At 43.7% G+C, this 71025-nt stretch overlaps 5 protein-coding genes and 1 long non-coding RNA gene across 7 annotated transcripts; 3 read left to right on the forward strand and 3 right to left on the reverse strand.

Annotated features, from left to right (window-relative positions):
* Positions 1–20883: 20883 nt before the first annotated feature.
* LOC136514471 (uncharacterized) lies at positions 20884–22291 on the forward strand. Its single transcript, XM_066508422.1, has 2 exons — positions 20884–20968; positions 21090–22291. Exons 1-2 carry the CDS (start codon positions 20898–20900, stop codon positions 22201–22203), a joined length of 1185 nt encoding a protein of 394 aa, XP_066364519.1. The 5' UTR covers positions 20884–20897; the 3' UTR covers positions 22204–22291.
* LOC136510447 (uncharacterized) lies at positions 22284–24834 on the forward strand. The gene is made up of 4 exons (XM_066504888.1): positions 22284–23840; positions 23917–24076; positions 24282–24358; positions 24741–24834. Exons 1-4 carry the CDS (start codon positions 22333–22335, stop codon positions 24832–24834), a joined length of 1839 nt encoding a protein of 612 aa, XP_066360985.1. The 5' UTR covers positions 22284–22332.
* A 219-nt stretch (positions 24835–25053) lies between these two features.
* LOC136514348 (uncharacterized) lies at positions 25054–25811 on the reverse strand. The gene is made up of 2 exons (XR_010773622.1): positions 25591–25811; positions 25054–25517 (listed from the first exon to the last, which is right to left on the reverse strand). It is a non-coding gene; the product is annotated as an uncharacterized lncRNA (long non-coding RNA).
* A 6300-nt stretch (positions 25812–32111) lies between these two features.
* Positions 32112–34316, reverse strand: LOC136514163 (uncharacterized). The gene is made up of 5 exons (XM_066508155.1): positions 33868–34316; positions 33585–33761; positions 33263–33487; positions 33032–33160; positions 32112–32523 (listed from the first exon to the last, which is right to left on the reverse strand). Exons 1-5 carry the CDS (start codon positions 34285–34287, stop codon positions 32290–32292), a joined length of 1185 nt encoding a protein of 394 aa, XP_066364252.1. The 5' UTR covers positions 34288–34316; the 3' UTR covers positions 32112–32289.
* A 2051-nt stretch (positions 34317–36367) lies between these two features.
* Positions 36368–48706, reverse strand: LOC136514160 (membrane-bound O-acyltransferase gup1-like). Of its 2 annotated transcripts, XM_066508152.1 has the most exons (19): positions 48264–48704; positions 48117–48172; positions 47841–48022; positions 47710–47758; positions 47104–47207; positions 46914–46978; positions 41131–41201; positions 40718–40777; positions 40082–40195; positions 39220–39344; positions 39069–39120; positions 38621–38683; positions 38330–38439; positions 37899–37991; positions 37721–37802; positions 37270–37347; positions 36913–36988; positions 36741–36790; positions 36368–36668 (listed from the first exon to the last, which is right to left on the reverse strand). In XM_066508152.1, exons 1-19 carry the CDS (start codon positions 48364–48366, stop codon positions 36627–36629), a joined length of 1575 nt encoding a protein of 524 aa, XP_066364249.1. In that variant the 5' UTR covers positions 48367–48704; the 3' UTR covers positions 36368–36626. The 2 variants fall into 2 exon arrangements, with proteins under 2 accessions (XP_066364249.1, XP_066364250.1); XM_066508153.1 differs by lacking the exon at positions 40718–40777 and having other exon boundaries at positions 48264–48706.
* LOC136514161 (uncharacterized mitochondrial protein AtMg00810-like) lies at positions 44828–46894 on the forward strand. Its single transcript, XM_066508154.1, has one exon. The coding sequence runs from the start codon at positions 45237–45239 to the stop codon at positions 46503–46505; it is 1269 nt and encodes a 422-aa protein (XP_066364251.1). The 5' UTR covers positions 44828–45236; the 3' UTR covers positions 46506–46894.
* Positions 48707–71025: the final 22319 nt, after the last annotated feature.

Genomic DNA, 71025 nt, shown 5'->3' on the forward strand with positions numbered 1-71025 from the left:
TCTCTATAATTTGGAAATCTCTAAAATTTTGCGCATTTGTTTGGAAAACAGATGGACGCAAGAGGAGGAAGAGGCAGAGGCCATGGTCGTGGTCGTGGTGCTCCCATGAATCCACCACCACCGCCACCAGTGACTATGGAGCAATTGATGGGAATGCAAGCACAGTTGATGCAAGCCATGATGCAACGTTTGGATAACAAACCTGCAAGAGGACCACCGCCTGTTTAGGTCAGAGATAAGCATGGAGAATTCATGAAGGGTCGCCCTCCAGTGTTCACCCATGCCTCAGACCCCTTGGAGGCAGACAATTGGTTGCGTGCTGTGGAAAAGCAACTTAACATAGCACAATGCAATGATCTTGAGAAGGTGTTGTATGCTTCTGGTCAACTCCAGGGAGTAGCTCAGGATTGGTGGGAGTCTTTTCAGTATGGACGCCCCAACAATGCTCCTGTTATCACCTGGCAGGAATTCAAGGACAATTTCTGGTCATATCATATTCCCGATGGACTAGTGGAGTTAAAGCAGGAGGAATTCAGGTCCCTTAAGCAAGGATCCATGTTTGTGGTGGAGTATCGTGACAAGTTTGCTCAACTATCACGCTATGCTCCAAATGATGTAGCTGAGGATAGGGAGAAGCAACGCTGCTTCCTCAAGGGACTTTATGATGGCATGTAGCTCTAGCTTATGTCCAACACATACCATAACTTTCAGTCATTGGTGAACCGTGCTATTGTGATTGACGATAAGTGCAAAGAGATGGAAGCCAAGAAGAGGAGGCTTCAAGGGCAAGCTTTTGGAAGCAACACCCACCCGCGTGCCTATCCCCAGTAGGGTTTTCAGTAGAGGAATCAAGGACCCTCTAACCAAGGAAACCATGGTCAGAATCCTCAGCGTAACTGTGGCAGAACCTCCTAAGGAATCGGGCCCATGTGCACCTATCATTGTCTTAACAGACCTCGGATAGCATACACGAGTTCCCAACAACTCAACAGGTCTATCGGGTGTCCTCAGGAGACCCGAATCATCCACGATTCTCTTTTCAAATAGGATCCCAATCACAGACATTGCAGATTACAACAGTTTATTCAAATATATACCAGAGTAAAAGATAGCAGAAGTCTTAAGATAACATAGTTACAAACCTGTTGTTTTCAAACTTACAATACCATAAGTGTCATACAACCATAGTAGCGGGATAATATTACATTAACTTTATTTATCATACAAACTAGTGGCTTGTCCAAAGGCAATTCATCACTCCTCATCGTCATTGACTTCAAACACAGTCATGCAGCAGGGAACAAAACAAGCCTACGCATGCGACTCACCTGCAACAAGGGTTAACAAACCCTGAGTACAAAGGTACTCAACAAGACTAACCCGACATAATGGGGTGTAAGACTTTAGAGATGCAGGGGTTTGGGACAAGGTAAGGATGTAGCAAAATTCAAAGTCCTTTGCCAAAAGCTTACTATATTTATCCTATTCTCAAATTTTACCCCTAAGTCCTTTTAGTTCATTATCTCAAAATAAACGTACATTTCCCATATTCCATTTCTTCTCATTCCATTCTTTCTCATATTTTAGTAATTCACCAGTCCTGCATTGCTTCTGTAATGAATCGAGTCTCCATATCCGTGGAGCACCGGCAATTCGAATTGATTTAAGTCCCAGCTGGGGATTCCTTATCACACGACATATGTAGAACTTAATCTTGCATATATCAACCTCGCTACTCGATCCTCCTATACTAAGTCGTCTCCACGCCACCCGAGAATACAGCACACCTCAAATCTGGCCACATTCCAGCCACGAGGGTACACGCTACTCCCACCATCTCTCCACTCCCAGTGCGTGGGCATTCGTCTTAGTATCGGATTAACCGAAGTAGGCTTACCAGAGTATGTAACCAGTACTACAAAGTGTCTCATTCAGAAGATCCACAATGAGTGGCCTTTAAGCGACATAGTCGGCAACATTACCCAACATTCAAAATAAGTCACCCGACTAGTCTCTAGTTCATTCTATCTTCTTTCTTTCTTTGACCAGTATGCCATCTTTGATCGTATCAAAACTTTTACTTTGAAAGCCTACCATAAATCATACTAAGCATTCTACGCCTTTGTAAATGAAAACATCTTCAAGGATGGTAAACAATTAACAAGGTAGGCAATGCATCAAGTAGGTAACATTTGACATATCAACTTAATGCAATAAGTAACATAGGTGATAAACTTTTCAAAGTAAACAAGGTAAGGGTTTAATGCATAAACCGGGGCTTGCCTTCGTTGACGATCTCAGGTTCCGGATCAGTATCACGATTATCGAATCCCATGACAACCGGGGACTCTTCCAGAACTTGCTCAACTAGAATTGTTTCACTCTCGGGTTCTACACGAAATAATAGCATATGCTTCAACATGATGATAATGTAAATATGATGCTTTCATGGTGCATGAAATATAACAACACCTTGAATACAACTTTCCTTCATTGTACAATTACAAGCCAAACTAACCAAACCATATTCGTAACGGATGTGACCACGCTAGCACCGACCACTTCGGCGAGCTCACCGACCACTACGGTGAACTCTCCGACCACTACGGTGAACTCTCCGACCACTACTGATCTTGAAACCCTACTAGTCACAAAACATTACCAAAACAAGATCAAACACTAATCAAACACTTAGGGTTTGCTTTTATTTATTTTTGAATTAATTTGGAAATAAGCCCAAAAATGAACTTGTTCCAAATGACCTCAAAATTTTATGTAAGCTTCTTTATGTCAAATTAGTGTACCAAAACAAATTTCATAATTTTTGGAATTATACAGTGGCCTACAAAAATCATGAAAATTGCATTTATCAATTAATGGACTAAATATTTGAACATTAAAAATATATTCAAATTTCAAGTTAGAAATTTTTGAACCATACTAGACCATGTACAGAAGCTACACACAAATTTTCAGAATTTTTGGAGCTATGGTTATTTTCCTACAAATTTCCAAAGATTCAGCACTATTCACAATTTCAGAAAATACAAAATTGCACTGTTCTTCTTCCTCTCTCGCACTGACAGCCAGGCCCCGCTTGTCAGTGACCCAAAGAGGACGCACGGCGGTGCTATCTACTCCGATCGGCAAAACGCGCCGGCGGTGAAGCTCTAGCGAAGCAGACCGCATCGACATGACCTACTCTTTCCCCCGAACCGATCTCAGCTATCAGAAAGGAAAAAGGTGCTCCAGAGACACCTCCACGCCGGGCATGGTGGCCTGGGCACGACGGTGTATGGCGTAGCCACGGCGACGTTGCAGTAGGGACTAAAGCAAAACGATCTTCACGTTCAGGAGCTCACCGTGATCACGTAGGTAGACTCGGTGAAGATGGAGATGTACTGGATCGACGGGACCACAGTGAGACCGATGATGGCGGAGCTCCGGCCGGCTCCGAAGAAGACGAAGTCGCGTGGTGGCGCTGACCGGCTAGAGGCGAGGCGAGCAGGTTGGGAATGAGCGGTAGGGCGAGGCAGAGCTTTTGGCCAACGCAATTGGCCCTAGGTACTACGGCGAGGACGAATTGCACGAGCGCGGGCAGGACACCGGCGGCGAGCAGTCGACGGGAAACTGCGAAATGACGACGGCATGCTCCTATTTATAGAAAGAAGGAAGGCGTGCGGTGTCGATAGCACATGGGTGAGCTCGCCACGAGGGCATCGGCGTGTCACCGCGCGTGAAAGCGGCGAAATCTGATCGGCGGCGACATCCGCGTGGCGCCGGCGGCAAGCAGAGAGGTGGATTTTGATTTTTGAAATATTCACAGAACTGCCACTGAGTTCATTTTTCAAATTACTCTCAAATTTTCTAAAGAAGTTGAAAATCTCCAAAAATGAAAGTTGTTCAATTTTTCAAACTCTACAACTTTGCTTCTAGGAACATTTTCAAATTCTGCCTCCATTTTGAAATTTGAATTTGGGGTGCATTTGAGCATTTGAATCATTTCAAAATTACTCCAAATTTTATATGTAAACTTGAAAAACTTTGAATACCAAAGTTGGTCTACATAAAATAATCTCCAACTTTGCTTTTTGCCTCAACCCCAAATTCCACATGGATTTTGAATTAGTCAAAAGGGGCAAAAAAGACTTTTGTGATTTGAATTTGAATTCAAATTTGATTTGTCTTCCTTTTACTTAAATTTTGATTTTTGACCAGTAACATGGCCCATTAGGGTTATTTGAGTCAAAAGACACATGACCTCACATGATCACATGAATTTTGACCATTGCAGCCATGATCTTTATTTAGGGTTTTGAATCACACCACATGAAATAACAACATTATGAAATAAACCTTATTTAGTGAATGCATTCAAAATTTTCTACTTTATGAATGCTTTGCAATGCATATGATGACATGTCAATTTTTAGTGCTTGGTCAAAACACCAGAGGTGTTACAACCCTTCCCCCTTAAAGAAATCTCGTCTCGAGATTTAAAACTCAAGGCTAAGTAATGGAAAAGGAAATGTGTCAAGCTAACACATCATAACTTTATTCAAAAGGCTAGTGAGGGGGATTTTCCATTCGGTTGACAAATGAGACAAGTTATAATATAGACAAGATATTGCAACTAGATAGAAGCGAAGAAGTCAGGAAAGTTCTCTTCTAAATAATCCTCGGACTCCCAAGTAGCTTCATCTTCAGTGTGTTGATTCCATTGTACTTTGTAGAACTTGATTGTACATCTTCGAGTAACTCGATCTTTCTGATCTAAGACTCTAATGGGGTACTCGGCAAAAGTCAAATCAGGTTCTAGTTCTACATCACCAAAGTCGATCTCTTGGTCAGGTACTTGAAGACACTTCTTTAACTGAGATACATGAAAGATATCATGCACAGCTGATATGTGATCTGGTAGCTTGACACGATAGGCGACTGGTCCACATCGTTGTTGGATTTGAAAAGGACCTACATAACAGGGTGCCAACTTTCCCCGAACCCCAAAACGATGAACTCCTTTCATTGGTGAGACCTTGAGGTAGACATAATCTCCCACTTTGAATTCTAGCGGTCGTCTCCTCTTATCAGCATAGCTTTTCTATCGGGATTGAGCTACCTTCATATTGGCTTGTATGAGTTTAACTTTCTCTTCAGCTTCCTTGACCACATTTGGTCCAAAGAACCAACGTTCTCCAGCTTCTGACCAATTTAAAGGTGTTTGGCACCTACGGCCATACAGTGCTTCGAATGGTGCCATTTTAATGCTCTCTTGATGGCTATTGTTATACGAGAATTTAGCTAAGGGAAGGCATTCATCCCATTTAGCACCAAAGGAAAGGACATATGCTCTTAACATATCTTCAAGAATTTGATTTACCCTCTCAGTCTGTCCATCGGTTTGCGGATGATAAGCAGAACTACGGATAAGTTTAGTTCCCAAAGACTCATGTAGACTTTTCCAGAACTTGGATATGAACAATGACCCTCTGTCAGAGACAATGGTCTTGGGTGATCCATGCAGACTGAAGATTCTATCAAGATAAAGCTTGGCATACTGCTCCGCTCGATATTTATCTCTGACTGGTAGGAAATGAGCTATCTTGGTTAGACGATCCACAATAACCCATATTGAATTGTAGCCTGCAGATGTCCTAGGCAATCCCACGATAAAGTCCATACAAATATCTTCCCACTTCCAAGATGGAACTGGCAACGAATGTAATGGACCTACAGTCTTCATATGAACCACTTTGACTCTCTAACAAATATCACACTTGGCTACATATTGAGCTATTTCCATTTTCATTTTGGTCCACCAATATCTCTTTCTCAGGTCATGATACATTTTGTTGCTACCTGGATGAATAGAGTATCTTGTAGAATGAGCTTCATCAAGAATCTGCTTTCGTAGCTCTGGATTTTTGGGTACTACCAATCTATCCTTGAACCATACGACATCTGATTCATCAATCTTGAAACATGTTGGTCTCCCAGATCTGACTTTATCCTTAATATGGGCTATGCCCTTACTTTTCTGTTGAGCAGTAATGATTTGATCTTTGATAGTGGACTCAACTACAATATTGGACAGGGAACCTTGTTCTATGATTTGTAAATCCAGATGCTCCATCTCTTAACACAATGTTCGCTGCATAGGTTCTACAATTAGGCCATGACAATGACTCTTGCGACTCAGGGAATCGGCAACCACATTAGCCTTGCCCGGATGATAGTGCACTTCTAAATCATAATCTTTAATAAGTTCCAACCATCTTCTTTGCCTCATATTCAATTCTGACTGGGTGAAGATGTATTTCAAACTTTTGTGATCCGAATAGATATGACATATATTGCCCAATAAATAATGTCGCCAAATCTTGAGTGAATGAACAACAGCAGCTAATTCAAGATCATGGGTGGGATAATGTTCTTCATGCTTCTTGAGTTGTCTAGAAGCGTATGCTATGACTCTGCCTTCTTGCATCAGAACACAGCCAATACCAATTCCAGATGCATCACAATAGATATCAAATGGCCTCTCGATATCAGGTTGTGCTAATACTGGTGCAGTTGTCAACAACTTCTTCAATGTCTGAAAGGCCTCTTCACATTCTGTTGACCATACAAACCTAGTTTGATTTTTCAGCAACCCAGTAATTGGTTTCACAATTCTAGAGAAGTCAGGGATAAACCGACGGTAATACCCTACCAACCCCAGGAAACTACGAACTTGATGAACAGTTGTAGGTGCTTTCCAATTAAGGACTTCTTCTACCTTGCTCGGATCAATAGCTATACCTTCAGTAGATAGTACATGACCCAGAAATTGTACTTCCTCCAACCAAAATGCACATTTGCTGAATTTGGCATATAATTGGTGATCTCTTAATCTTTGTAGAACAATATGGAGATGTTCCGCATGTTCCTCTTTGCTCTTAGAGTAGATAAGAATGTCATCAATAAACACCACGACAAACTTATCCAACTCAGGCATGAAAACTGAGTTCATTAGGTACATGAAATGAGCCGGGGCATTGGTCAGCCCAAAAGACATGACTAGATACTCATATAGACCATATCGGGTAGTAAACGCTGTCTTCGGCACATCTTCTCGTCTGATCTTAATCTGGTGATAGCCTGATCTTAAGTCTATCTTCGAGAATACCTTAGCTCCCGTAAGTTGATCAAAAAGCAAATCAATTCGGGGTAAGGGATATTTGTTCTTTATGGTGACTTCATTTAACGGCCGATAGTCAACACATAACCTTAAGGTTTGGTCCTTCTTCTTCACGAAGATAGCAGGGCATCCCCAAGGTGATGAACTGGGTCGAATGAAACCCTTGTCTAACAACTCTTGTAGTTGCATTTTTAATTCTGCTAGCTCTTTGGGTGGCATCCTATATGCTCTTCTGGACACTGGTGTTGTCCCTGGTTTCAGATCAATTCTAAATTCTACGTCTCGGTCTGGTGGCAGACCAGGCAGATCATCGGGAAAGACATCCGTAAACTCACATACCACTGAAATTTTCTTGGCTCCTTCAACAATAGTTGCACAGACTGTTTCCACTGTACTCTTAGGAAAGGGAAGTTGGATGAGAAGTTGGGTTTTGCTGCCAGGTGCATTTACCCTTATGGTTCTATGCAGGACATCTATGATAGCCCCGTGTTGAGTTAACCAGTTCATACTAAGGATCACATCTATATCTTGATCCTTTAATATCAGCATATTGGTAGGGAACTCATAACCTCCCAAATCAATAGGTACATGCTGAACTACCTCCCTTGTACAGATTCATCCCCCGGGCGACTGTATATGATAGGGCTCTTTTGTTTCCCCAATAGCTATCCCATGCTTCACAACAAATGTACGATTGATGAATGTATGGGATGCACCAGAATCAAATAAGGTAATAGCAGGATGCTTAGCAATGGGAAACATACCCATCATTATTGGTTCTCCTTCTGGAATAGATTCCACTTGAGTATAGAAGACCCTTCCAGTTTTCTTCTCAGCCTGACCCTTCTGATTATTCTGAGCATTGCCCTTGTACTGATTCTGAGCTTGAGTAATAGGGGCTTTGGGTGCATCGGGATTGTTCTTCCTAGGATACGGACATTCTCGAGAAAAGTGTCCGGGTTTACCACAATTATAACATGGAAAATTGTGATTCTGGGGGGTAGCATTGCAGTTTGCATTATTTGTATTGTTTTGCTGCTGCGGTGCTTGATGAGTATAAGGCGCATTAGTTGCAGGGTGAATAAAGATCTGCTGCCTGCTTTGGCCTTGTTGTGGGCGGAATGGTGCACGGCCATGATTTTGAGGATGGTATACTATCTTCTGACGCTTTCCACTCGACGATCTGGAAGCAAATATTTTCTTCTTTTTCACCTCCTTATGTCGGCGGTAATTCTCCTCTAAAGCGATAGCAATATTGATTGTCTCATGATAAGATGCATTACCACAAGTTGCCATCATGGTCTGAAGTTTAGTGTTCAGGCCTCTAAGAAAATGATTCTTTTTCTTCCTGTCAGTATTCACATACTCAATAGCATACTGCGACAGATGGTTGAAACGCCCAACATAATGCATCACCGGGTGCTCCCCTTGCTTAAGAGCCAAGAACTCTTCTAACTTCATGGTCATCACACCGTCTAGAATATAGTGTGCCCTAAAGGCATCCTTGAACTCCCTCTAGTTGATTTGGTGACCAGCGGGCTGTACTGCTACCAAATTTGCCCACCAGGCACCAGCAGCTCCTCGGAGTTGCTGTGCCGCAAACCTAGGTTTCTGAACCTCAGTATAGTGAATTAGCTCAAACTTTTGCTCTATTGTCCTAAGCCAATTGTCTGCTTCTAAAGGTTCTTCTGCCTTAGAGAACACTGGTGGACGTGTGTCCGTAAAATCAACATAGGTTGACTCATCATTTCCATTATTATGATGACCACGATTAGGGTATGGTGCCTGCTGGTTCTGCGCCAATTCTCTTAATAGCCTAGCATTTTCTGCCGTTGCGTTGACGAGTGCGGCTATGGCATCTGCCATAGTCGAAGGCATTGGTGGAGGATTTGGGCACTCATCATCATCATGGGAGCCACTAGCACTAGTTCGGGTGATAGGACGAGGCATCTGTTAGAGAAACACGTTTACTTACATTATTCTTTATTGAAAGCATTTAAAAAGGTTTCATGCTACAAAGGGTCCTTATTTATATTACATGTCTTGTATCCCACAAGACAACCCTGGTTTTCTAGGAAAGCAGTAAAGGAACTATTTCTACTCCGAGCTTTCAGTCTTCGACATCCGTGCCCATATCGGACAAAACCTCATCTTCATCTGAGAAGTATACTAACTCCTCAGGATCCTCCTCCTCTTCTTCATTCTCGACTTCTCCTGGAGCTGCAATCATTTCTTCATCTGTAACTTCACCATCCCCATGAGGAGGATGAAGTTGAGCGTACAACAGGTGGACATTCTCATGAAGAATGGCATTGTCCATCTCCAGGTCTTCTACATAGAACTCCAACTCATGGACATGTTCATTGGCCGCATCCTCTCATGTCCAGGCTTCATTCCGCAGCTCCATGGTCATGGTGATACCCCTTTGCATTTCCGCCAGCTCTTCTTGATCTTTGGCATGAGCTCGATGAAGAGTGTTGAGCTCCTTGTTAAGGTTCTCGACGTTGGCGGGGTTGCTTGAAGATCCTTCATCTCCTAGGGTCTTGGCACTTCCTTCACCAAGCTCATGATTACGCGGTGCCAACTGGTGATGAGGAACTCCATGAGGTCCGGTGGACTTGCGTGCGGTTTTCTTGGTCTTTGCCATAGCCTGTAGAATTTAGGGTAGGACTATAAGAATAGCTTGAGGATAAAGGAGGTTAGCAAGAATGGGATTGACATTACTTACCCAACCACTATTAAGGGGAATTATTATGCAAGGTGCTCAAGCATGATGCATGAATTGATCTTACGAATCTAAGTACAAAAGATTTGTATAATCATAAGTACTAGATTTTTAATACATAGGACAAACCTAATCATATTATCCACCACAAACTTTCAAATAAGACAGGATTGAGACTAGATCAAAGGTAAGAAGAAAGAATTTGAACTTTAAAAAAAATATCAAGTTTACTTTCTTTGATCCAAATCAATTTGAAGGTTTTCCAAAGTAACCTACAATGATCTTAGATGGGAACTGCTCTGATACCAGCTGTGGCAGAACCTCCTAAGGAATCGGGCCCACGTGCACCTATCGTTGTCTTAACAGACCTCGGATAGCGTACACGAGTTCCCAACAACTCAACAGGTCTGTCGGGTGTCCTCGGGAGACCCGAATCATCCACGATTCTCTTTTCAAACAGGATCCCAATCACAGACATTGCAGATTACAATAGTTTATTCAAATATATACCAGAGTAAAAGATAGCGGAAGTCTTAAGATAACATAGTTACAAACCAGTTGTTTTCAAACTTACAATACCATAAGTGTCATACAACCATAGTAGCGGGATAATATTACATTAACTTTATTTATCATACAAACTAGTGCCTTGTCCAAAGGCCATTCATCACTCCTCATCGCCATTGACTTCAAACATAGTCATGCAGCAGGGACCAAAACAAGCCTACGCATGCGATTCACCTGCAACAAGGGTTAACAAACCCTGAGTATAAAGGTACTCAACAAGACTAACCCAACGTAACGGGGTGTAAGACTTTAGAGATGCAGGGGTTTGGGACAAGGTAAGGATGTAGCAAAATTCAAAGTCCTTTGCCAAAAGCTTACTATATTTATCCTATTCTCAAATTTTACCCCTAAGTCCTTTTAGTTCATTATCTCAAACTAAACGTACATTTCCCATATTCCATTCCTTCTCATTCCATTCTTTCTCATATTTTAGTAATTCACCAGTCCTGCATTGCTTCTGTAATGAATCGAGCCTCCATATTCGCGGAGCACCGGCAATTCGAATTGATTTAAGTCCCAGCTGGGGATTCCTTATCACACGACATATGTAGAACTTAATCTTGCATATATCAACCTCGCTACTAGATCCTCCTATACTAAGCCGTCTCCACGCCACCCGAGAGTACAGCACACCTCAAATCCGGCCACATTCTAGCCACGAGGGTACACGCTACTCCCGCCATCTCTCCACTCCCAGTGCGTGGGCATTCGTCTTAGTATCAGATTAGCCAAAGTAGGCTTACCGGAGTATGTGACCAGTACTACAAAGTGTCTCATTCAGAAGATCCATAATGAGTGGCCTTTAAGCGACATAGTCGGCAACATTACCCAACATTCAAGATAAGTCACCCGACTAGTCTCTAGTTCATTCTATCTTCTTTCTTTCTTTGACCAGTATGCCATCTTTGATCGTATCAAAACTTTTACTTTGAAAGCCTACCATAAAGCATACTAAGCATTCTACGCCTTTGTAAATGAAAACATCTTCAAGGATGGTAAACAATTAACAAGGTAGGCAATGCATCAAGTAGGTAACATTTGACATATCAACTTAATGCAATAAGTAACATAGGTGATAAACTTTTCAAAGTAAACAAGGTAAGGGTTTAATGCATAAACTGGGGCTTGCCTTCGTTGACGATATCGGGTTTTGGATCAGTATCGCGGTTACCGAATCCCGTGACAACCGGGGACTCTTCCAAAACTTGCTCAACTAGAATTGTTTCACTCTCGGGTTCTACACGAAATAATAGCATATGCTTCAACATGATGATAATGTAAATATGATGCTTTCATGGTGCATGAAATATAACAACACCTTGAATACAACTTTCCTTCATGGTACAGTTACAAGCCAAACTAACCAAACCATATTCGTAACGGATGTGACCACGCCAGCACCGACCACTTCGGCGAGCTCTCCGACCACTACGGTGAACTCTCCGACCACTACTAATCTTGAAACCCTACTGGTCACAAAACATGACCAAAACAAGATCAAACGCTAATCAAACACTTAGGGTTTGCTTTTATTTATTTTTGAATTAATTTGGAAATAAGCCCAAAAATGAACTTGTTCCAAATGACCTCAAAATTTTATATAAGCTTCCTTATGTCAAATTAGTGTACCAAAACAAATTTCATAATTTTTGGAATTATACAGTGGCCTACAAAAATCATGAAAATTGCATTTATCAATTAATGGACTGAATATTTGAACACTAAAAATATATTCAAATTTCAAGTTTTAAATTTTTGAACCATACTAGACCATGTACAGAAGCTACACACAAATTTTCAGAATTTTTGGAGCTATGGTTATTTTCCTACAAATTTCCAAAGATTCAGCACTATTCACAATTTCAGAAAATACAAAATTGCACTGTTCTTCTTCCTCTCTCGCACTGACAGCCAGGCCCCGCTTGTCAGTGACCCAAAGAGGACGCACGGCGGCGCTGTCTACTCTGATCGGCAAAACGTGCCGGTGGTGAAGCTCTGGCGAAGCAGACCGCATCGACATGACCTACTCTTTCCCCGAACCGATCTCAGCTATTAGAAAGGAAAAAGGTGCACCGGAGACACCTCCATGCCGGGCATGGCGGCCTGGGCACGACGGTGTACGGTGTAGCCACGGCGACGTTGCAGTAGGGACTAAAGCGAAACGATCTTCACGTTCAGGAGCTCACCGTGATCACATAGGTAGACTCGGTGAAGACGGAGATGTACTGGATCGACGGGACCACGGTGAGACCGATGATGGCGGAGCTCCGGCCGGCTCCGAAGAAGACGAAGTCGCGCGGTGGCGCTGACCGGCTAGAGGCGAGGCGAGCAGGTCAGGAATGAGCGGCAGGGCGAGGCGAAGCTTCTTGCCAACGCAATTGGCCCTAGGTACTACGGCAAGGACGAATTGCACGAGCGCGGGCAGGACACCGGCAGCGAGCAGTCGACGGGAAACTGCGAAATGACGACGGTGTGCTCCTATTTATAGAAAGAAGTAAGGCGTGCGGTGTCGACAGCACATGGGCGAGCTCGCCACGGGGGCATCGGCGTGTCACCACGCGTGAAAGCGGCGAAATCTGATCGGCGGCGACCTCCGCTTGGCGCCGGCGGCAAGCAGAGAGGTGGATTTTGATTTTTGAAATATTCACAGAACTGCCACTGAGTTCATTTTTCAAATTACTCTCAAATTTTCTAAAGAAGTTGAAAATCTCCAAAAATGAAAGTTGTTCAATTTTTCAAACTCTACAACTTTGCTTCTAGGAACATTTTCAAATTCTGCCTCCATTTTGAAATTTGAATTTGGGGTGCATTTGAGCATTTGAATCATTTCAAAATTACTCCAAATTTTATATGTAAACTTGAAAAACTTTGAATACCAAAGTTGGTCTACATAAAATAATCTCCAACTTTGCTTTTTGCCTCAACCCCAAATTCCACATGGATTTTGAATTAGTCAAAAGGGGCAAAAAGGACTTTTGTGATTTGAATTTGAATTCAAATTTGATTTGTCTTCCTTTTACTTAAATTTTGATTTTTGACCAGTAACATGGCCCATTAGGGTTATTTGAGTCAATAGACACATGACCTCACATGATCACATGAATTTTGACCATTGCAGCCATGATCTTTATTTGGGGTTTTGAATCACACCACATGAAATAACAACATTATGAAATAAACCTTATTTAGTGAATGCATTCAAAATTTTCTACTTTATGAATGCTTTGCAATGCATATGATGACATGTCAATTTTTAGTGCTAGGTCAAAACACCAGAGGTGTTACAGTAACCAGTTCCAGCAACGCCCTCGGTACCAGCAACAGTTTGGTAATCAGCGTCCCCAGCAACAGACCGGCAATCTGGCATCACGCCAGGGAATGTCCAACAATGCTCCTATGAAGAGTGGTGCACCCAATAACCCTAACGCATGCTACCGCTATGGAGAAGTAGGTCACTATGCTCATCAGTGTCCAAAGAAGCAGAACCAGCAAGCTCCACAGAACCAGAATGGCAATCTGAAGTTCAATGCCCGACCACCTCACACTGCAAAAGTCAACTATGTGTCATCTGATGCAGCTCAGGAGATGCCTGAGGTCATGTTCAGTACGTTCAGTGTCAACTCTATCTCTACTATAGTACTTTTTGATTCAGGTGCTTCGCATTCATTTATTTCCCCAGCTTTTGTTAGAATGCATAGTATACCTTTATGTGCCATGAAAAACCCCATACTAGTAAATTCACCGGGAGGTAGCATGCCAGCTTCTTATTGGAGTCCCTCAGCTAGCATTTCCTTAAGGGGGGTAGACTTCAAAGTGAAACCTATTGTGTTGAGAACATCGGGAATTGATCTTATTCTACGTATGGATTGGATGAAACAACACCGAGCAATGATTTAGTGTCAGGAGAGATCTGTTGTTGTGACATCACTCAATGGAGATAAAATCTATGTAGAAGTGATAGTGCAAGCTTAGCCAACAGCCACTATGAACCAGCTGGATGGTGGTGCCAATAAACAAGATCGTGTTGTGGAGGAGTTTCTGGATGTTTTCCCTGATGACTTGCCAGGTATGCCACCTGACCGTGACATTGAATTCATTATTGAATTATTACCTGGAACTGCACCAATAGCTAAACGTCCATATAGAATGGGGGTTAATGAATTAGAAGAGCTTAAGAAACAACTAAAAGAGTTGCAAGAAAAAGGTTCCATACACCCCAGTTCTTCCCCATGGGGGGCACCTGTGATCTTTGTGGATAAGAAGGATGTACCCAACGGATGTGTGTAGATTACCATTCACTTAATGAGGTTACTATCAAGAATAAATACCCTTTGCCAAGGATTGATGATTTGTTTCATCAGTTGAGAGGTGCCTGTGTGTTCTCCAAGATTGATCTCCGCTCAGGTTACCATCAGCTAAAGATTCAAAACTCGGACATACCCAAGACAGCATTCACTACACGGTATGGCTTGTATGAGTATACCGTTATGTCTTTTGGATTGACCAATGCACCTGCATACTTTATGTATCTGATGAATAAGGTGTTCATGGAGTTTCTTGATAAATTTGTGGTGGTATTCATTGATGACATACTGATATTCTCCAAGACTAAAGAAGAACATGCTGAACATATAAGATCGGTCTTGCAAAAGCTTAGAGAACATAAGTTGTACGCTAAGCGGAGCAAGTGTGAGTTTTGGTTGAAGGAGGTCTCTTTTCTGGGTCATGTTGTCTCCAATGGTGGAATAGCAGTGGATCCAGGCAAGGTGCAAGATGTATTGAATTAGAAACCACCAACCAATGTAAGTGAGATTCGTAGCTTTTTGGGATTGGCTGGATACTATAGGAGATTCATTGAAGGATTTTCCAAGCTTGCTAAGCCTATGACAGCTTTATTGGAAAAGAATGCTAAATTTGTATGGTCTGATAAATGCCAAGCAAACTTTGATGAGCTAAAGAAGAGATTGACTACAGCTCCAGTGTTGATTTTGCCAGATTTAAACAAGAAATTCTCTATATATTGTGATGCATCTCATCTGGGCCTCGGAGGTGTTCTTATGCAAGAAGGAAGAGTGGTGGCATATGCATCTAGACAATTGAGGAAGCATGAGTTGAACTACCCTACTCATGACTTGGAATTGGCAGCTATGGTTCATGCTTTGAAAATCTAGAGACATTATCTAATTGGGCATAAGAGTGATATCTATACAGATCATAAGAGTTTAAAGTATATCTTTACCCAGTCAGATCTGAATCTGAGACAACGTCGTTGGTTAGAATTGATCAAAGACTATGATTTGGAAGTGCATTATCATCCGAGAAAAGCAAATGTCGTAGCTGATGCACTTAGCAGAAAGAGTTATACCAATGGACTTCGGATGACATTTATGCCAGCAGAGTTGTGTGCTGAAATGGAGTACCTCAACTTGAGCTTTGTCACTAATGCAATAGAATTGGTGATAGAGCCTACCTTGGAGCAAGAGATACGCAAAGGTCAGTTGGAGGATGAAAAACTTAAGGGGATAGCAGAGAATATAGTGCTTGGAAAGGCACCAGGAATCAGGATGGATGAGAATGGTACTCTTTGGTTCAGGAAAAGGATATGTGTACCTGATGTGAAGGCTATCCATGATGCAGTTCTGCAAGAGGCACATGAGTCTGCTTATTCTATACATCCCAGAAGTACCAAGATGTATTTGGATCTCAAAGAGAGGTATTGGTGGTATGGTTTGAAGAGAGATGTGGCAGAGTATGTGGCTTTGTGTGACACTTGTCAAAGAGTGAAAGCTGAGCATCAAAGACCTGTAGGGTTGCTACAACCAATAAAGATTCCTGAATGGAAATGGTAAGAAGTTGGTATGGATTTTATCGTAGGTTTGCCCCGTACTCAAAGAGGTTATGATTCAATATGGGTAATAGTGGATCAACTCGCCAAGGTTGCTCACTTTCTACCAGTCAAGACTACCTATACAGGTGCAAGGCTAGCAGAGTTGTACATGGAAAGGATAGTGTGCTTATATGGTGTTCCCCAGAAAATTGTGTCTGATAGAGGCACTCAGTTTATGTCACAATTCTAGTAGAAAGTACATAGATCTTTGGGGACAAAGTTGAATTTCAGTTCTGCTTACCACCCACAAACTGATGGACAGAATGAAAGAATCAACTAGATTTTGGAAGATATGTTGAGAGCTTGTGCACTGCAATATAGTACAAGATGGGACAAGAGTTTACCATATGCTGAGTTCTCGTACAACAACAGTTACCAGAAGAGTCTCAAGATGGCACCTTTTGAGGCACTATATGGGCGTAAATGTAGAACGCCTTTGTTCTAGAATTAGACTGGTGAAACTCAAGTGTTTGGACCCGATGTCCTTAGAGACGCAGAAGAACAAGTGAGAATGATTAGAGACAACTTGAGAGTGGCTCAGTCCCGACAGAAGAGTTACGCTAATACTCGCAGAAGAGAGCTGACTTTCGAAGTTGGAGATTATGTGTACTTGAAGGTGTCGCCAATGAGAAGTGTGAAAAGATTCAATATGAAGGGAAAGTTGGCACTGAGGTATATTGGACCTTTCAAGATCCTAGAGAGACGTGGAGAAGTAGCCTATCAATTGGAACTGCCTGAGAGTTTGTCAGGTGTGCACGATGTGTTTCATGTTTCCCAATTAAAGAAGTGTTTGCGAGTACCAGAAGAGCAGATTCCTTTAGAAGAACTTGCTGTTAAGGAAGATCTCATATATGAAGAGTATCCGATAAAGATCTTACAGATGGCAGAAAGAGTTACAAGGAGCCGAGTTATAAAAATGTGCAAGGTACAGTGGAATCGGTATACAGAGGATGAGGCTACTTGGGAAAGAGAAGAGGATTTGCGAAAGTCTTATCCACAACTGTTTGAGTAAGCAATCATCCGAATCTCAAGGATGAGATTCATCTTAAGGGGGGTAGAATTGTAACACCCTAAAATTTGCATTCTTTTAAAATAGTTAAATTTGATTTATTTGTGCAATTATGTGTGCATTAAAATATAGGGAAATAATAATTTTTGTGAAATTAAAATCAATCATAAGGATAGATACATGTTGATGCACTCATGCTGCAGCATTGTATTTAATATGTTGAGTGGTTTTGATTTAAACTCAACAGGATTAAAAAATCATTTGGAAATGAATTTGGAAATTTGATTTGGAAAAAGAAAAGGAAATTCTTTCCCTCCCCCTCCCTTCTTCATTTTGACCTGCTGGCCCATTTCCTTCCCCGCCGGCCCGCTGGCCTTCCTTCTCTTTTTCTTTCCTCTCCTCCTGTTTTTCTTCCTGGGCCGACCCAACCGGGCGAGCTGGCAACCGTTGCCGCTGCGCCCTCCCTCCTTCTCTCTACCGCTAATGGCCTAGGCCCACTTGTCGGCGCCGTCACTCACCTCCCGCGCGTCGCGCACGGTCAAGCCACAACAGCCGCCGCGCCCACTTCGCGTCGTGGGAGCATCTTCCCCCGCGCCCTGGCCTTTATAAAGGAGCCGAGCCCGTCACCGCCCTCCCTGCTACCTCCCCCGCTCCACTCTCGCACTCGCCCGAGCGCACGGAAGCTACAACCGCCGGCGTCCATTCCTTCGCGCGGTCCACCGTCTCCGAGCCGCCATTCCCCGCCACTCATCGTCTCCGGTTCGTCCTCGCCTCGATTGACGCTGTAAGGAACTCCGCCTTGATCCCCTCTTTTTCCCAGTGCCTTCAATTTCATAAATCATGGCCTCCAGGGCCCTAGCCGCATGCGCCGGGGACCTCTGCGTCGCTAGCCATGGCGACCACCCCGCCGATAGTGTCCTCCGGCTGCATTCTCGGCCTGGGCGAGGTCGTCTGCACCTCCTCTCCCCCCCCCCGGTGCCCTCGGTTCGTCGAACCATGGCCCATAGACCCTGAACTGAGTGCGCCAGCGAGTTTCTCGCCGCCGGCAATGGCTGTGCCACCGTGCCGGCACTGTTCCGGCCACCGGCCTTCTCTCTCTTCCCCCAGCTCTAATCTAAGCCATCCATCGCTTGATCAACGGCCCAGGGTGGCCGATACCCCTTCGTCGTGGCAAAGTTGCTAAAGAGTCCCTCGGTTTTTGGCAATTTATGCCCGCCGTCCCTCAGTCGATTAAATCCGAATATCCTTTTCATTTATTTTAAATCCGAAAATAGTTCATTCTAATTACAGAAATGCCACTGGATTTGTTTTGCTCATAAAAACTTCGTTTTAACTCCGATTTGACCCATTCCACTTGCGTTAGTTTTGTAATCGCATAATCTACATGTTAATACCATTGTTAACCATGTTTGCAACTTTTAAATTTCATAGTTAGGTTTACTTAATTAATTTGCTATAGGAAATCTTGTTTAAATCATAACTTTCGCGTTTTAGCTCCGATTTTCGTGAACTTCGCGTTGACGTGATCGTAGCGAGACGTAGATTCTTTTCATAAACATTTTATCCTGTTTTCTATACTTTTGGTGTACTGTTATAACTATAGGTTTGTTTGCTTTGCATGAATGTTCCTGAAATGTTGTATGATGCCGTGTTGGTCGTGTTTAGACGGTGAGGAGAACGTTGGAGACCAAGAGTTCTTTGATGACCAGCAGGACCAGCAGGAGTTTGTTAACCAAGGCAAGTATAGCATGGGATCTACCTTGATGTCCTATTCACCATTTATTAATTACTCATTTGCATGTGTCTAATTTTGATACCTGTAAGGACATCCTAGTGATTGAATATTCTATTTTTCTTGTCTCCTAAGGGTTATATGCATATGGGTAGTTGCTAGCACTCAATGTAATTGTACATGATCTACATATTGAACAATGATTCTATGGAAAGAAAAGTTAAAAGTTGCTTTTAAACAACTGAATTATAGGGCGAAGGAGCAAATGACTTTTGATCATGATGCTCTCGGCCCTCCATAAGGACTTATCTGTCGGCAAAAGCTGGGACTGACAGTGCAACCGTGAGGGTCACATGGCTCTGACTTTAGCTCAGTAATAGGACCTTTTCTAGCTTGTTAGAGGTTACCTTTATGGCGCAAAAGGGGCTTGCCATGTTGGGTATAGGACTGCCCCTGTTCTTATGTGTATAACCATGAAGGATTTATGCCATAGGAAAGGGGGGTTCCTACATCTGCCTGCTGAGGAAACCTAGCGGCCCTAACTTGTTAGAGAAACCTATGAAATGGCTTCATAGTGTACCCCGCCCGCTCACCTTGGCAGTGATATAGGAGTAATTAACCCGGGCATATGGGAATCACGACTCACGGTGAATGTGCACAACCTCTGCAGAGTGTTACAAACTGTTATAACAGCCGTGCTCACGGTCACAAGCGGCCCAGAAAACTCACAAAATAACTAGTTATTTATTGTTGTTCATTTATGATGTTCTACGATGATAATAAGATTCAATTGATTATGATATCTGATCATGTGGGTTTAATTTGGGCTTAAGCATAACTTGATAATAGTTGATGATAAAATCTTGACTTACTAAAAGTGCTAACCACAGTAAACCAGAGTCATCCTTTTTGAGCTTTCATAACCCCATGTTATCTTGTTAAGTACGGGAAGTACTTACGCTTGTTTACTTTCAATATTTGGATAAAAATCCTGGATGGGTAACAGATGTCAATGAGTATGAGAAGTTTCCAGAGGACTTTTAGGCTTGTGGTCAACCAGTTGACCGTCCCTGTGTTGGAGCTACCACGAGAGAGCTACTTTCTTTTATTTTCCACTGTGTTGTGTAAGACTATGTTATGGTATTAATCGTGATGTAAGAAACACCGTGATGATACTTTATGTAATTTGTCAACTTATGTGTGGGACTGATCCCTGGGCACACATGAGTTTTATGCATTCAATTTTGGGTGAATTGAATTCTTGCCCTTACAATTTTCAGAAGTTGGAGATTTGCCCTTACAATTCGAGGAATTGGAGATTTGCCCTTCATATTCTTGCCCTCCCTGAGCTTTGGCCTTTTCTACGTATGAAGCCTTCTTGGACCCACTTGCAGCACTTGTATGTCTGTATTGGACCAAAATGCCCCCCTGGACAAGAGGAAAAGGGAGAGGCGAACGGCTGAAGCCGCATCCATCCATCGCCCGTGCTTTTCCCTTCTCCCTCCCGTGTTCTCTCTCCCTCCCGTCTCTCTCCCTCCTGTGTTCTTCCCCTTTCTCCCTCAACAAACCCTAGAACTGGAGAGTGGAGGAGGTGGCTGGTCGAGGCGGGCGCGCGCGCGGGCGACTGGAGGCGCGCGCGGGCAACAGGCGGCGGGCGCGCGCGGCGACTGGAGCTGGGCGCGCGCGGCGACGGGAGCTGGGCGCGCGATTGGAAGCCGACGCGCGACGATAGGATCTGCGGCTGCGACGAACCCTAACCACCCGTGCGTGTCCAGTGGTGGCGATGGAGGCGCCCTGATGGAGGGACCGGAGTCGGGCGCGCCGATTTGCCGCACTGGTGCGGCAACGATGGAGAACACTGCTCCTAGGTAATCTTTCCTCCTCCTTTCCCTTGTTTAATTGTGGTGACCACAGTTCCCTTGATTTGGTGGAATCGATTAGCTGTGCATTTATACACTTTGATTTAGAGTTTGATTTACTGCATGATAGGGATGGGATGTTTGTGCTAGAGGTTAAAGTCCAAGGTTTTGCTTCCAAAGATTCTGCTAGTAGGAAATGTTACACAAAAGGCCATGCGTTTAAGTGGGTTGTGGAGTATGGGTCAATGTCACTGGACTTACTGTTGAAAAATCTGGCAACTGAATTGAATCTGAGCAGTAACCAGACACCCACTGTTTGGTTCTTTGACAAAAGATTGAATGAGGATGCCAGAATAGTTGGTGAGATTCAAATGCTAGATTTGTTTGAAATGTATAAGGAGGAGATGAGCTGTGAGGTTGTGGTAGGTGTATTCGATAGGTCAATTTGTGTGGAAGCTGAATTTGATGCCATGGAGCCTATATGTGTGGTTCCTCATAATGATGCAAATGTTCAATTAGAGGCAGAGGCAGCTGCCAACATATCTAAAGAACCCACTAATGCTGCTCCTGATAATCCAGAGGCAGCTGTTGATGTCGAGCCAGATAGAGAACCCGATATATTCGATAGGTCAATTTGTGTGGAAGCTGAATTTGATGCCATGGAGCCTATATGTGTGGTTCCTCATGATGATGCAAATGTTCAATTAGAGGCAGAGGCAGCTGCCAACATGTGTAAAGAACCCACTAATGCTGCTCCTGATAATCCAGAGGCAGCTGTTGATGTCGAGCCAGATAGAGAACCCGATATATTTGATAATGCTGAGGAATATGTGGGTGTTGATGATGAGGCCATGTATGGGATTGTGCCGGTTGCTCCTCAATTTGCAAAGCCAACTGACAATTCTAACACTAATGTTAGGGCTGAGCCAACTTATGCTAAGCCATCTGATCCATTCTTCCATGTTGAGGCAGAGGCAGAGGTGGATGATGCTGACCCTCTCGAGGTCCAAGTACTGCATGATCCAAACAACCCAAAAATAGAGGTGGGGGCGTTGTTTCCTGATATAGTTGCATTCAGAAAAGCAATAAGGCACTATGCTGTGAAGAAGGGGTTTGAGCTTGCTGCTGGGTACAAATCAGATAAGTCAAGATTCACAGCTAGGTGTGCTGCTGAGGGATGCCCTTGGAGAATACATGCTTCCACTATTTTTGATAAGAAAACTGTACAGGTACATTCTTTGTAGTTGTTTTGTATTTGATAAATGTTCTTGTTTATATTTGCAAAAGCATTACCATGTCTATCTGCCTTTCTGTAGATCAAAAAGCTTCCTTCAGATCACGATTGTCCTACCACCAAGCTTAGAGTAGGGAGAATGGCTTCTCAGGGCTGGTGTGCAGATAGGCTTGGAGATTGGGTAAAGAAAAATCCAACAAAGAGAGCAAAGGAAGCAAAAGAGAAATTGGAGGGTGACTTTGGAATTAAACTAAAGTACTCAAAAGCTTGGTCTGGATTGAAGGTCGCCTTGGATAAAGTTCATGGTACGTATGAAGAGAGCTTCCAACTTCTTTTCAATTGGGCTGCTCAACTAAAACAAAGTTCACCTGGAAGTCATGTAGACATAGAGTTAGAGAAGATTGGTAAAAAATATAGGTTCAAGAGGGTTTTTGTTGCTTTGAAGCCATGCATTGATGGATTCCTAGTTGGTTGTAGACCTTTCATTGGTGTAGATGCATCTTTTTTGCATGGAAAGTACACTGGACAGTTGGCTGCAGCAACAGGTGTTGATGGGCACAACTGGCTGTACCATATAGCATATGCTATTTTTGACTCAGAGACTGAGGATAACTGGACCTGGTTCCTAATAAATCTGCACAAAGTCATAGGAGACCCACCAGGACTAGTTTTGTGTTCAGATGCTTGTAAAGGACTAGAGAAAGCTGTGGGGGCTGTTTTTCCACAAGCTGAAAACAGGGAGTGCATGAGGCACATGTACAGCAACTTCATGAAACACTTCTCAGGGGATGTTTTCACTGACCATCTCTACCCTGCAGCTAAGAGCTATACTGACTATATGTTTAAGTGGCATATGAACAAAATATTTGAGTATGCTCCAGCTGCACTTAAGTACCTTGACCAGCATCATGGTAGAATTTGGTACAGAAGTGCCTTTTCTGAAGAGAGCAAATGTGATTATTTGACTAACAATGTTTCTGAGAGTTTCAATTCTCAGATCAAGCACTTGAAAGGTCTTCTCATCCATGAGTTAGTAGACAGGTTAAGGGAGCTGATAATGGAGAAAAGGTATATTAGAAGGAAGATTGGACAACAGATGCAAGATGGGATCCTACCAGGTATTTTGAAGGAACTGAATCTTATAAGCACCAATCTGAAGGTTGTCAAGGTGAAAGTTAGTGATGATGACTTTGCTGAGGTGACACTACTTGATGATTGGAACAACCAGAGAAGACATACTGTGGATCTAAAAAATCAGAATTGTTCATGTAGAGAATGGCAGGTAACTGGCAAGCCATGCAAGCATGCCTTGGCATGGATACTGTCTAATAGAGGAATGCAGATAGCTGACTTCGTGCATGAGTGTTACTCAGTTGCTAAGTTCAGAGATGCCTATGAAGGAAGGGTTGAACCAATGACAGACAGGTCACAGTGGCCAGAAGTTGATCTTGGGTTCAAGGTTCACCCACCGTTGTTGGGAAGACCAGCAGGTCGGCCAAAGGTGCAAAGGGTTAGGAGTTATCTAGAGAACAATCCCAACAAGAAGAAAGTGAGATGCAAACGGTGTGGAGGTTTTGGACACTTCGAGAAGACCTGCAAGCTTGACATGGTTGGAGAGGATGGTGAAGTTGCTAGAGCCAACAAAAGGCAAGATTTTATTTGAATTATTTACTGTTATATGCATTTTACTAGTACTGTGGTTTAATGAAAAGTGCATTTACAGGAAGAGGACAGATGATGATGCTGGACCATCCAAAGCTGATGATGCTGGACCATCCAAAGGGAATAAAAAGAAGGCTTCAAAGAAAAAGACAACTTCTAAGAAGAAAAAAACACCGTTGAAGAAGAAGCAGAAGAAGGATGCTGCTGCTCCTCCAGCAAAGGTTGTGAGAAGCCTGATGGACATGTTCTGTGGAGGACACTGAGACTAATGGTGCATTTCCAGATATTTTGTGACCTTTGTTTTGTAATATAATGTGAACTACATGCCTTTGATGGCAGCAAACCGTGAACTGTGTGCGATCTGTGATGGAAGTGAACAAGTAATATAATGTTAGTGAATTGTCAACTACATGCCTTTGATGGCAGCAAACTGTGAACTGTGTGCCCAATGTAGATGTGTATACTGTGAACTACATGCCTTTGATGGCAGCAAACTGTGAACTGTGTGCCCAATGGCAGCAAACTGTCAACTACATGCCCTTACAATTTTCAGTAGAAGTGCCCAATGTAGATGTGTATACTGTCTAGGAATGTAATATAGTAAAAAAAATGTACAAAAGTGGACAGCAATGTGCCTGTGTCTTCCTTTTTATTGATAAGCATATGCTGAAGCTTATAGGGTGTGTAAATTTTGTAAATGCACTGATCACAGGTAGCTCAGTTGGTGGGAATGCCTGGAAGCCTCGCTGTGACCAGAACCATTCGATCGGCTTCTACGACCAATTTGAATGACTTGATCACAGGTACGTACACACAGTTTGCTTACAGTATTTCCTTTCATCCCTGTGTTAGTTGTTGAACTGCATTTCACAATTATGAATTCAGAATGGGAGATGAGAACTATGGTTGCAAAAAGCAACCAGTGTCCAGCCATCTACAGAATTATCGCCAAGCAATGCAGGATGCTGTGGACGTCTAGGCTTTTATAGCTGGGAGAGCACTCCTCAGATTAGGGTATGTTGGAGATTTCCTGCTGAATTTTATTTGATGACAAGAGGATTGCTCAATTAGATGATAGAATGACAAGAGCAAAGCTCAATTATATGACAGCATACACCACCAGATTGCTTGTTATGGTCGGCAAGACCTATGCTAGGAGAAGTACCAAGACCTATCAGACCTAAGCATTGGCAAGACCTAAGAATTGGCTACAGCCTCAAGAGCCTAAGCTCTAACATTGCTCAAATAGATAACAGAATGGCAGCAAGGCTGCAAATTCCAAACTCAATTATTAGCAAATAGCTATTGTCATACATCTGATAGGCAAAAGCCACACACACGGCTACATCACTTCCAAATTGTGCTCAGAATACAACCAATGACTACACCTACACACACGGCTACAATAATGACATAGTCCTTCTTTAGAATCTCTACTTGCACCTTCAACTTCGAGACATCATTCACAGCATTGTCAAGTTTTGCCTTTATTTTATCGAAATCTTCCTTGAACTCTAGAATAGGGTCGACAGACCCATGTCCACCATCTGCACAACTGGGAAGGATCGCCTTCTTCCACCAAATTGGATGCTGCTCTGGATTGCGTAGGACATCTTCATACTGCTTCTCGGACATGATGATGCCACATGTAGTTGGGTCATCCTGCAACCGATGAAACCATACCTTCATGACCACCATCCAAAAGCACAAAATTGAACAAAAAAATTTGACTTACTTTGATGTTGTTCGGACACTTGACGAAGGTCTGGCCAAAAGTGGCCTGCTGCTTGCTTCGGATCCGTACTAATTTCACCTTGCAGTGTGGGCAGTCCACGAGTGGGGCGAAAGCCGAGCTCTGGATGCCCCCCGAGCTAGAGCCAGCAGCACCTCCTCCCATATACTGACTGCCACTCATCTGGGCAACAACAGGCACCATATGCACATGACAAAGACAGGCGGGCGTCAATGGCGATAAGAAGCAGATGCACCAAAGGTCGGGCCACGACGACAATGGGGTGTACCAGGGAAAAAAGGAGAAGAATGGGGCACCTCCAATCGCCGTTGCCTTCAATCGCCGGCGTCGCCTTCAATCTACGCGGCCACCGCCTCTCGCCGCGTGGCCGCCTCCAATCGCCGCGCGCCGGCCTCAAGGAGCCGCGCGCCCAGCTCCAGTCGCCGCGCGCGCCCGCCGCCTGTTGCCCGCGCGCGCGCGCGCCCGCCTCGACCAGCCACCTCCTCCACTCTCCAGTTCTAGGGTTTGTTGACGGAGAAAGGGGAAGAACACAGGAGGGAGAGAGACGGGAGGGAGAGAGAACACGGGAGGGAGAAGGGAAAATCACGGGAGATGGATGGATGCGGCTTCAGCCGTTCGCCTCTCCCTTTTCCTCTTGTCTAGGGGGGCATTTTGGTCCAATACAGACATACAAGTGCTGCAAGTGGGTCCAAGAAGGCTTCATACGTAGAAAAGGCCAAAGCTCAGGGAGGGCAAGAATATGAAGGGCAAATCTCCAATTCCTCGAATTGTAAGGGCAAATCTCCAACTTCTGAAAATTGTAAGGGCAAGAATTCAATTCACCCTTCAATTTTATCCATAAAATTGGGTGTGACAAATTGGTATTAGAGCCGTGTTGACTGTAGGACGCAAGCCTAGTTAGAGATGGTCGTTTTAGCATCTTTGCTCCACTGGTTTCATGCTTACTGTCTCATTCTTGTTATTTTATTAAAATATTTATGCTTTTCATACCTTAATCTATTATATAAAATTGTTGATTCTAATTCTATCTTACTCTAAATCTATAGATGTCTCGTAACCCGAAGACCGCCCGCCTCAGCGCTGCAGGCTACCGTGCCATGTTCACCCCCCGTGCTCCACGGGTGAAGGAGATTGTGGTCATCTCCGATGATGAGGTGGAACCCTTGATCGAGGAAGATGAGGAGTGGATGGCTACCCCGACACCTGCACCCACACCTGCTCCTACTCCAGCTATTGCACCTGTCTATGTTGTTGCAGCTACACCAACAGAGTCATCAGCTACTTCACCAACGCTTGTGCCGCCCCCAACTGTCCCTGTGGTGGATGAGGAGATGGGTTGGATGTGCAAATACTACTTCAAGCAGGCTCCGGAGACGGCCTACTACCACACCCTCCTTACACAGGTGTTGGATGACTACTACACTGACCTGCACGGCTCCATCAACTATCACTGTGCAGAGTACCAGCACCCTTTGGAGGCAACATTTTGGAAGGTAGAGCTACTTGTCACCGCCTGGAACAACATAAAGAATGCACATGAGGTGGAGACTGTCCATAGTACCACTACCAGACGGGCTCATGCACTGGATGGCATGGAAGATGCAGTGTAGGACGCTTACATCTACTACCATGGTCGTCGTTTTGAGGCCATGAAGGAGGATCGTTTTAGGTTCCTTCCTTGCAATGATCATGAGGGTAATTGGCAGGTCCTGGCACCCCCAGAAAGTGATCCAACTCTGGAAGCAACAGTGCAACATGTCTATGCCATGCAGGGGGTAGATGAAGAAGTCAAGGGAGAGTTGCGTGCACATTCATCGTGATCAGATATCATAATCAATTGAATCTTATTATCATCGTAGAACATCATAAATGAACAACAATAAATAACCAGTTATTCTGTGAGTTTTTCGGGCCGCTCGTGACCGTGAGCACGGCTGTTATAACAGTTTGTAACACTCTGCAGAGGTTGTGCACATTCACCGTGAGTCGAAATCCTTTTTGAGCTTTCATAACCCCATGTTATCTTGTTAAGTACGGGGAGTACTTATGCTTGTTTACTTTCAATATTTGGATAAAAATCCCGGATGGGTAACAGATGTCAATGAGTATGAGGAGTTTCCAGAGGACTTTTAGGCTTGTGGTCAATCAGTTGACCGTCCCTGTGTTGGAGCGACCACGAAAGAGCTACTTTCTTTTATTTTCCGCTGTGTTGTGTAAAACTATGTGATGGTATTAATCGTGATGTAAGAAACACCGTGATGATACTTTATGTAATTTGTCAACTTATGTGTGGGACTGATCCCTAGGCACACATGAGTTTTATGCATTCAATTTTATCTTTAAAATTGGGTGTGACAACCCTTCGCTTAAAAAAAGATTAAAATAAAAATAGAATAATAGTAATGCGTGTTGAATCTGTCAAGCCGCACGCACCCTGCCAATATTCTGATGATGGCGAGCAAGATGAGCTGACACTCACCCGTCTTGTTTTGAACTTTATTATTATATAACTAAAGATAATGAAAACTGAAGCTTTTAATTTGGTCAACATTTTACACTTAAAACAGTAAACTGTTCTAATAAATTTAAAAGGTGAATATAATCTCCTGATTTATTAATACTAGCAAATATGTCCGTGCGTTGCGACGGGGGAAGAAAAATCTAGCACACAACCATTGTTGCTCGCACATCCGCCTTGTTCCACCGCTGTCAGTGGCTGAGCACAACTACTCTAATTATCGCTTATCATGGGCATAGCTGCTCGCCAATAAAACATTGTGGGCATATAGGATGGCTTGCCATGTATCGATTAAATCATCACCTTATGAGTTAGTATATGGATATAATGCAGTTCTTCCTTGGGAGATTCAGGCTGGATCAAGACGTGTTACATTGCAAAATGATTTGACAGCCGAAGTCTATAAAAACCTTATGATGGATGATTTGGAGAACTTAAGTTATCATCGGCTGCGCGCTCTTGAAAATATTGAGGCCAATAAATTAAGGGTTGCAAGGCATTATAATAAAAAGGTCAAGAACAAACAGTTTTGTGAAGTAGAGTTAGTTTGGAAAGTAAAATTGTCAATTGGATCTAAAGACAGCAGGTTTGGCAAATGGTCGCCTATACCTCCACTTGGTTTTCGTTGACTTGGAGAAGGCTTATGACAAGATACCAAAAAATGTTATGTGGTGGTCTTTGGACAAACATAAAGTCCCATCAAAGTACATGACCCTCATCAAGGACATATACAACAATATTGTGACTAGTGTTCAAACAAACGATGGTAACACAGATTACTTCCCGATTAAAATTGGACTTCATCAAGGGTCAGCCTTAAGCCCGTATCTCTTTGCCTTAGTAATGGATGAGGTTACCAGGAACATACAAGTGGATATCCCTTGGTGTATGTTGTTCGCTGATGATATAGTGTTAGTGGACGAAAGCCAGGCGGGAGTAAATAGGAAATTAGAGTTATGGCGGCAGACCCTTGAGTCTAAAGGTTTTAGATTGAGCAGAACTAAAACTGAATACATGAGATGCGACTTTGACGGAGTTGTACAGGAGGAGAGAGATGTGAGTTTGGAAGGTCAAGTAATGCCTAAGAAGGATACCTTTCGGGTATCTGGGATCGATGCTACAGAGAGATGGAGATATTGATGCTGACGTTAGCCTTAGAATCAAAGCATGGTGGATCGAGTGGCGATAAGCTTCAGGCATTCTCTGTGACAAGAGGGTACCACAAAAGCTAAAAGGTAAGTTCTATAGAACGGCGATTAGACCGGCTATGTTGTATGGAGCATAATGTTAGCCTACAAAGATTCGACATGTTCAACATCTGAGTGTTGCAGAAATGCGTATGTTGCTATGAATTTGCGGTCACACAAGAATGGATCGAGTTCAGAACGATGATATACATGATCACCTAGAGGTAGCACCAATTGAAGAAAAGATTGTCCAACATCGGTTGAGGTGGTTTGGCCATGTCCAAAGGAGACCTCCAGAGGCACCAGTACATTGTGGAGTCCTAAGCTAAGCTAATAATATGAGGAGAGGTAGAGGAAGACCGAAATTGATATGGGGGAGGCAATAAAAAAATATTTGAAAGCTTAGGATATACCTAGAGATCTACGTTTGAATAGGAGTATTTGGAAAGCAGCTATTAAAGTGCCTGAACCGTGACTTGGGGCTCTTGATGGATTTCAACTCTAGTCTACCCCAACTTGCTTGGGACTGAAAGGCTATGTTGTTGTTGTTGTTGTTGTTGTTGGGCCGGTGTCTCCGGACGTGCATTGAGGAGCACTCGTAGGTGCTCAAGGGCGGGGTCTAGAGAATATTGTTGTCTCCTTTGTTGGCACTTCCAGGTTAGGTGTGGCTACACAAAGTGGCCGTTTGGTATGGCTCCTGGGGCAGCTCCTGGAGCTATTTTGCTGCTCGACCAACCAAACGTCATTCGAGTAAACTGCTTCACCTGTGGATCTCCGCAAATCGCGCTGACCGGAGCCATTTCGGCGAGATGGAGCCGGAAAAAATGAGCTTCACTGGCTCCAACCTCCGTCCTTGTCGGGCCAGACCCAAAATGCCCCTCTGAGTCGTGATGGTCGGGCGGCAAGGCACAGTGCAAGCACAGGCCACGACAGCGAGAGGGAGCGTGAGCGCGGCAGCGACGGTGAGGCAAACCGCCGCCACGGCCGTGACAACGAGGTGAAGCTGACAGACAAGGTAGGAGGAAAAATAAAAGAAAATAAAAGGAAGGGAAAAAAGAAAAAAAAAATAAGCTCAAGCGTAGGGAGGCTCAGGAGTAAAAGAAAACAAAATAGAAGGGTGTTGTGGGTATCTCACTATTTTCAATCATGAGGTGAAGCTGTTTTAAGTGCTTCAGCTCTCGGAGTGAATCAGCTCCACGGGTGAAGCCATAAATGAATCTATTTTGGCTGGAACCGGAGCTCAACCAAAGAGGCCCTAACCTCCATCAAGGGTACCAGTCTTTGCTTGTACAACATTGCCCATAAGACTATAAGAAGGCTGGTATTTTTTCGGGTACAAAATAAAATGATTTGAAATTTTATTGGGGATGCAGGTGAGTTTGGGCAGACGTCTGATTCATGCCAGAGTAGGGAAGGCAAAAATTAACCATAGTTGAGTATTCTATGAATTTTCGGTGTCATCTCTAATTTTAAATCTCGTGTCCGAACTACTCTCGAGTTGAGTTAAACCTTAGTGTCGAGATCAAGAAATTGCTCTTTGAGTAACATGATATATTTGAAACCCAAATATATGATCACATATTTATCTCTTTTTATCTTTCTTAGATTTCCAAAAATCGAAAAACAAAGCTCTCGATCAAATTCTCAATTCACAGTGCTCTGCGAAAATCCTTCGGTTCTGATTCTTTTTCTCTCCACCGAGAAAGGCAACAGCAGGAGATAAATCCACGCGGAGGCCCTGGTTGTTCTCCAATTTATCCAGCGTTGAAGATCTACTAATTTGAAGACACATTTATTTATATATTAGATTGGATAACAAAAACTTTGATTACTTGGACCGTAGGATGAACCATGTTATAATAAAATATTTTTTGTCTCTAATAAAAAAGCATTAACAACTTCGGGGTGGAAATATCTCTTGGTCAAGGCTCAAAGATCATATGTTATATTTATTATCAATCTTTTATATTTATGAGAAAAAGAGAAAAAAAATAGAACGAGAAGGCGATGGAAAATCGAACAAAAAAGGAGAAATCCAGATAGAAAAAGACATAAACGAAAAAAACAGAAAACAAAAAATGGCCGTACCGGACTTGAAGGAGACAAAACGGAAAAGAAAAAAAATCAGAAAAGAAAGACATGAATTGAACAGAAAAAACAAAAGAAAGGCAAAACAAAAAAAAACATCCGTTCCAGACTTGAATAGGAGAAAACAGAAAAGAAAACCACAAAAGATGCAGAATCCGACACAAACAAAAACGGGACGTACAGTGTGTTCTCGGTTTAATATTATATTCTCATTTTAATATTGAGGGATAGGAAAAGATAAAAAATAGAAGAGAAATATATAGATACATATAGATATAGATTAGAATTCCTATTCAAAACAGAAACTGTGTTCTCGGTTTAATATTATATTCTCATTTTAATATTTAGGGATAGGAAAAGATAAAAAACAGAAAAGAAATATATAGATACGTATAGATATGGATTAGAATTCCTATTCAAGTGATTTATGATCAGAGATCTATTAGAATTAGGATTCCTAACTATCTAGGATTTCTAAAATAGGAGGGCTCTAGACTAATAGAGAGACAACTTCCACATTTGCGGAATTAGTTAGGGGATCTGGACGAAAAAAATGAGCTAAAATTTTGCCTCTTTATTATTAGATATAGATAAATACAACAAATTCTTGCTGGTTCTTCAAAAAAAAAGATGAATATAAGTGAGAACAAATATATGGTCCCTCCACACAAGAGTATGCAGTGTGAAATTTATCCATGAATAGTAAACTCTTGACACCAAGAATTAGTTATTTATTGCACAAGAAACTTTCTATACAAGTCCCAGTATTATTATCAGCACACAGTTGCCATATCTACCACATGGAGACTAGCAATGACCAAACACAAGAACAGATCCCAAATATTACAACAATAAACATGACATACAGAAGTCACCAAAGGAAATCTTCTAAGCCTTGAACTTCTCTCTATCATGCGGAGCATTATAATCGATGTTTGGGCCCACAGGGATAATCCCGTATGGATTTATGGGCGAGTGACCTCCATAGTAGCTCTTCCGAATATGCTCCATGTTAACCGTGCTGCTAATGCCAGAAATTTGGTAGATGTCCTTGGTGTAATTGAACAGATTTGGATATTCCCTTATAAGCTTCTTGTTGCATTTGAAGTAAACAGAGTAAACCTGTAGAGAAAAATTAATCATAACTTGTAATGAAAACAAAAATAAATTACGATCCAGCTTCAAATAATAATATCAAACTCCAGGTATTGTTCATCTGCATAGAAAGTGCCCCCTTATATTCAGTATGTTTATATGGTCTGACAATTGTCGCATATGGTTTTTGCCATTGCTTTAAGGCTGACACCAAATTATTCACACTCTGCATCTCACTCATTTGGTGCTCTGACTCTTGTTGAGAACACCAGATGAACATTTATGCTAACAGCTACCAGCACCACAAGAAAGATGTAACACCAAAAAAAGTAGCCGGGTGAGATCAGCAACTCCACTGAATGTTAAATCGCTCTAGTACTCGTCCCATATAACTTTTCGTTTCTCTTGTTCAACTAGGTTAAGGCAGCATGAACTACTGAAGATACATTGGGTTACACCTACAAACTGAACTCAACAAGATGTAACACCAATGCTAGATTTTACATATTTTTTTCTTCTATTAAGAAATACATACCTCATCAAATCTTATAAGAGTTGTAAACAAACGAACATCTGCCTCTGTAAGTTGATTGCCGCATAGAAAGCGTTGCCTGCTTAGAATATCCTGACATTTGTCCAGAGCCTCATACAGTTTCGTGACAGCCTACAAACAAATTCAGAACAAAATAAAGAAGAAGTGCTGGTCAAGCATAGGAAACATAGCCAACTTTATTTCCAAGAAGCCATGGATAACCAATGAATTTACCTCATCGTATGGCCCCTGCTGCTTTGCAAAGCCACATTTGTAGACGCCGATGTTTATCGCCTCATACACCAACTCATTGATCTCGTCTATGGAGGCCTGTAAATGAGCAGGGTAGAGATCCAGGCCAGGATTCTCGGCGAACTCGTTGAACTCAGTGTTGAGCATCTGGATGATCTCGGAGCTCTCGTTGTTGACGATGGTCTTGAGCTCCTTGTCCCACAGAACCTGCTGACACAACGCATGAGCTAAGCTCACAATTGTTGAAAGGACAGGAAAGAAATGAGAAGAAGAAATACTCCTGTCTTTGACAGTCACTACTCACAGGGACGCTTGGTTTCCCGGCGTAGTTTGCGCTGGCGATCTCGTAGAGCTCCCTTATGCTCTTGGCTCCGTTGAAAGGGTCGGGCTCGGCGCCGGGCTCCTCGTCTCCGGTGGCAGGGAACACCCACCCCATGTGGTCATCGGTCTCCTTGGTCCTCTCAAAGATGGGCTTCACCGACTAGAGAATCCAATTCACAGACACGCAGAGAGGGAGAAGAAATCAGTGGATTTTATTCATCCTCTCAAAGATGGGCTGCAAAGATCGTGCTTTGGTGAGTTCTTACGGTGAATCCGATGGCGTGATCGAGGCCCTTGAGCTTGAGGTAGGCGAGGCACCGGCACGCCCAGGGGCAGGAGTAGGAGACGTAGAGGTGGTACCTCCCCGGCGCGGCGGCGAACCGGGCGGAGCTGTCCCTGGACACGAAGCTCCGGAAGGTAGACGGCGACGGGTCAAAGGCCCCGGAGTCGGTCACCTCGTCGTGCGCCGACCGCGCCATCTGACGAGCCGGCCGGCGGCGGCGGTGGAGATCGTGCGGTCGCCGAAAGTGGAGGACCGGCCGGGGACGGGGGGAATCGTATGGTCTACCTGTGCTGCCGTTGTCACTCTGCTTCAGCGTCCGTTTGCGACGCACGAATTTTCTTTGCTTCAGTTCAGCGTGATTGGTGAAAGGAGCTTGTCTTTGATACGCTCTGTCGCTGTCCATGTCCGCTCCACTTGGGTTTCTGGTTTCAGACCAAACTAATCCGAATCCTACCTGGGATAGGTTGTTATTTATCCTTGGAGATTAATTGTTGTGTGAAAGATGAAGCTTATTAACAGGTGATAGGTTAAATAAAGGAGAAGAAAGATGGTCGGAGGAGTGCCAGCCAAGTTGCTGTGTGAAATAGTTCAGACTCTGGCTATCGAAAGATGCTGGAATGTTTCATTCCTATAAAAGGTGTGGTAATTTCGATCCATCAGGAGGGTTAACTGTTAGTACTGGCCAAAAGTATATGGCATTTTCCTCTTAATCTTGTCTGATAAAATTAACATGTAGGTCACTCGGCTGTTTAAGTTTGCTATCCAGAGTTATGTTACTTCCCTCCAGATTTTAGTCAGTATTATTGTCTGAAAGTTATGTAGGTCACTACAAAAGGAAGTCAGTATTATTGTCTGTAGCTGCAATTTTAGTTGACCTGAGAGGTAGTACCATTTATGTTACCTTGTATACATTGCTGTGGCTATATATATGGTCATTACAAGTTGTTGAAGGCTTTCAATGTTCTAGGGTATATAACCTTGAAGATTATTGTTGTTAAGGTACAACTCACTCAGGCGCGGAAGATTTCCCAGGGTGGCTGGTATGGGACCCTCTAGTTCATTTCCATGTAAGTCGAGGTGTTGCAACTGAGTTAGGTTGTCGGTCAATCCTTCAATCGTACCCCTAAAATTGTTTTCACTTAAATCCAACCAACAACCAATATAAGGCACTAAGATTCCCTATGCCCCGTGAAATTTGTCCTAACAAGACATTTCCAGCCAACGAAAGTCGTAGCAGAGAAGATAGACTAAAGAAGGCATGTGGAATTTCACCTGAAAGCCTATTGTCAGCTAGGCTCAAGACTTCTAAAATCACCAATTGGCCAAGATCATCAGGAATTCTTCCCTCGAGTTGATTTGAACCCAAATCGAGACATCGTAGATTTGATAGTAGGCCTAATTTCGGAGTGACTGAACCCACTAGCAAGTTCGAAGATAAAAATACGTCACACAAGTTGGAGCAATTAGTAAGTGAATCTGGAATGATCCCAGATAAATTGTTGTCGTACAAGATAAGGTACTGAAGATGTTGCAGGCGGCCAAGGAGGTAAGGGACCAACAAAGTTATTTTTAGAGAGGTCAAGATACTCAAGAAAAGTAAGGTTGCCAAGGAAAGAGCTGATTTGGCCTGACAACCGTAGACCATGGAGGCTGAGTTGCGAGACACGGTATGGTCGCGTCGAGGTGCACCTAACACCATTCCACCGGCAGAAGTGGAAGCTCGTGTTCCAGTTTCTCAAGACTCCATATGGATCTCTGGTGACACCCTGCTTGAAATGCAGCAATGAGCGAAGAGCTTGGCTGCTCTCATGAACTCTCGAGCAATGGATGTTAGCAACTCCTCCGTAACACAAGAGCAGCAAGGGCAGCAGTATATGTATATTCATTTTCAGTTTTTCACCGAGGGTTGCTTGCTTGGATAGTACACCTGTGATCTGCAAGGCAAAGCATAGATGCATACCCGGCAGGATGTTCACTCGCAGGACAGAATTGCAGCCAGGAGAAAAGCTATAGAAGAAGAGATGCCAGTAGGAACACTAACCTAAAGCTAGCCAGCAGGGACCAACGATGCCTTACAAATCTGCTTGGTTCTGCGTGGCTGGGTGATGGTGTGAGAACTGGATGTGCTGTGGTGAGGCCATACGGGGTTTATTAAGAACAGGCCTCACGTCCTCATGCTTGTACTTTACCTAATCTTGACCACTTGACCTAATCTTGACAGCGGTCATCCTCATATTTGTACTTTACCTAATCTTGACCTCTGTTGCTGCCAAGACCGAAGACCTTGAGTCCGTCAATCAAATTTGCTAGTTTAATACAGACCGGATGACTTAACTGTTTCAAGAGGCGGTGTGTTGTTGCACACTTGCAGTAGGATTGGGAGACGCTTCCAGCTTGTCGCTCCTCTCCAGCACAGGTTACCTCTCCACATTCATTTCGAGTTATTTAACAATCACATTCATTTTGGATTCAAGATTCAAAAATTGAGTTACGCTTACCCATCGCGGGTATATTGTCAAATAGAAATCATGGTTACAACTCGACTTGTGTCGTCAATTCATCAGGCAGATCAGTAAGCTCCTTACCTCTCTATCCTACAGCAAAATCAGAAATCAACGCCTACAATAGCTGATGCTCTGCTAAAAGTGTCCAGAACAGACCAAACAAGAAAAGATAAACTACTTGCTTGAACGTGTAAGCATATGGGTAAAAACTGGAGACATGATCTTCAGCTCCATCCAATCACCCCTGGCACGTGCGTTCATCACGTATGTGGAACATAAGCTGCAATCATGTCACCAGCTATCAGTAAAAGAGGGCACAAATGGTGAACGAAATTGATTAGTGAGTGATCACCTTAACACCCACGTAGAAGGTAGTAAATATGAAGGCAAGGGCAGGCATGGCTGCAAAATGGGAACGTGTATATTAACCACAAAGGTCACTGGACCATGTACATCTGATTCACCATGGGAATGTAGAACATATGAAATTCATCAATCGTTATGGGTGTGAAATCGCAACTCACCATCCTTCCCAGCCATTTTTGAGATCAGAACTTTAATCCCAGATGGTCCCACAACATAACCGACAAGGTTTGCCACCTGTGCACGAAACATCTCAGAAATAGCATTGACATGTAACAATGTATGAATGGCTGATGTGATGTACAGCTGGATTTCCTTTATACCCGCCATTGTCCAAATGATCATGCCATATTTGAATTTTTCATTAAATATTACATGAATGATTTCATGAATTCTTCTAGTATTTTCTTGGTTATGTATTGTTCAACATCTTCGATTCTTTTATTGCTACTAGGAGATCAGGTAATAATCGCATGCATTCTTTTAGCTGCGCATGCAGAAACAGATATAGAACATACCATAAGACAGCTGATTGTCACAGCACCAGCAATTGCTTTAAATTCACGATGAACAAGGATCCCAAGGGAACTACCTGCCTGCAAAAAAAAAATGAATATATATTAGATGGTAGCATTGTTAAATTTCCATGAAACATTTTACAAGAATGCCGAAATATCCACGCATCTTAGAAAAATCATTCCAGCGGATATCTTGAAATCTTTTTTATACCATATATATTGGCATGGAGTTATTTGGATCCTCAATAAATATACCATCCTTGACTCAAATCAAAACTACAAAATGGATCGATTTTCTCAAACAAAGACAACTTGATATGTTTTAAGTAAATTTAGTATCTTGATGTAGCTGTTCTACAAATTTTTAAACTAGATTGTAGTAACTTCTAAGAGGCAGATGAACTGCAGCCACAGCAGGTCTACAGATCACAGTTCTCTAAATAAACTTTACCTGAAATTTGTTGGACAGAGATTTGACCAATATCTCTGGAACAAAAAATAAGCAAGTTAACCACGCCCATGAAACGAGTTTCCTGTTTAGGCAATCGAATAGAACAATCCAAGTCATTACATCTGATGTATCAACACAGTAAGCAAGCATGTCAACTGTAAAATTCTGCAGAAGCTACCATTCCAAATCATGCCACACTGCTACAAACGTGAATATCACCCAGATACTCAGTAGCTTTCTTCGAGAACCACCAAGAGGAATGTACAAGTACCTGCAATAACCAAGAGGCCAATCAAACAAAGCAACATGGCCTAATCAATGTCTGTATATTGGTCCATGTACCAACTCTATTAGTATAGACATGTACCAACTCTATATACAAGCTTCATGCATGGGATTCAAAAATATGGTGTAAATGGGTGCAAAACTATAAACTAAACATTTGCTGCAGCTTCCATGTGCATCAATCAAAGAATTGTGAAGCTATAACCAGAAATGAACTATGTATTACTTCAAGCAAAACCAAAAAAGAAAAGACAAGACAAATACAAAGGTCCCCAGGAGATATATGTGGCCGCCCAGAACAGATTTAAACCACCTGACACATACCTAACCAACCATCTGTTAAAAGAAGCATGCCAGCTTTTCCAAAAACTCTCCAGATCGTGGCAGTTATTTATGCACCTAGGCATGTTTTCAGGTGTCTCAACTCCTCCAACCTGAGATGAATTGCTCAGCTTTAAATTTTATCAAAAAATAACATGAAACAGATGCTGAGATCAGAACAAAGTTGTGTCGATACCGACGCTATCCATTACATAAATAATTGTTCGAGACAAATAAACATATAATACTGTACGTCAGAGTAGTGCTGAATACAAAATTTAAATATTGAAGTACCAGTGACCAAAACCGGAAGTAGCGCCAAATAAGAAAGAATTTCAACCACATAAAGTTTAATACCTACATTGAAAAGTTTGAGAAGCCAATGAGTTTGATTATTAACCAAATGAACCAAGCCAACAAAGCAGCTACAGAATGTTAGCTAAGAACAGAGGTATAACACTTACTGAAGTTGGACATAAAACCAACCCAGATAGTAATACAAAAATGAAAAGCCATGATGCTCTGATAGGTGGTGTAAGAAAACTTATATACAGGTAATCAATTAACAAAATCTAACAAATAAGGAACAATGCAAATACTGCTTCACATTGACTAAAAAGGAGACAAATAAAATTCCATAAGTGACAAACTCAGAAGTAAGGCCTTGAGCACTTACAGGAAATATAATATGTATGAAGTTATAATGTGATCTTTTTTATGAGAATGTACAATATAATCTTACCCCATAACTGATGATGAAGATCTCAAATGGGGATAAGTTCTGCCATAATCGGCTGTCATCAGAATATTTAATTCAAATTTCAGAATATCGTATATAGCCATTATAGGAAGGAATAAAAAGTTAACCACATAGTATGAAGACAAGCAAATACCTTACTACAAAGGCATTGTAGTGGAAAAGGTGTGTCATGCCTTCCATAATGAGGAAACTTAAGATCCACCTCAGGCCATACAAAGATATTTGTGCAAATGAATAATTTTTCTGAGGTACCTCTAACTGCAAGATCGCTACATCACAAACAGGTTAGTATGCATAACTACTAGGACATTTCTATGGAACGCTACTATTAAACCGCTACATGAATTAGAAACACAACTGAAATTTATCTCCAAAACTCTGCATGCAATTTCTTAAGTTGCCCAGAAAATATGAGGTAACTTAAATAAAAACTGGAATTCATGATGATCAATGGTATATTACAATTAGCCATATCCAAATTCAAATTGAAAATGCCTTCCATATTTCTTTCATTCTTTGTCTTGAAAGGAAATCCAGAGTTCCAGACTAAACATCTGCCACGCTATAGATTGGCCTATCTCCTTTGAACTCCATTTTAGAAATTCTACAGCTTATATGGCAAGGTGTGTGCAAGAATAGATAGAAGGGAACTTACTGGGTACCATATACCAGTTGATATCATTATGCTGAATGGTACAAAACTAAAAACTACAACCTCCTTGCAAAAATATGCAAGTGTAACTGTGTAAGGCAGTCTAGAAATTCCCTTCCCCAGACCCCACCTTGTCTGATAGCTTTCAGCACTGGTTACACCATTTTTTTATAAAGCAATTTGACAATACAAACTAAGAATATGTTCATCATGGAAAAATGGTGTTCATTTCTTAAAGCATAACTCATACATGAAATATCATTCTAAAGTGTTTCTTCTGCTTTCACCTTGATAACAAAACAGATTCAATAAAAAAAAATACCTATAGGGAAAAAAAACCAACCTGAGCAGCAAAGGCATTGTATCCAACAATAGGACCAGCAATGTAGAGTGGAGCGTATGTCAAGTAGCATAAATACGTGAGGAAAGTGTACCTGTCAACACTGAGCCCCCTTTCCTGCCAAGGACATTACTTCTATCACCGGAACGAAAAACAGATATAGACATATCGTTCATCTTCATAAGGAATTGATTAAGCTAAATAGTAACATATGCTAAATAAAAATCAACAAAATATATAATAATATACCATAGTGCAAACTATAAAAAAAATGTCAGGACCAACCGGCCCACTTTACAGACAACCTAGAAGATGTATTCACCAACAGGCCAACCTGTTAGCAGAAACTAGTCATTCCTTAGTAAGTATTCTTCCGCATATCTTTACTTGGGAGGCCTTATTCCTCTCCCCAAACAAATCCCTATGTCAGTCAGTCGATAAGCAAAATAATAGGGGCTAGCCCAGTAATTATTAACATATCTAGATTAAAAACATACTAGTTTTGTTCTTGCCCATGTAATTATCCAGTTCTCATGAACAACCTCTTATATGTGTCTAGAACTAACAGTGGTGTATCATGTACCACCTTAGCACATTAAGCAAAAATAGATACAAGAAAAATTGGACGAATAAAAATACCTGCAAAGCAAAGTAGCATGTTTTGCCAGAATAACAAACCTGACATCTTTGCATATGTTTCTGTACCGAGAGTGCTGATGTCAGTATACTACAGTATTGAGCAAGATAGTGCATTTTGTGTATATGAAAGCTGGTACATCAACACATATGACTATATCAAAGGTACAGTTAAGAAAATATAGAGATGCAGATATCCATGACAACTATGAGCAAAAAATATTCCTTTACAAAATAAGCCCGATTCCAAACATTGTTTTGAAACCTGACTTTCATACAGATTCTGTCAGATATCAGATACACTACAGTCCAACAAGTATGTCAAGCTAGACAGATCAACTTTCTCAAACATTAAAGATCTGATGCTGAAAAATTAACATGTACAGGAAAAGGTATGTCATTAGGGAACATAGTACCTTGTAATCAAAGTGAGAAGAATGAACTGTCCAGCAGTAATCACATCCAAAGCTAATCATCCGTAATACAACTGCCACAGGAAATTAGAAAGTTGCCAATATTGAATCAAGTAAACTAGACATACTTGATGTCACATAAACGCAGATGTCTAACTGAGTATAAAAATTGGCAAAATACTTATGACAAAATGAATACAAAGCAACTCTTGTGATAGATGGATAAAGCCTAATGCAACTTGAGACAATACATGCCTTAGCTTTAGGCATGTTGCAAGATAATCACCAAAATAAAGTAGCCCAGATCAATGGCATCTGACCTCACAGCATCGAGAGAATGAATAGTTCCATTGAACGGCAAAGCGAGTATCTCGTTTCTTAATTCAATGGTTTAAAAGTTTTAATAAGCCATGGGGTTTGGTATGTTAAGTATATGAAGGCCCATCTAATATAGGCCCATTTGGCCCATGAGGCTCTCTATATATAGTGATCTCCACTAATGGAGTGATTATCTTCTCAAATTCCAAAGGTTAGTAACATGGTAACAAAGCAAGGTTTAGGGGTCGAATTAGGGCTAATCTGATCCCTAATCACCCAAGATCCATTTTTTCCGGCCATCGCACGTCCTTCGCGTGTGCTGTCGTTTGCTGCCCCTCGCGGCTCCTCTGTTCTGGATCGGCCCATCGCCGTTCGCCTCCACGGTCAAATCATCACGCGCGGGGCTGTTTGCCTCGACCGTATTCATCTGCGCGATCCTCGACCCGCAAGCGCGCCTGACGAGCGGCCCGTCTGACGTCACGGATCCTGTCGTCGCGGGCGTACTTCATCCGCGTACATCCCGTCCGCGCCGTCCGTCGGGGTCGCCTCCGCTCGTCGCGAATGCCCGTCCGACGTTCGCAGCCGTTCGCCCATCTCCTCTGCTTCCGTCTGGGGAGGGCTCCGCCATTCGTCCATCATCCTCTGCTTCCGCAGGCAACGGCTCCTCCATCTAGGCGTCGTCTGCTCGGCTTCTCCATCTGGCCGTCGTCTGCTCCTCTGTTTCCGCAGCGGCTCCTTCATCTGGGTGTCGTCTGCTCGGCTCCTCCATCTGGGCGTCGTCTACTCGTGGAGATTTGGACTCGTGTTGCAACCGGTTTCATCCTCTGCTTCTGCAGAGACCATCTCCCGCTGCTTCATCCTCTGCTTCCGCAGAGACCATCCCTGCTGCTTCCAAGCACAGTGGTAACATATTTTTCTCCCTGTTGGTCAGCTGCTAGACGTTTTCAGTCATGTCTCAGCTCAACACTATTGTTATCAATATTACCCTTGATGGTCAGAATTACCCGGAGTGGGCATTTTGTGTGGAAACTGCTTTTTCATCTCGCTGATGATCCTCCTGCGCTTCAGCAAGATCAGAGTAATGCTGCTGATGTCAAAACTTGGCAGATCAATGATGGCAAGGTGATGGCTGCCATGGTCAACAGTACTAAGCAATCCAAGATTATGAGTCTGTTCAAGTGCAAAACAGCCAAGGCTATCTGGTCATGCTTGAAGGGTCGCTATGTTCAGGACAGTGGTGCTCTTTTGCACACTCTTATGCAGCAAACTCATGTTATTGAGCAGCAAGACATGTCTGTTGATGAGTACTACTCAGCTTTTGGTCGTCTGATGGGATCCTTGACCTCTATGGTGCCTGCGTGTACAGCTGCTGGTTGTCCAGCCCACAAATTTATTGAAAAGTTCCTTACTTATCGTTTTGTCATGGGTGTTAGAGCAGAATTTGATTCCATACGTACTCGGTTGCTTCACGATTCTTCCACTCTAACCATGACAAAGGCAATATCAGATTTGCTTGCTGAAGAGACGTCTCCGATCTCTGACCTCTTCCATGCATGTGTCTCATAGTGTGTTGGCTGCTTCTCAGAAGTTCAGTACACCAAAGGGATCTCTGGAGCCTTGTCCGCATTGTGGCAAAACTGGTCATACTCCAGATAATTGTTTCTTGCATCATCCGGAGAAATTGGCTGAATTCCGTGCTCGTCGCGCTGCTCGCACCACTAGGGGTCGTGGTACAGTTTCCACTCCTAGAGGATCTGTGTCAGTTGCTGCTGCTGGTGGTGGTTCTGCCTCTTCGTCTTGGGTGCTTGATTCCAGGGCTTCTTTCCATGTCACATCTGATCAGTCTCAGCTTGTTGCCTGCAAGCCTGTTGCCGATGGTGCTTCTATTCAGACAGCAGATGGTGCATCCTGTTATATCACACATCAGGGTTCTCTTTTCAATTCTTATTTTTCTGTTCCTGATGTCTCTTTTGTACCTCAGTTGTCTATGAACCTTCTTTCTGTTGGTCAACTTGCTGACCATAACTGTTTTGTTGGATTTGATGACTCATCTTGTTTTATGATCATCGAACCGGGACTGTACTTGGGACTGGCCATCGCCGTAGGGGCTCATCTAGCCTCTACGTCCTCGACACCTTGCGTCTTCCTCACATTTCCGCTCATGTGTCATCAGCCGCTTCATCATCATCGCCATCTACCTCGTCCTTCGCCAAGTGGCATCACCGTCTTGGTCATTTATGTGGGTCTCGTTTGTCTAATTTAATAAATAAGGGTTGTTTAGGTCCCACATCCATCGAGTCTAGTTTCCATGTAAAGGTTGTAAGCTTGGGAAACAGATACAACTCCCATATTCTATTAGTGATTCTCATGCTGCTAAACCTTTTGATCTTATTCATTTTGATGTATGGGGTCCTGCACCTTTTGCTACAAAGGGTGGTCATAAATATTATGTTATTTTCATTGATGATCATTCTCGATATACTTGGATTTACTTCATGAAACATCGATCTCAGTTGTGCTCTATTTACCAAACCTTTGCTCGCATGGTACACACTCAGTTTTCTACCCCGATTCGAGTTTTTCGTTCTGATTCTGGTGGAAAGTATTTATCCACTGCCTTTCGCCAGTTTCTGGACTCTGAGGGTACTCTTACTCAGCTTTCGTGTCCTGGTGCCCATGCTCAAAACGGGGTTGCTGAATGCAAACACCGTCATCTGATAGAAACAGCTCGCACACTTTTGATTGCTTCTTTTGTTCCTTCACACTTTTGGGGAGAGGCTGTTTCGACGTCTGTGTATCTTATTAATAGGCAACCATCATCCAAATTGTCTGGCAAGTGTCCTGGTGAAGTTCTTTTCGGGACTCCTGCTCGCTATGATCATCTTCGAGTTTTTGGATGCCTACGCTATGTTCTGCTTGCTCCTCGTGAGCGAACAAAGTTGACTGCTCAGTCGGTTGAGTGTGTTTTCCTGAGATATAGTCCTGAGCACAAGGGTTATCGTTGCTATGATCCCTCTTCTCGTCGTATACGTATCTCCCGTGATGTCACCTTTGTTGAGGATCGTCCTTTCTTTTATAGCTCCTCAACAAAGGCATCATATGCTCCTACAGAGTCCACCTCCTTTATGTGCCTTCCTCCTATTTCAGGCTGTGATGATGCCAGTCCACAATGTGTGTCCCCTTCCAGTCCACTCATTCATATTCCTTTGTCTCTAGACACACCTCCACCACCACCTCCATCACCTCCTCCTCCACCTCCTCTTGTTGATAATCAGCCACCCATCCTTCCTGCATCACCACCACGTCATCCACCATTTACAAAGACCTACTCTCGTCGTCCTAAACATCCTATTCCCACTTCCTCAGCCAGTCCTGACGCTCCCAGTGTTGCTGATTTTACTAATTCTGATGAGCCGTGTGCTATTTCTGATGAGACACAGGTTGGTCCACGATATAATCAACGAAATCGTGCTACTATTGCGCCTCCTGACAAGTTGGGATTTCCACGTGCAAGTGTTGTTGTTGATGAGCCATCCACTTATCAAGAAGCTTCTAGTATTCCAGAATGGCAGCTTACTATGTCCGAGGAGCTTGCTGCTCTTGATCTTCAAGGCACTTGGGAGCTTGTCCCACTACCTTCACATGCTGTACCGATCACCAGTAAGTGGGTTTTTAAGATTAAAACCAAGTCAGATGGTTCTATTGAGAGATACAAAGCCCGTCTTGTTGCACGCGGGTTTTAGCAAACTCCAGGAGTTGATTATGACGAGACATTTGCCCCTGTTGCTCACATGACCACTGTTCGTACTTTACTCGCAGTGGCTGCTTCATCTTCTTGGGCCATATCTCAGATGGATGTTAAGAATGCTTTTCTTCATGGTGATTTGAATGAAGAAGTTTATATGCATCCACCTCCAGGTGTTGATGCTCCTCCAGGCTTTGTTTGTCGACTTCGCCGTGCTTTATATGGTCTTAAACAGGATCCTCGTGCTTGGTTTGAACGTTTTGCATCAGTGATAAAGACAGCTGGTTTCACACCTAGTGATCATGACCCTGCTCTATTTATTCATCTCTCACCACGTGGTCGTACTTTGCTTCTTCTATATGTTAATGATATATTGATTACGGGTGATGATGTGGAACACATTTCTCTTGTGAAACAGCAGCTTGGTGAGCACTTTCAAATGTCCGATTTAGGTCCTCTCAGCTATTTCTTAGGCATTGAGGTTAAGCAGTGTGCCAATGGATACTATATTTCTCAGACCAAGTACATACAAGATCTTATTGCTCGTTCCGGTATCACTGACAATCGGACGACTGCTACACCGATGGATCTTCACTTGCAACTTCGTCCTACTGATGGTACACCTCTTCCGGATCCCTCTAGATATAGACACCTTGTGGGTAGCCTTGTTTATCTGACTGTTACCAGACCGGATATTGCTCATGCAGTCCATATTTTGAGTCAGTTTGTGAGTGCTCCCACTTCTGTTCATTTTGGGCATTTACTTCATGTGCTACGGTACTTAAGGGGGACACCATCTCGATGTTTATTCTATGCCCGTAATAGTCCGCTTCAGCTCCATGCTTACTCGGACTCCATTTGGGCGAGTGACCCAACGGATCGTCGTTCCATCACAGGATATTGTATTCTTCTTGGCTCCTCTCCTATTGCATGGAAGTCCAAGAAGCAGGCAGCTGTATCTCGCTCTAGTACAGAGGCAGAACTTCGAGCACTTGCCAATACTACTTTAGAGATTGTATGGCTTCGATGGTTGTTGGCTGATTTTGGGATTTCTTGTGATATCGCCACACCTCTTCTCTGTGACAATACAGGAGCTATACAAATTGCCAATGATCCTGTGAAACATGAACTTACTAAACATATTGGTGTTGATGCTTTCTTTACTCGGTCTCATTGTCATCAGAAAACCATTGCTCTTCAGTATGTGCCTTCTGAGCTGCAGTTGGCTGATTTCTTCACTAAAGCACAGACTCGAGAGCAGCATCGGCTTCACTTGCTCAAACTCAATGTTTCAGATCCTCCACTTCCACCTTAAGTTTGAAGGGGGGTGTAAAGTATATGAAGGCCCATCTAATATAGGCCCATATGGCCCATGAGGCTCTCTATATATAGTGATCTCCACTAATGGAGTGATTATCTTCTCAAATTCCAAAGGTTAGTAACATGGTATTCTGGGAACATGTTCATATCAATTGGGATAATAATTATCCATAGCTGATAATCTGTGGACCAAGACCAACAAATCTAAAACATACCTCAAGAAAAAAAATGAAAACACTAGTCCTTTTTAAGTCAAAACAAAATCTTTCATGGCTTCCCAGATCTGAAGAGAAACTAATTTGAAGAGCTAAAGTAAACTTCTATATACAAATGCACAGAATACAAAGATTATTTCGATCAAATAAGAGTATAACTGTATAAGACAACATAAGGTGAAGCATACCAAAATTGAAGCATATGTGCCATCGAAATGTACCCCGATAATTGTCTAGAAAAGCCAGATTTTGCCTGTTTCAATATGAAAGTTAGATCTCATCAAATAAAATGAAAAGAGACTTTAGAAAAAAATCCTCCTACATCATTCGAGAAAAAAAAAGGAGGGGAAGATGAAGCAGCAGCATAAAGAATCTAACCCGAACAATGAGAATGAATAGCCTTCATAAACTCGGTTAAGAACAAGAACAGATAAGTTGAAGCTCCAAATGAGGCTTGTGCAATACTTATAATGAGCAAATAGCTGCAAAATGTAGAACTATGATCAGCCAGAGAATGAAACAGATATTAACCAAAATTACGGTAGCAAAAGTTCCAAATCCATTCATCTACTCACTCTACATCCCTTAAGATTGGTTTTATCTGATGTTAGTTAGCAGTTAGTGATGTCACAAAACAAACCAAGTGGCATTGTGCACTGGATTATGGATATGATAAATTCACAGATTTAAAAACACATAATTACAATATGGCCACTTCTTTAATCTGTTTACCGCCTACTCGATATTATGTGTATCAATAACTGGAGTCATTTCCTGCTTTTGACACAACATTCAGACCACACACATTTTCCAGAATAGGTTCATCGACTCTGAAACAAAACAGTAACTGTTTGTTGTACTGACAATGAGATCAGATTCTTCTATCTAACTGTATATGTAGTACTTTTTGTATATATACAAACAACATGGGGGAAAAGACTAAGACAGTTTGAAGCAACAGTGGGGGAACATGTAAGCACTGACCTTGACAATAGAGTAATTAATCAATGAAATTAAAAGAATGAAGACAACACTGCCATGAAGACAAACAAGTTAGAAGATTACAGGAGGAACAGCAAAGAAGCCAAACCAAAATGGGCTGGCGAGTTGCATACCAAGCACCGTGAAGATAACACAGATAGCTCAAGGACAGCACAAGCCACAACAGGGCGGTCCCTCGGCCTTTCAGGCCATAGCAGTACCGCAGTCCATTAACTAATACCAGAAATGTTCCCATTACAGCGGACAGAATAGGCAAGTTCCCGCGGAAGTTTCTCCATTGCGCATCGGACAGGTCCTGCGACAGAAAGCAACGAGATCAAGCAGGCAGCTAGGTAGTCTTCTGATGAGAGACAGAACACTAGCAGAGAGACTGGCGAAGCGTCACGCACATTCAGATGCCCCGCAAGTGATCCCGGGCGTAGTCCGTAGAGCCTCCCGGAGTAATCTGCACCACCCGCGAAGCAGCTGTGAGACGAGCGGCAATCGCTGACTGAGAAGGTAACGGGAGGGGGTGAGGGCTGCCGCCGCCGCCGTACCGTGCGAGAGGCGAAGCGATTTCCGGATCACGACGAGGTAGAAGCCCAGCGCGTAGAGGACGAGCGCGGCGAGCTCCACCCGCTTCCAGGGCACGCCGCCCATCTCCGCCCCGACCTCGAGCCTCCCCCCGCCTGGGAAATGGGGGCAGAGCGAGCTGCGGGAGACACCAGCAGAGGAAGGTAGGGCCCCGCCCAGCGGGGAATGCGCGGCTGTGGCCGGGAGCAGAGGCAGCGGAGCGACCGAGATCCGGGGTCAAACGGCGGCAGCGGACTTCGGACGCCGCCGCACGAACGGGACGATCCAGGCGGAGAGGCCACGGCGAGGCCTGCTGGACAGGGAGGGGAGGAGAGCCTCGTCGCTGGCGAGAACTCAGGTAGGCCCCACCGGATCAGCCGACTCGTGGGCCCAGTGTTACGGCCTTGTCGCCCCAGAACCAGAAGAAGAAGACGGGGTAGAAACCTGGTGGGCCCTTTGGGCCTCATACATAGGCCATATAAAGACAATGTAACGGACTAGGTTTTAATGGGCTGAGAGCTGTGTTTGGATGATTTGTGAGGTCCAATAGATTTGTGATTAGGTTTCTTTAAAAACGACTTCACTTTTTTTTTGAAAAAAAAATGAATGAGCTATAAGTGTTTAACTCAACATGGTCAAGATAACCCTTAGAATGAGATGTGAAGAAGCTTGTCCTTGGATCAAACCGAGTTAAATATCTTTTGCAAGTGATCTAGATTGAACCGAATATGGGAAAATGATCCTCACATAACATGGTTTCACCCCAAACTATCTAAAATTTGAGCTCACCTTTTTGTGGTCATCAATAACAAAGGGGGAGAAGTAATTCACAAAGAAAGAGGGAGAGAAACCCAAAGGTAGTAAGATAGGAGAAAGGAAGGGATCAATTAAAATTTGAAGCACACAAGTAGGGGGAGCAAGCTCATAAACTTGTATGTTGCATTTGTATGTACATTACATATGTTTGCTTGTATGGCATAAGTTTTAAATTCAAATATCCATACTTGTGTGGTGTATGCTAAATTGTAGAAAATAATTGATGCAATGAAAACTAGCATGCATAGGATAGCTAGACACTTGAATTGGTTTTACAAGTAGTACTAGAACCTTATTTCTAATGTTGATCTCACGAGGTATCTTGTGTCTTTTGCTTTTCAAGTGGTATCTAGCAAACCATGGTGCTAAGAATGGTGTTCAAATGACAACTTCGATTGGTATCACGCTTCAAAGGTTCATTCTTTATACCTTAACATCATTTGGTAGGCATTACTCTCCCACATTTCTAATCCATGCATATGTGCAAGCTTTCAAATCCAATGTAACACCCTCGGTGTTACACTGTAAATCGTTTACTAAAACACTACATGAGCATCATATTTATCTGTTAATGTATGTAATATAGGGTGTAAATCAATTTACATAATTTAAAACGACCAACGAAAATGCATAACGAAAGGCTGTTCGTGACGTATGAAATTATCAACTACGCATGTTCACGAATTTTTATTGAACAAAAACACCATAAAACGTATATACAGAACTTTAATAAAGTTAGAAGTACAAACCTTGTAGATGACTATGAAATACCTGTGGTCGAATAATGGATTCACTAGCTAATTGGTCTAATAGGTTGGAAATTGAATTTGACGCGAATCCGATCAAGACTTAGTCGATTTCGTAAGTCTGAGAAATGGTTTGACAAAGCTGTGTTTGACAATTTTTGTAGAGTAATTGGGTTAAGGAGTGCTGTGGTTTTAGGGCTTGTTTTAGTAGCCTAATATGTCCTCTTAAGAATTGCATAGGTGGTTGGGCGATTAGATCAACGTGTTAGATTTTTCGAGCGCTTTAAAAATCATGTGCAGCATGCTCTTGGCTGGTTTCAACGATTGGGTGCGGTCACCATGCCTCGGCACTCGGCGTCGCAGCATCGGCTCGTCCAGCGCGTGCACATGCGCACCGCCGCGCAGGCTCCGTGTCGCCGCTGCCGTGCCCAAGCACGTGTTGCACGAGCAGAGCACGCACACTCCCGCGCCGCGCACCGCCGCGTTTGACGGGTCACTGGGAGCCGATTGGCCTGGCCGCTCTACCTACCACTGTCGTCGTGGGCCTAATGCCCTGGCCGGTCCGCTGTCGCCTGCCTTGCCATGTCACTACCGCCGTCCCATCACCGTGCTACGCCGCGTTGTCACCGCCGCGCCACAGCACGCTACCGTCGGCCCACCTGTGCCTCTGCGTCGTTGTCGTCACGAATTCGTGCACGTGGGCTTGCCGAGGTCACGCGTGTGTCGTTTCACCATTAAAGGCACCACGGCCGCGCTGCTGCGCTACCACCGCCCGCACGTGGGTACGCCCCCCCTCCAGGTTGTGTTGGCTCACAGTGCTTGCGCATGTGCGGCCATCGCGTCCCTCCGCGTCCCATCCCCTTTTTCCCTCCCTCCTCTGCTGCCCAGGCCAGCTAGGCTGCGCCATCAATCCGGCATGGATGGGTCATGTCTCTTCAATTTGGTGCGCTCCCGACTCCGTCTTTGAGCCTGCTAGCCGACAAACCTCGCACCGTGTCCAATCGCACCTGGGCAAGCTCCAATTTGGAGCCGGGTATCCGCCATCGCGCCATTAAAGGCTAAGCCCGCCATTGCCGTGGGCACTACCCACCCTGTCATTCTAAGCCAAATTGGCTGCACCCCTAGCCCCGTATCGTAGTCCTCCTCGGTGTGCACACCTTAGTCGTGCCCTCATTGCTTCCCTCGCGGCGCTGACATGGCCGTGCCTATGCGGCTCACCGTTGCCTTGCCGCGCGCACGAGGTTGGCTCGACTAGGGCAGTCTTCGAATGCACCACCACTTTGGGTAGGATCACGGTGAGACCCTAATGCTTATCTGATGTCCGTATTTCTTCTCCGGTGGCGGAGCTCAACTGAACAGGGTTGCCGCCGTCGCAGGTTGTCCGCCGCCGTGGAGGGAGCTCCTGACCGTGTCCCCATTCATCTCTTCACCGCCCACCGCTTCGTGTTTGCATCTAGGTGAGCATCGGCCCCTTAGAGGGGGCGGGGAGGGGCTAGGTTGGCCGGTGTGACCGCCCAGTGCCATCGATGTCGCCCCGGTGCGCGCGCGGGTGCCCAAGGACCTGGCCATGGTAAAGACGGATTGTTCCGAGGGCTAGTTTGCTTTAAGGCTGACTGTAGGAATAGTGCTACGAACCCTAGGGGAAATCACAGGTAGCTCAGGGTCGTTTTCGCAAAAATACCGGAGCGCTCGGGCCTCCCCGTCACGGGCCGTTGCCGCGCGGTTGGGCCGCGCCCCGCGTGGGCCGTGCCAGTGGGTCACGCATGCACACGTGCTGCGTGGGAGTGGGTCACGTCGCTCGCTCATGGGCCACGCGGGCTGATTTCATTTTTCATTTTATAGAAGATAGAAATAGCTTTATAATTTACATTCTAAGTTAAACTTTGGAAATAAATATCAATTCATATAAGTATCCAAAAATTGCGAAATAAATTATGTTGAGTTCCTAAAAATGTGGTCTACCTGATAGTAGGATTAGTTTATATATATCTATGTTGATGCTAAGGTCCATTAAATCATTTGGAAGTGTTAATGTTATTTAGATTAATAATTATAGGAATTTTTTTGGCAAGTTGATAATAGCTCTAGCCATTAAATTTTTACAGTAGGTTCATTAGATTATTATGTGCTCACTATAATTTTTGTAGCCTTAGAATAGGTTGATAAATATGGTAGTTAGTACTCCTTATTTTATTATATATATAGTAAATCGGTGTTAAGAGCGAGAATGCCTTTAGTTGCTAAGTTAATACATGAAATGTTTCATACCCGTTTAGTGGAAATGATAGGCAACTTAGCGTCTTAGTTAGTAGAGCTAGCTTAGTAGTTTGATAGATGTATTCTTATTTAAGAGTTGTTGTTGCCGTATTATTAAGTGTTGCATCATTATTTCATGCATGTAGATAACGAGTTGGTAGAGTTTATGCCTGCAGGCGAGCAGGAGTACGAGGAGGAGATTCTCGTACATGAGGAAGCCCTAGAGCCATCAGTTGCTGACTTTGTTGACACCGCGCCTGCCCAAGGCAAGACCCGGTGCATAACCCTTATTTTGAATGATCACTGAAAATATATATGATGTGCATTTACGTTATAGGCATTTTATGGTAACTATATGCATAGATATACATACCTATGAGTCCTACGAGCATAGGTCAAGTAGTTGCTATGGTCAGGATTTCGGTAGCGTGAGTTGTAACACCCTCGGTGTTACACTATATAGTCTTTTGCTAAAACACTGTATGAGCATCATATTTATGTGTAAATGTGTGTAATATAGGGTGCAACGCAATGTACGTAACTTGAAACGTTTATCGGAAACGTGAAACGAATGTTATATTTCATGTCGCGTTGTATCCCTTAGGGTTTAAATGAATTTTTATTGAACAAAAATACTATAGAATGCATATACGACACTTTAATAAAGTTTGTAGCATAAGCTTCATAGGTGACGGTGAAATACTTGCGGTCGAGAACAGGATTCACTAGCTAGCATGCTTAATAGCTTAGAAATCGAATTTGACGTGAAACCGATCGAGACTTAGTCGAATTTCCTAAGTCGAAAAGCGCTTTGACGAAGCTACATTCGGTAATTTTTGTAGAAGAATCGAGTTAAATAGTGGTAGGGTCTTAGGGTTTGTTTTAATAGCTTGACATGCCATCTCGAGTGTAAAATCGGTGGTTTAGCAACTAGATCATTGAGATGGATTTTTGGGACACTTTAAAAAGCGTGCAAGGCATGTTCCCGGCCGGCTTCAGCGTTTGGACGTGGTCACCAGGCCTCAGGTCAGCTTGGTGTCGTAGCACTGGCTTGCCCAAGGGCGCACACATGCACCGCCACGTAGGCCGCACTGTCGTTGCCGCGCCTCGGGCACGCGATTCAAGCACGCGCGCGCCCACTGCGCCCAGCGGGTCTGGCCGCTCTACCACCACCGCCGTCATCACGGGCCCACTGCCCTGGCCAATTTGCTACCACCCACTTCGATGTGTCGCTGCCTATGTGCGTCGCGTCACCACGCTACTGCTAGCCATGGCCGCGTGTGCTGAGTCGCTCTGCCGCCTCGCGCTCGCCTACGCGGGACCGTGCGCGCGGGACCACACTTGGCCTGTTGCGTCCGGCACATGGCCCTACCCGCACTATCACCTTGCTGCGCATGGGCTTGCCCCACCTACCTTGCCATCACATCCACGCTAGATGCAATGCTACGCTGCTGCCTCTCCCCTGGCCGGTACCATCCACTGTGGTGCATAGGGCTGAGCCACCATCGGCTTGCGAGTTATGGCAATGCGGCCAACCGTCCCTGAGTGCATTTGGCCATTTCTCCAACGGCCTATAGCATGTGCATGATTGTGCACCGAGTTGACAGTCACGTTCTGCCACGGCAGCAACGAGCCGAGCCATGCCTATGCTCCCCTGTTTCCTCTATCGCCATGGTCGCTGGACCCGCACCTTCAATTCGGCTTGGTGGAGTCGCCTCGGTCCAATTAACTTAGTCCATGGCTTCGCGGTGTAGTCAGCCGGCCACCCGACCCCATCGTGTAGTGATCCTCGCTGAGCCAGGCTCCAATTTGGAGCTTTCCTCTCGTCGGGTCGTTAAGTCCATCTCAGCACGTGTCAACGCCAAGACCCCCAATCCAGAGCTGCATGTGTTTGTTTCATTGCACCGCCAGCTTCACCTCTACCTACCCATCACCCGGCGCACCCTTGCTGAGTCGCTACCACCCTCTAGCCACCCCTGACGCAGCCTTGCCACCGCGGTGCACCACCACATCGTCCATTGCAGGAGCTCCATCGTCGTGGACCGGCTTTACTACGGCATCCTGGCTCGCGCTTTCTTCGCCTAGTGCTTCATGTTCGCGCCTAGGCAGGTATCGGCTCCTTAGATAGGGCGGGGAAGGGCTGGTCTGGTTGGCGTAACCACCCGGTGCCAGCGCCGCCACACGCGGTGCACGCGTGGGGGCCCCAAGGGTATGGTCGTGGTAAAGAAGGAAAGGGGGAGGGGCGGAATTGTAAGATAGCTGATAGATGGAATAGTGTTGTGGACCTCGGTTGGATTCGGTATTAGAGAAAGGGCATTTCAGCAAATATACTGGCGCACGCGGGCCTTCTCGTCGAGGGCCGTCGTCGCGTGGCTAGGCCGCGCCCCCTCGTGGGCTGCGCGGTGGATTCCAGTTTCCTTTTTCCAGTGAATTAATAAAGGATTATTCAATTTAATTTTGAGCTAAACTTTGAAAAATTATAGTAAATTATATATATGTCCAAAAATAGTGAAACAAAATTTGCTAGGTTCACAAAAATGCTATCTATCTATTGGTGTAGTTAGTTTATAGTTATCTATGATAATGATAGACTCATTAATTCATTTAGGAGAGCTTAGTATTATTTAGCTTAATATTTGTAGGAATTTTTATGGCAAATTGGTGATAGCTTTGGCCATGAAATTTTTATAGTAGGTTCATTAGATTTTTATGTACTCACTGTAATTTTTGTAGCCCTGGAGTAGATTGATAAATAGAGTAGCTAGTACTCCTTGTTTTATCATATATAGAGTAAATCGGTATTAAGAGTAAGAATACCTTTAGTTGCTAAGATAGTACATGTCATGTTTCATACTTGTTAGTGATAACAATAGGTAACTTAGCACCTTAGCCGGTAGAACTAGCTTAGTAGCTTGATAGGTGTATTCGTATTTTAAGAGTTGTTGTTGCCGTATTACTAAGTGTTGCATCATCATTTCATGCATGTAGATCACGAGTTGGTAGAGTTCGTGCCTACGGACGAACAGGACTACGAGGAGATTATTAAGGAGTACAAGGAGGAGGTTCTCGTATAGGAGGGAGCCCTAGAGCCATTCGTTGCTGACTTTGTTGACACACCGCCTGCCCAAGGCAAGCCCCCAGTGCATAACCCCTATTTTCAAATGATTATTGAAAATATATATGATGTGCATTTACGTTACAGGCATTTTGTGGAAACTACATGCATAGATATATCTACCTATGAGTCCTACTAGTATAGGTCGACTAGCTGCTATACTCAGGGTTTCGGTAGCATGAGTAACATGTTGTTACTCACAATAGGTGATAATTATGATCACTCATGATAAAGTGGTGGAAAGGAAAAATGGAGACCGGACAGGGATATGGTTTGGGTATTGGTGGGTGTAAGAGGTTGTGTCCTGCGGCCAATAGGGCATAGCTTGGTTACACTTTTTCTTTGTCTATGTCGGTTAAGGACCAGGCGTTGCATTGGGTTCTAGGCAACTCACAGACTTATTATTCCGAGCACATACTTGGGTATGGGCGTAGGGAAGACTTGTTGCTCTCTTGTCGTGGGTTCCAGCTCTTTCCGGACCGACTGATTGGAGGTGGGGATGGTGGAAATCTAAGCACTGCACTGAGTCCAGGACTCAGGAGAGGGGGCTTAGAGTCCTAGTTTGGACGGGGACCTAGACCCCATGATAGGAGAGTGATGGGTTGGTCCTGCTTGTGTCTGGGGTACAAGCGGGGCGTGTGTTTTCAGGGTACCCAGCTGGGGGCATTGATTTGCGAATCATTGGGCAATCCGGTACGGCTTGTCTACACTCTAGCACCGTAGTAAGAACTGAAAGATGAAAGGTGATGAAATGGAACTGATTGCTCAACCCTTGCTTGAAAGTAGAACAGGTGCTTACATAGAAAGGTGAGATAATAAATAAATCATGACTGCTAATAATAACATAAATAAGGATTCACTATTAGCATTACTTTCGGCAAAAAGAAACCCAACAAAAAAATAAAGCTTATCATATTCCTTGGAGTCGGGAAATTATTCCCACTAGTCGGATAAGTCTTGCGAGTACATTGTGTACACAGGGATTATTTACCCCTATTCTAGGTTCAACTGGAGGAGTACCCATTGTGTGAAGGATTCTTCTAGTGGGCACAGATAGATCCTTGTTCATTATCGATAGATGTTTTTTATTATTCTGTTGTTTAATATTTCGCACTCTGAATTTGATACTATAATAATATATTTCTAAGAACTCTGGATATATGAAATGGATTAAGTATTGTAACTCGTTCTCATTATTGGATCCTTGGGGAAAGATGTGGACCTTTTGGGCTCTCCCTTGGGGTGTGCCCGACGGAACCCGCCCGATGTGGCTTGCTTTCGGGGTGCTTAGTGTCTGGTGGAAGACGAGCGCCTCCGTAAGTGTATTATTTTGGGCGGTTCTGCCACAGTTGGTACTAGAGCCAATAATGAGTCTACGAGTTTTATCACTATTTTCCAAAACTTAAAAATTGACCAACAAAAGTTTTGTGAAAAGTAGGATGCGGTAAAATTATATAAATAAGTATAAGCCCTAGCAATATGGTCTATCTAGGATAGCGGCATTGGTTTTATCTAATCAGTTTTCTACAGGTACACTGACTTACGTTGCGTAAGAAATCGTTTAGCATACGGAAAGTGAGTGTGCAATGTGCCGAAATTTTGCGAATGCCGCTATATTCCGGCTTGAGTGAGCGTATAGGCCGATGCATGCATCATGATAAGAGAATCTTGCTAAAACTAAATTTCCCCTACACGTATAAATTAGATTAGTAAATTGATAAGATAAACTAAAAGAATGCTTTAATAAATGTCTTGTCATTTCTCTAATCCCTTGTTTCTGATCTAGAGGGTTGTTCTAAATGGATGGTTCCTATCTGTTACAGATGAACCTGAGGTCTGGTCATGGGAAAACCAGTGCCGGGGCGGGCCACGGTCTTGGCGAAGGCCAAGATGAAAGTGGGCGGGGCAATGTGCATGGCAACGGGGAGAGCCATGAGGCTCCACTTTTGGCTCCTCCTCCTCCACCATTGCCGCCTTCGATGACTCATGTAGAGATGATGGCAAAAATGTTGGCTGCTCGTCGTGAGTCAACCCGTGCCATGGAGCTGCTGACACAGGCTATCGGTGGCTTCACCCGTGGAGGCCACGGGGGCAATGGTGGGAACGGGGGTGGTGCCCGTGGTCCTAAGGGACCCTGCTCTTTTTAGGATATCTTAAAGATGCACCCACCCACATTTACACCGATGGCTAAGCCCCTGTATGAGGAGCATTGGCTTCGCATTCTAGAGCAAAAGTTTCTGCTGCTCACCGTGACCGATGAGCGGAAGGTGCGCTTTGTAGTGCAACAGTTGTTGGGGTCCGCAAGTGCATGGTGGGATACATTCAATGCCATGTAGCAGGCGGATCATCGGGTGACTTGGCAGGAGTTCACGGCGGCCTTCAGAGAGTATTATATTCTTGCTGGTGTTCTCAACAGAAAGTTGACAAAGTTTCTGGACCTTCAGCAAGGGAGTATGTCTGTGATGGACTATGTCAATAAGTTCAACCACTTATCACAGTATGCTGGGACCTATGTTGATACAGATGAGAAGAGGGATCGCTTCTATCGTGGCCTCTCTTGTTGCCTACAAAAGGAGTTATATACTGGGAACTATCAGACCTTTGGGGCGATGATGAATGCTACTATCGCCATGGAGGGCTTACAGCGAGACTCTCAGGTAGAATGGAAGCACAAGCAGGTGGCTACTGGGTCTCCTAGTCACCCCCATGCCCAGAAAGTACAGGTTGTCAGATGGGTGCCCTATCAATCTTCGGGCGAGCATTCGTTTCGACAGCCTCAGTAGACTTTCCAGGCTCTTTCCACTCAGTATCGTGCACCCACTCAGCAGGTGCAACATCAGTAGCCCCAGGGACAGTAGGTCCCACCTCATCTAGGACAGGGAAACAAGCCGGGTGCTTGTTTCAAATGTGGCAAGGAAGGCCACTATGCCCGGGAGTGTCCGCAAAACCAGCCAGCCCGGTTTGCTCAGCCATCAGCTAACTCCAGGCTAATCAAGCGGACAGTGATCAAGAAGAAAGTGCCAGTCAGCTGATCTGGACAGGTTAATTTCACGGAGGCTAAGGAAATATTGCAAAATGAACCGGTGATGGCTGGTATGTTCACCATTGATTCACATTTAACTTATGTGTTGTTTGATTCTAGTGCATCACATTCATTTATAAGCATGGGATTTGCACACCGGCACAATATACCTCTTATGGCTATACCTTTTGCCTATAGAATCAGTACTCTGGGTGCGCAGATGTGCGTTAATACTTAGAAAGACACAACGATCTTGGTATTAGCCACTCACACTTACCGTCTCCAGTTCATGGTGCTGCCTGGGCAAGGCATTGATGTAATTCTGGGAATGAACTGGTTGTGGGTATATGGGGTAGTCTTGGATCTGAAGCAGAGAGTTGTCGAGTTATGGCTTCCTTCTTCTGAGGATAGAATGTCTCTTCTTGTACTCTCAGATCCAATCTTACCTGTTGCTACTCATGCTAAAGCCTCTCCTGATCTTACCTCTATTTCTTGTGGTATGTGAGTTCCTGGATGTTTTTCCTAAAGATTTGCCTGGGTTGCCACCGGACAGAGATGTGGAATTCTCCATTGAGTTAGAGCCTGGTACTGCTCCTATCTCTCGATGCCCGTACTGCTTGGCCCCGAAGGAATTGGCTGAAATGAAGAAGCAGTTGGAAGAGTTGTTGGAAAAATGCTTCATCTGTCCTAGCTCTTCACCATGGGGTTGTCCAGCCATTTTTGTGAAGAAGAAGGATGGCACTCTTCGAATGTGTGTGGATTACCGCTCTCTCAATGTGGTAACCATTAAGAACAAGTAACATTTACCTCATATAGATACTTTGTTCGATCAGCTAGCTAGTGCCAAGGTGTTCTCCAAGAATGACCTTCATTTAGGCTATCATCAGATCAAGATTAGACCGCAAGATATACCAAAGATAGCTTTTCTACTAGGTATGGGCTATATGAATACCTAGTCATGCCTTTTGGTCTCACCAACGCTACTGCATTCTTCATGTACCTGATGAATTTAGTTTTTATGCCAGAGCTGGACAAGTTTGTAGTGGTATTCATTGATGATATCCTGATATATTCCAAAAATAAGGAAGAGCATGCCCAACATCTTCGGATAGTACTAGCTCGATTGAGGAAACACAAGCTGTATGCTAAATTCAGTAAGTGTGAATTCTGGTTAGAACGATTATAGTTTTTAGGAAATGTTTTGACACTTGATGGTATCTCCGTTGACCCCAGCAAGGTGCAAGATGTGCTAAACTGGAAGTCTCCCAAGTCAGTGCACCAGATTTATCAGTTCCTTGGTCTAGCTGGGTACTATCGGAGTTTCATTCTAGATTTCTCCAAGATAGCTGAAAGTGCATTTGCCCCCTATGTGGGTTTTGGTGTATTGATTACATCCAAATTAGGGACTAATGTGATCTTAATGAGATGTGTTGCAGCTATCAGTCCCATGAAAGATTCAAAGAGTTGATAAAAATAAAATGGTATCCCTCAATTCTTGAAGTTGTAAAGGCGGACGAACTCAAAACGCTCTCCAAAGGTTTTATTTTTGTTTTTGAGTTTAGGATCCGCCGTACTATAAAGAGGGATGCAAACTTAGTTGGTCTAAGGAAGATAGATTGCTCAAGCATAAAAATAAAATCAAAAGAGAGACACTATATCACTCCACGAGCACGTACATTATTTTTCTATGACTGTTGGTGTCAAAAGTCCCAATGTAAGTCGGAACTCCCGACCGTCGGAAGTCATGACTCATGCCGGAAGTTCTGACTCCCAGTCACTTAACCTACGCGGTGACTGTGGACGTCAGAAGTCCCGACATGAGTCGGAACTCCCGACAGTCGGAAGTCCCGACCCAAGCCGGGAGTCCCGGCATCAGTGGTTCTGCTGGCTGGCTGTCTGCGCACGTCAAAACTCCCGACGTACGTCGAAAGTTTCGACCGTCAGAAGTACCGACCCATGTCGGGAGTCTCGACACCTGAAGCGATGCTGGCTAGTTGTTTAACTGCGCACGTCAGAAGTCCCGACGTACGTCGGAAGTCCCGACGTTTGCCGAGAGTTCCAACATTGACTTGCACGCGCGGATTTCTGACCCTGTGTGTACAGTGCTTTCTGTTAACGTCGGAAGTCCCGAGATCCGCGTCGGAACTTTCGACGTAGATCTAAACGGTTAGATTTCTACTAAGTGTATAAATACCGCTCTCTTCACTTCGAACCATTACGGACTCATTTACAGCTGACCCAACTTCGTTCTAACAGCTCCCAAGCAACAAGAGCACCCCTCTCCTCCCTCCTTTGCTCCAATCTTCGATTCCCCTAGGATTTTGAGTGAAAGGAGAGTGGATTAAGTGGGAGAATCACTTTGGCAAGCTTGAGCACTTGATTTCTTCGTCAAGATGGTTGGTTTTGCAGCTATTACTCTTGGGGCTTTGCCCCAGGCTAGGCGTTGCCCAAGAGCTTCCATCTTATGGAAGAGCCTTGGGAAGTTTGTATTACCCTTCGATTTCTTCATGGAAAGCTCAAGTGACCTTTGTGGTCGCTTTGTGAGAGGCAAGGAGGTGGAAGAGACTCTGACCTTGGTGGTCACCTCAACAATGAGGATGTAGGAGCTCCTTTGTGGGGTTACTAAACCTCGGGATAAATCCTTATGTCTCGTGTGCTTATTGTTGTGATTGCTAGAGATTACTTATACTTGTGTCCCGCCGAAATGGCCAAGAAAATAGATGAAGAGTTGATGAGTGCTCAAGCCAAGCTCTTTCAAGATGAAATGAAAAAGATGCAAGATGAGATGAGCAAGATGAAAGAAGAATTGAGCAAGAAGGTTGATGATGCAATAAGTGGCAAGAATGATACTAGTGACAAAAATGAAGCAAACAAAGATGCCGCTAGTGATATTGGAGCCGGTGAGCATGCTCATGGAAAGGGAATATATTCAAACATGAGTTTTGACTATGGACAACTCATAAAAGGTTCAACACTACATACTCCGTCCGTCAACATTGGCAAGCCACCTCACTTTGATGGAACAAGATACACCGATTGGTCTTACAAGATGAAGATGCATCTCATTACCGCAAGGCTTTGGGAAGTTGTGGATGTTGGTGTGATGATTCCTACCGATGAAGATAGAGAGATAACTCTAGAAGAAGTGCACAACCTCCATCAAAATGCACAAGCCGTAGCGTTGCTTGTGTCAAGCCTAGCTCTGGATAAGTTTAGAAAAGTGAATGGAATGGAAAGTGCAAAACAAATTTGGGATACTTTGAAAGTATCATTTGAATGAGATAGAAGTGTGAGAAAAGGCAACATTGAGTTACTTCATGGTGAATTGGAAAGATTTGTGTTCTTGCAAAATGAAACAACCCAATCCATGTTTGATAGGCTCATGGCATTGGTCAATCGCATAAGAGCTCTTAGAAGCACCGAATGGGATGACAGCAAGGTTGCTAGAAAGATGTTGAGAACCTATAGAGCCAAGAACAACATGCTAGTGTCCGTGATCATGGAAAGGCCTAGTTATGATGAGATGACACCCCAAGAAGTTCTTTCAAAACTCAAGCATCATGAGTGTCTAGATGAAGATGCAATCAATGCTCACAATCAAAATCCTAATGCAATGGGATACAACAAGAGTGCAACTTTTAAAGCAACTCAACAACATGAAGGTCAAAGGTTAAGTCAAGAGAAGAAGAAGAAAGTGAAGGATGATTCCTCAAGTGGAGAAGAAGATTCTGATGCGGAGGTTGTATTTGTGATTAGAAATCTTAGAAAATTTATGAAGAAGAAGAGCAACCGCAAGACCTATGGTGATGAAAAGAGAAGGATCAAAAAGAGATTTTGCTATGGATGTGGTCAAACCGGTCACTTCATAGCTGATTGTCCTAATGAGAAGAAGAAGCACAAGCATGACAAGGATAAAGACAAGAAGAACAAAGGCAAGAAGAGAGGTGAAGCTCATCTTGGGGAAGAATGGGAGTCAAGTGATAGTGACTCAAGTGATGATGAGAAGAAGAAGAAGGGAGCCACAAACATCGCCATCCACCACTCTTCTTCACCGACCATGATCTTTCCTGACTCAACTTCACCACCAAAACTCTTCCCCAACCTATCTTCACCACCGAAGTTCTTCTCCAATCTCATTGACAACGACTACTACACCCCAACTTGTCTCATGACAAAAGGGGAGAAGGTACATACTACACCCGATCCCTCTAGTGATGAGTATGATAGTTGTGATGACAACATAGAAGAAATTGAAGCAACCATGATAAAGAAATTTGGTAAAAAGGCCTTCACTAAAATAAAAACACTAATGAAGAAATTAGAGAAGAGGGATAGATGCTTAGAGATGCAAGGAGATATAATCACTCAAGAGAGAGAGAAAAACCTTGCTCTTGAAGCATCTATCGCCGAGGAAAAGATGAAGGTTGAGAAGTTAACCGTTGAATTGTCTTTAACCAATGACTCAATTGGGAAATTGACTAAGGAACATTCCTCGGTTAATGATCAAGTAGCTAGCCTCAAGAATGAGAAGAGTATAGCTCAAGAAAGCCTCACAAGCTTGGAAGAAAATATTGAAATCTTGAGCTAAACTATAGTACTCTTTGGGCTAGCACTTCAACTTCTCCTAAGGCAACCGAATACTCTAATGTCTCCACTAGTAATGGTTGTAAAAGATGCTATAAAATTGATGTGAATGCATATACAACTAACCTTGTTGAGTTAGAGAAGAAAGACAAGGAGATTCATAGGTTGAAGATGATCTTGAAGAATGGGTGCAAGTGTCAAGAGCAATCCAACAAGACTATATACAAGTCATCAAGGCACCCATCAATCAAGGAAGGCATTGGCTACAATAGGTATGATGGAAAGGCCAATGGAAGGAACATGATCAATGGTGTGCCTTGTGTGAAGTTCAACAAGGGCGTTGCTCTTGATGAGCTTATATGCAAGGCCAACAACAAGGTATACATTCCAAAGATCCAACCTACAAGTAACAGGACAATCAAGATGAAGCAATACGAGGCCCCCAAGCCACAAGCACCACTTCCACGGTGCTATGCTAGTGACTATATGTGTTGTTGTTGCAAGGATGGCAAGATTGTGGTTAAGTATGTTGGTGCCCAAAAGAGAAAGGAAATTATGAGGAGTGTTTGGGTGCCCAAGTTTTATGTGACTAACCCCCTAGGACCCAAATCTTTTTGGGTACCTAAAACAAAAGCTTAATTTGTCTTTGTAGGAATATTCCTCTGGTGGAATAAGTTGGGTGTTGGATAGTGGATGCACCAATCATATGATCGGAGAGAAGGACATGTTCACATCATTCCAACCAAGTCATGATCAAAGTGAAATATTGTGTTTGGTGACAATGAAAAAGGAGAAGTCCTCGGTTTGGGTAAAATTGCTATATCAAATGATAATTCCATTTCAAATGTTTTACTTGTGAATTCGTTGAGATATAATTTGTTGTTCGTCTCACAACTTTGTGAGATGGGTTACAATTGCCTCTTTATGGATAAGGGTGTGGAAGTCTATAGAAGGGAGGATTCCTCTATTGCATTTATGGGTCATTTAAATGGGAAACTCTATCTAGTTGATTTCACATCAAATAGAGTAAATCCCGAGACTTGTTTAATGGCAAAATCTAGCATGGGTTGGTTATGGCATCGCTGACTTGCCCATGTTGGGATGAGGAACTTGGCCAAACTTCAAAAAGGCGAACACATCCTTGGACTAACAAATGTTTCTTTTGAGAAAGATTGGATTTGTAGCGCATGCCAAGCGGGAAAATAAGTTGGAGCTAAACATCCCGTCAAGAATGTTGTGACAACCGAAAGGCCATTGGAGTTGCTTCACATGGACATATTTGGACCCGTCGCTTATATAAGCATTGGTGGTAACAAATATGGTTTCGTAATTGTTGATGATTATTCTCGTTTCACTTGGGTATTCTTTTTGCGTGAAAAGAGTGAAGTCCAAGGTATCTTCAAGAAGTTTGCAAGAAGAGCCCACAATGAGTTTGATGTCAAAATCAAGAGAGTTAGAAGTGACAATGGGACAGAGTTCAAGAACACCAACATTGAAGAGTTTCTTGATGAAGAAGGAATCAAGCATGAGTTTTCGGTTCCATACACTCCACAACAAAATGGTGTTGTGGAGAGGAAGAACCGAACGCTCATAGAAGCCGCAAGAGCAATGTTGGATGAGTACAAGACTCCAACCAACTATTGGGCGGAAGTGGTCAACACAGCATGCCATGCTATCAACCTCTTATATCTTCACAAGAAAAGAGAAAAGATCGCCTACGAACTTCTAACCGGTAAAAAGCCTAAGGTGCACTACTTTAGAGTTTTTAGATCCAAGTGTTTCATACTTAACAAGAAATCCAAAAGCTCTAAGTTTGCACCAAAGGTTGATGAAGGTTTCATGCTTGGTTATGGTACTAACGAACATAGATATCGTGTTTTCAATAAAACCACCGGTTTGATTGAAATCACGGTAGATGTGACTTTTGATGAAACCGACGGCTCTCAAAAAGAGCAAGTCAATGTTGAGATTGTAGGTAATGAAGAAGCTACACACAAAGCAATCAAGAAGCTTGCCATTGTTGAAGTAAAGCCCGTCGAAGATGAAGATGAAGACCATGTTGTGCATGATGATCTTGATCCAACCATTCATCATGTTTCATCCAATGAACATGGTGAAGGTTCCGCAACAAGAAATAATCAAGATGGGAGATCAACTGAAGCACAAGGTCATTCTCATGAAGATGGTGTCAACAATGAGCAAGCTCATCCTCAACTCAACAATGAAGAAAGAAGTGAAGTCAACCCTCCACAAGCTCATGATTGTGATCCTCCAATCGATCATGACCATGATGATGATGATGATGGCCCTATCCAAAGATCAACTCAAGTGCCACATCCTAGAGTGCATCAATCCATTCAATGGGATCATCCCATTGATAACATATTGGGGAGACCTATGCACCATTAGCTAGGCTAGAATCAATTCGTATTCTACTTGCCTATGCCGCTCATCATGACTTTAAGCTATATCAAATGGACATGAAGAGTGCATTTCTCAACGGCCCCCTATCCGAGTTTGTGTATGTAGAGCAACCACCGGGCTTTGAAGACCCCAAGTATCCAAACCACGTCTACAAGCTCGACAAGGCGCTCTATGGGGTCAAACAAGCCCCTAGAGCTTGGTATGATTGTTTGAAGGATTTCCTACTCAAACAAGGTTTTGAGATAGGAAAGGCCGATGCTACTTTGTTTACTCGTAAAGTCAATAATGATATCTTTGTTTGCCAAATATATGTCGATGACATAATATTTGGTAGTACTAGTGTGGCTTTTTGTGAGGAATTTAGTAGGATTATGACAAATAGGTTCGAGATGTCCATGATGGGAGAGTTGAAGTTCTTCCTTGGATTTCAAATCAAGCAACTCAAGGATGGCACGTTCATAAGTCAAACCAAGTACACCAACGATATGTTGAACAAGTTTAACATGGACAAGGCCAAGCCCATCAAGACACCGATGCCAACTAATGGACATCTTGATCTTGATCAAGGAGGAAAGGATGTCGATCAAAAGGTATATCGCTCCATGATTGGATCCCTTCTTTATCTTTGCGCATCTAGGCCCGATATTATGCTTAGTGTGTGCATGTGTGCAAGATTTCAAGCTAACCCGAAAGAATGTCATTTGATGGCCGTTAAGAGAATTTTTTGGTATTTAGTGCACACTCCTAATCTTGGCTTGTGGTATCCTAAGGGCTCCACTTTTGAGTTACTTGGCTATTCCGATTCGGATTATGCCGGTTGCAAAGTAACTCGAAAGAGTACTATCGGAACTTGCCAATTTATTGGTCGATCCTTGGTGTCTTGGAGATCTAAGAAGCAAAATTATGTTGCTTTGTCCACCGCCAAAGCTGAGTATATGGCAGTTGGCGCTTGCTGTGCCCAACTACTTTGGATGAAGCAAACATTAAAGGACTTTGGATGTGAGTTAACCAAGATTCCACTTTTGTGTGACAACGATAGTGCCATTAAGTTGGCAAACAACCCTGTAAACCACTCTCGAACAAAGCACATAGACATCCGGCATCATTTTTTGAGAGACCACGAACCTAAAGGACATATCGCCATTCATCATGTGAGCACCGAAAAGTAATTAGCCGATATCTTCACAAAGCCCCTAGATGAGTCAAGATTTTGTGCTTTGAGGAGTGAACTAAATATCATTGATTCTCGTAACATGGCTTGATCCCTTGCGCACACATTTTGTTTGATCTAGTTAGGAGAAAAGAATTAAGAAAACATTGTGTGACACTTTCAAAATCTATTTTATAATTTTCATGAGTGACTATTGCTTTGTGTTGGTTGAATGAAATCTAGTCACTTGTGAAAATGTTAGTGTCCATCATATTTTTGCCCCACATGGTAGAGTGAGTGCAGGTTGAGGTGTTTTTTGTTTCCCTGCGTCGGAAGTCACGGCTCGAGCCGGGAGTCCCGACCGTTGGAAGTCCCGACGTAAGCCGGGAGTTCCGACGCAGATCTAAGTTTTTGACCGCGCCGCGTCGTTTGTTCTCGGGTTATATCTTTTTTACCTGGCCTGGCCTGCGGTTATTTCCTCTCTCTCTCTCCACTCACGTCGCCCTCACCTCTCCTCGCGTGGCCCTCACCTCCCTCGCGCTGCCCTCGCCCTCCCTTGCGCCGCCCCCGCCCTCCCTTGCGCCGCCACTCGCTCCTCCTCGCGCCGTCGCGCCCTGCCCGTGGCTCTAACCTACCAGAGGTTCCAGCTCCCTTCACTTTCGGTTGCGCTGTTGAGAGTCCTGCTGGCTTTTCCGACCACCTCCTGTGCTTTGATCTTCCTCGGCTCGGTGGTGTGGTAGTGATTCCATTCGTGGTGGTGCTAGGGCTCGTGGATTTGTTTATGAACTACAATTTTGTTTCTCTTTGTCTCCTCTTTCCTCGATTCAAGGTACTACCATGGCGCCCTAACCCTAATCCAATGTACCTTGTGATTTGCCTCTATTCTTTCTCCCTCTCTACTCCTCTATCCTCCTTGCATGAATGTGTGTCGCGATTTGAAGCCCCATGAATGGGATGGTCACCATGGGTGTCAGAGGTCCCAGAGACCGTCTGAGGTTCTGACTGTCGGAACTCCCGACGCCAGGCCGGAACTCCCGGCTGTCGGAAGTCCCAACTACAGCCAGAACTCCTGACCCTAGGGTGACCACTCCATTCATGTTTCTTCAATTGCTCCACTGACTCGCACCCCGACTCACGGTCCAGGGTTCGTCTCTCAGCTTGTTCCATTCATGGGTGTTTCGCCGATCATGCGGGAGCTCACCATGGCTCTGAATCCTGCTGGTGGCTGGACTCCTCCTCTACCTGTGGACTATCATCACCGAGTTAAGGACATCAGGTCCATGAGGGAAAGGAACCTTTATGCTAAGGACAAGAAGGATCTACGGCTTGAGTATCATTTCTGGCACCCATTCCATTATGACTTTTATGATTCCATTCTCTATCTGAAGTTTTTGAAGAAGAGGGAGCCACCGGTCCTTCAGATGAAGTGCATTGATGCATACTCTCTTGGTAAGTACAAGGAGCCCGAGCTGGAGCAGATGGTTTGGGATATACACTCAATGGGGCTGTCCTACCTGCTAGAGTTTAGGAAGCATTGGAACAACGAGCTCATCTATCAGTTTTATGCTTCCTATCATCATGAGAGAGACCCTACCGGTGCTATTGACTTTATTCATTGGACCACTGAAGGCAAGCATTATAAGGTGGACTTCATCACTTTCTCTCACCTTCTTGGTTTGAGTCACACCGACCGCACTGCACCTGAGTTGACTGAGTATGACGACGTAGCTTTGGAGGAGTACCAACACATGTATCTTGATGGACATACAACTGATGGACAGACAGTATATCTGAAGACCTATAACTATGTCCTTAATAACATTCTAAGATAGATCTTGTATCCAAAGGTAGGTGACTCCACCTTCCTTCGTGATGATTCTCAGAAAGTGCTTCAACGCTTTGGCGATGATTTTGAGAAGTTTTCCATTAGCCGCTATATTTGGAACAAGATCCATGATGCTACTAAGGATCCGGTGAAGTATCTTCCCTATGCACCATACATTATGCATGTCATTGCGCAAGTGTCCGGCATTCGGTTCCCCATAGACACTCAGCACAATCTCCTAAAGATTTCCAACAAGACATCCATCTCTGCTGCAAGAGAACTGAGGGAGAAAGGTGCTACAGCCCAAGCAAAAGGGAAACGTGTCTCAGGTTCTTGCTCTCGCCATGGTGCTTCACCACCTGCTGCTGTTGCTCACTCTTCTAGTGTCGAGCCCCTCTCTTCCTCCTCCTCGAGTAAGAAGCCAAGCAAATTCAAGTTCCTCATGACATACATGTTTGGACATTGTTGTGCTAGTGCTCAACGTGAGCACGATATGCAAGAGAGGCTCTACCGGTTGGAACAGCATGCAAGGATTATGTCTTCTCCTCTGCCGCCGTTTGTGCCTCCCCATGATCCGTTGGCTTTATATGATGAGGCTTGTGCGGCATACGAAGATGATGCGACTTCTCGCCCTCATGGCAAGGGCAAGGCGACGGAAGAAAATGAGGAATACATAGAGGAGGAGGATGATGAAGATGACGATGGTGGTGAGGACGGTGACCAAGATGAGGATGATGACTATGAGGATGAGTACTTGGTTATTCATGCGGCCTACCCCTTTTGGCACTTGTTGACAAAGGGGGGTGTTAGGCTTTGATATCTTGTAATAAGTTAGTTCTTGGTCATTTTGTTTTGAGACTTAAAAACCTTTAGCTTGTGTAAACTATTCCGTGTGGTGGCTAGCTTGTGATGGACAACTTTATATATATGTTTGTGATGAATGATTGTAGGAAAAGTAATGGTTAATTATCTACCTTATTCGCTTGTACTTGTCTATACTTGTGATGGTGGATGTTTTTTTTTGATGGCCATGTGTTGCTTCAAGTTATTACTTTGAAATCTTGGCCATCATACTCCTTTTTACTTGTTGTGTGAAATAACATGTCATATTGCATTTCTTTTCACGGATATCTATTTGTTCACACACACTTGTTGCACCCCACGGATTGCAAAATTTAGGGGGAGCTTCTGTCTTGATGTATGCAAATCATGTACAGATGATTCTAATTTAAATTCAAATTCATGCATACATCAAGGGGGAGCTCTTCATAAATTTTGGGGTTCAAAAGCTTTAAATTCTTTCATTCTTATAAAAGCCTAAGTTGGTTGTCATCAATTACCAAAAAGGGGGAGATTGAAAGTGCATTTGCCCCCTATGTGGGTTTTGGTGTATTGATGACATCCAAATTAGGGATTAATGTGATCTTAATGAGATATGTCACAGCTATTAGTCCTATGAAAGATTTAAAGAGTTGATAAAGATGAAATGGTATCCCTCAATTCTTGAAGTTGTAAAGGCGGATGAACTCAAAACGCTTTCCAAAGGTTTTATTTTTGTTTTTGAGTTTAGGATCCGCCACACTATAAAGAGGGATGCAAACTTAGTTGGTCTGAGGAAGATAAAGTGCTCAAGCATAAAAATAAAATCAAAAGAGAGACACTCTAGCACTCCACGAGCACGTAGATTATTTTTTGTGACTGTTGGTGTCAGAAATCCCGACGTAAGCCAGAACTCCTAATCGTCGGAAGTCACGACTCATGCCGGAAGTTCTGACTCCCAGTCACTTAACCTACGCGGTGATTATGGACGTCGAAAGTCCCGACGTGAGTCGAAACTCCCAACAGTCGGAAGTCCTGACCCAAGCCGAGAGTCCCGGCATCAGTGGTTCTGCTGGCCAGCTGTCTACGCATGTTGGAAGTACCAACCCATGTCGGGAGTCCCGACACCTGAAGCAATGTTGGTTGGTTGTTTAACTACGCACATCGGAAGTCCCGACGTACGTTAGAAGTTTCGACCGTCGGACGTCCCGATGTTTGCCGGGAGTTTCGATATTGACTTGCACGCGTGGACTTCTGACCCTATGTGTACAGTGCTTTCTGTTAACGTCGGAAGTCCCGAGATCCGCGTTGGAACTTCCGACATAGATCTGAATGGTTAGATTTCTACAAAGTGTATAAATACCCCTCTCTTCACTTCTAACCGTTACGGACTCATTTATAGCTGACCCAACTTCGTTCTAACAGCTCCCAAGCAACAAGAGCACCCCTCTCCTCCCTCCTTTGCTCCAATCTTTGATTCCCCTAGGGTTTTGAGTGAAAGGAGAGTGGATTAAATGAGAGAATCACTTTGGCAAGCTTGAGCACTTGATTTCTTCATCAAGCCGGTTGGTTTTGCGTCTATTACTCTTGGGGCTTTGCCCCTAGCTGGCTAGGCGTTGCCCAAGAGCTTCCATCTTGTGGAAGAGCCTTGGAAAGTTTGTATTACCCTTTGATTTCTTAGTGGAAAGCTCAAGTGAGAGAGGCAAGGAGGTGGAAGAGACTCCGACCTTGGTGGTCACCTCAACAACGAGGACATAGGAGCTCCTTTGTGGGGTTGCCGAACCTCAAGATAAATCCTTGTGTCCCGTGTGCTTGTTGTGATTGCTAGAGATTACTTGTATTTGTTTGTCTCTTTCTCTCCCAAACTTCATTTTAGGGTTTAGACTCGATCTACGGTTTGGAGGCATTACGGCGTCAAGGGAGTGACCCAACATCTTCACCAAACCACTAGGAAGTGGGGTTGTAAGATTATTTATCTGCAAAGTTAAA

This window comes from Miscanthus floridulus, chromosome 16 (genome assembly GCF_019320115.1).
Source record: "Miscanthus floridulus cultivar M001 chromosome 16, ASM1932011v1, whole genome shotgun sequence".
Classification (NCBI taxonomy): Eukaryota; Viridiplantae; Streptophyta; class Magnoliopsida; order Poales; family Poaceae; genus Miscanthus; species Miscanthus floridulus.

Bases quoted from the DNA above. Each gene is read 5' to 3' on its own strand.
- LOC136514471 (XM_066508422.1), top strand. From the start codon at position 20,898: ATGGAGGGACCGGAGTCGGGCGCGCCGATTTGCCGCACTGGTGCGGCA. The intron at 20,969-21,089 runs GTAATCTTTCCT...ACTGCATGATAG, and splicing joins ATGGAGAACACTGCTCCTAG to GGATGGGATGTTTGTGCTAG.
- LOC136510447 (XM_066504888.1), top strand. From the start codon at position 22,333: ATGGCTTCTCAGGGCTGGTGTGCAGATAGGCTTGGAGATTGGGTAAAG. The intron at 23,841-23,916 runs GCAAGATTTTAT...GTGCATTTACAG, and splicing joins GTTGCTAGAGCCAACAAAAG to GAAGAGGACAGATGATGATG. The intron at 24,359-24,740 runs GTGTGCCCAATG...TTATGAATTCAG, and splicing joins ATGGCAGCAAACTGTGAACT to AATGGGAGATGAGAACTATG.
- LOC136514163 (XM_066508155.1), bottom strand. From the start codon at position 34,287: ATGGACAGCGACAGAGCGTATCAAAGACAAGCTCCTTTCACCAATCAC. The intron at 33,161-33,262 runs GTAAATTCATTG...ATTTGTTTGTAG, and splicing joins AGCAGGGGCCATACGATGAG to GCTGTCACGAAACTGTATGA. The intron at 32,524-33,031 runs GTATGTATTTCT...TTTTCTCTACAG, and splicing joins CTCTTATAAGATTTGATGAG to GTTTACTCTGTTTACTTCAA.
- LOC136514161 (XM_066508154.1), top strand. From the start codon at position 45,237: ATGACCACTGTTCGTACTTTACTCGCAGTGGCTGCTTCATCTTCTTGG.
- LOC136514160 (XM_066508152.1), bottom strand. From the start codon at position 48,366: ATGGGCGGCGTGCCCTGGAAGCGGGTGGAGCTCGCCGCGCTCGTCCTC. The intron at 37,803-37,898 runs GTAGCTTCTGCA...TTGCCTAAACAG, and splicing joins GTGTGGCATGATTTGGAATG to GAAACTCGTTTCATGGGCGT. The intron at 37,348-37,720 runs GTAAAGTTTATT...TTTTTTTTGCAG, and splicing joins CTCTGTCCAACAAATTTCAG to GCAGGTAGTTCCCTTGGGAT.